Source organism: Oryctolagus cuniculus, chromosome 15 (genome assembly GCF_964237555.1).
Source record: "Oryctolagus cuniculus chromosome 15, mOryCun1.1, whole genome shotgun sequence".
Lineage (NCBI taxonomy): Eukaryota > Metazoa > Chordata > Mammalia > Lagomorpha > Leporidae > Oryctolagus > Oryctolagus cuniculus.
The window spans coordinates 70,386,780-70,450,582 of record NC_091446.1 but is presented as its reverse complement, the minus strand read 5'-3'; the positions used below and the strand labels follow the sequence as shown (position 1 = coordinate 70,450,582).

Below are 63,803 nucleotides of genomic sequence, written 5' to 3'. Positions count from 1 at the left end.
TGTCAGACATGCCAGCGGGAGGAAAGCACCGAGGGTCTAAACCTGTCCTCTGGTGTGTGCTCATCTCCCGGATGCTGGAAGGGGAGCAGACCTTACAGACAAACCAACGTTGGCACAGTTCTCTACTGCAGAGGCCACCAGAAGAACTGACACGAGGCAATCCTGTTTTTCTTAAATCAGAATTTAAGTGAAAAAACTTACAAGGACTGCAAACCAAATTCACAACCTTCATATGTCTGCTTCAAAGGGTATAACCTAGCTGCCGGGGGTTGGGCTGCAGTATGTTAAGTTACCCCTGAGGACATCAGCATCCCACATGAGCAATGATTTGAGTCCATCTGCTCTACCAGTCCAGCCCCCCGCTGAATCCCCTGGGAAAGCAGTGGAAACTGGCCAAGTGCTTGTGCCCCCACCACCCATGTGGGAGACCCAGATGGAGTTCCATGCTCCTGGCTTCTGCCTGGCCCAGCCCTGGCCATTGCAACCATTTGGGGAGTGAACCAGAGAATGGCAGTTCTCTGTGTGTCTCTCTCTCTGTCACTCTGTCTTTTAAATAAATCTTTTTAAAAAGGTCAATCTGAACATACTATAGACTATCTAAGGCAAAACCGGAGACACTTCATCACAGAAACTGTGACATTCAAAATATAGTGTGGACATCGCTAATGAGCACGTGTGGAGAGAGACAGAGAGGGAGAGAGGGAGAGAGGGGGAGAGGGAGGGGGCAGGGGAGAGAAGAAGGAGAGATAAGGAGATGGGGAGAGAGGGAGAGACAAAAAGGGAGAGGGGGGAGAGGGAGAGAGGGAGAGAGAAGGGGGGAGAGCGAGAGCAGAGCTGAGGAAAGGGTCAGGAAGTCAGCCACCAAACCTCCAAATACACAAACCCCGAAAGCCCGTTGCTGTTCTCCTCGACTCCCCTTCCTTCAGCTTTCTCTAGCCTCTGATCCCAGAGCACACCTGCACACCAAGTAGCTACTAGAGCAGGACTGTGGGGGACAGCATGACAGAGAAGTGCCAGTAAGAAGTGCTGGATTGGGCTGGCACGGTGGAGTAGCAGGTAAAGCTGCTGCCTGCATTGCTGGCATCCCATATGGACACTGGTTCTGATCCAGCTCTCTGCCACAGCCTGGGAAAGCAGATGATGGCCCAAGTCCTTGGGCCCCTGCACCCACATGGGAGATCTGGAAGGAGCTCATGGCTTCAGGTTGGCAGAGCTCTGGTCATTGCAGCCATCTGGAGAGTGAACCAGCAGATGGAAGGACCCTCTCCCTATTCTCTTTCTCTCCCTCTCTGTCTGTCTGCCTCTCTGTAATTCTGCCTTTCAAATAATAAAATAAATCTTCAAATAAAATTTTAAGAAGTATCTTAAGCATTTGGCAGTGAAATGGAGCTATGTGGGTTTTTTTTTAAACACATTTATTTATTTGAAAGTCAGAGTTACACAGAGAGAGGAGAGGCAGAGAGAGATTGAGGTCTTCCATCTGATGGTTCACTCCCCAATTGGCTGCAATGCCTGAGCTGTGCTGATCCCAAGCCAGGAGCCTGGAGTTTCTTCCAGGTCTCCCACGTGGGTGCAGGGGCCCAAGGACTTGGGCCATCTTCCACTGCTTTCCCAGGCCATAGCAGAGAGCTGGATCAGAAGTGGAGCAGCCGGTTCTCAAAATGGCACCCATATGGGATACCGATGCTTCAGGGTAGGGCATTAACCCTCTGTGCCACAGCACCAGCCCCCACAAAAATTTTTTAAAAGTATTATAGGGCCGGGGCCAAAGGCTCACTTGGCTAATCCTCCACCTGCAGTGCCGGGACCCCAGGTTCTAGTCCCACTTGGGGCACCGGATTCTGTCCCCATTACCCCTCTTCCAGTCCAGCTCTCTGCTGTGGACTGGGAAGGCAGTGAAGGATGGCCCAAGTGCTTGGGCCCTGCACCCGCATGGGAGACCAGGAGAAAGCACCTGGCTCCTGGTTTTGGATTGGCACAGCGCGATAGCTGCAGCAACCATTTTGGGGGTGAAACAACGGAAAAGGAAGACCTTTCTCTCTGTTTCTCTCTCACTGTCTAACTCTGCCTGTCCAGGAAAAAAAAATTATACATTCAGGGCTGGTGTTGTTTCATGGCAAGTTAAGCCTCTGCCTCCAGTGCCAGCATGCCATATGGGTGCCAGCTCAAGTCCCAGTTGCTCCACTTCCCATCCAGCTCCCCGCTTAGCCCTGGGAAAGCAGCAGAGGATGACCCCAGTGCTTGGGCCCCTGCACCATGTGGGAGGCCGGGAAGAAGCTCCTGGCTTCGGCCTGGCCCAGCCCTGGCCCTTTGCTGCCATTTGCGGAGTGAACCAGTAGATGGAAGATCCCTCTCTCTCTCTCTCTGTAACTGTGCCTTCCAAATAAATATAAATAAGTGTTTTTAAACATATTGATTATATGAATAATTGGTGTAAAGCATTTTGTATAAACCCAAATTCAAACAGAGAACACACTGTTGGTTGGAACTCTTTCCTTCAGAACAGGCAAAGAGGGGATAAGAGCGCTTTCTGCTCCCAGCAAAACTTCCCTGGGGAGCATCTATCGCTGAGGTGCTCCAGGGTATCTGGTCCCTACCCCCAGCCCGGCCACTCACTAGAACTCCACAGGAAAAGTTCCCAGTATTTCTGACCAGCAATGTGTATACCTTGAACACACATTTTAAAAACACACTGGTTGTTGTTTTGTTTGAAATCAAATTTGTTTGTTTAAATAAAATCTCAGCAGTAAAACTGGCAGCTGAGCCCACAATCTTCACCTGGGAGGCCCCTCCCTCCCCTGTGGTCCAGAGCAGCTTCTGGAAGGGCTTCACACCCTAAGGGCACCATTGTTCTGGGGCCTTGGATTTTGCCTCCAGGACAGAGTGAGGAGCTGGGAGGGCTCCCCCTCCACCTTGGGCACTTTCCAAGGATTTTCTGAAGACCTCCTAGAGCTGGGAGGCCTCTGCGAGTTGACTGAGATGTCACACTCACAAGCTGCCAGACAGACTGGCGCTGACCCAGGACTTCTCTCACCCAGTGCTTGTTTAGAGAAAGAAGTCAGGGCCAGAACCCAAGACTTCGGAACTCCAGCTTTTATTTTATTTTATTTTATTTTATTATTTTATTTTTTGACAAGCAGAGTTACTCAGTGAGAGAGAGAGAGACAGAGAGAAAGGTCTTCCATCCATTGGTTCATTCCCCAAATGGCCACAACAGCTGGTGCTGCCTGAAGAATCTAACTTGGCTCCAATAGAAGAAGTCCTCAGAGAAACGAATATCATGAAACACCTATTCTTGGTTTCAAAGTTTGTTTGCACCAAAACATTTCTGAATTCCACTATTCCACCGACACTGTGAAGTTCCCTGCTCCAGCATTACACGACCAAGGCTGTTTCCTCCCCCTACCCTTCCCATCTTTCCCCACACCTCCCACCCCTTCATTCTGAAGGGAACCCAAGACACTGTTCTACCTAAACTACTTCCAGGTACATCTTTAAAATGCAGAAAACTTTTTAAGGCAACCCCAAGTTGGGTTAATTTTTAAACACCTGAGCCTTTGGGAAATCCTACCCCTGCATTCAGCCAGGCGGTAGCCAGAGACAATGACACCTGTGACACTAGTGGCCCCTGGACCACGAGCCTGCACTTCTGAAAGACAAAAGCTCAAAGCCCCACAGAACACCAGGACAGCGAGAACCCGGCCTTGCCGAAAGCCGCACATGGAAACTCACCATTGGAAGCCATGTCTGGGAGCCCTCCTGAGACCATCTTCTTGGGCAGTGAAGTGAGGGCTGCTGGCACAGCGTTCATTTAATATAAACCTGGGATGGCCACCCTAGGCACGCCTTAGACCCAGCCCTTCTCCAGCCCCTGCCACACCCTACACACAGCTCCCCCTAGGCACAACTGGCTTTCCAGAATCTCCATTTGTATCTCCAGTCACTGAACACCCATGGGAACTAATTTTCTCATTTAGCCCTGGCCAAATGATAACTGATAACCGAGAATTTGGAGGCTGGTGAGGCCAGAGACGCACAGCGAATGAGGACGTTAAAGAATATAAGACTGCAGGCATTGTGGCAAAGCTTGTTAAGCTGCCACGTAGGATGCCCCCAGCCCATAGCAGAGTGTGGGTTCCAGTCCCAGTTACTCTGCTCCCAATCCGGCTTCACACCAAAGTAGCCAGGGAACCAGCAGGTGATGGCTCAGGTGCATGGGCCCTATAGCCTACACTGGGAGACCTGGATGCATTTCTAGGTTCCTGGCTTCAGCCTGACCCAGCTTTGGCTGTTGTAGACATTTGGGGAGTGAACCAGCAAACAGAAGGTTTCTCTCTCTCTTGCTCTCTCTCACTCAGCCTCTCAGGTACACAAAAATAAATGGTTTTCAGAAGTCAGCATAAGGGCCCAGCATTAAGGTATAGTGGGTAAGTGGCAGCATCCCACACGGGTGCTGGCTCATGTCCTGGCTGCTGCACTTCCCATGCAGCTCCCTGCTAATGGCTTGGGAAAGCAGTGGATGATGGCCCAAGGGCTTGGGACCCTGCCACCCACATGGAAGACTCAGAAGAAGCTCCAGGCTCCTGGCTTTGGCCTGGCCCAGCCTTGCCTGTTGCAGCCATCTGGGAAGAAGATTCTTCTCTCTCTCTCTCTCTCTGTAACTCTTTCAAATAAAAACAAATCTTAAAAAAAAAAAGTCAATATAAGTCTAACATCATACAGTAATTAAATCATTGAAATAATTTATTCAAAACAGCCAAAACCTCCATAGAATAGTTTGAGAACTGGACATCTGAAAGGAGACTAGGGCTTAGAGAAAACAAACTGAAATTAAGTTGGGGAGCCGTTGCTGTGGCATAGTGGGGAGAGCTGCCGCCTGCCGTGCCGGCATCCCATATGGACACTGGTTCATGTCCAGGCTGCTCCACTTCTGACCCAGCTCTCTGCTACAGCCTGGGAAAGCAGTAGAGGATGGCCCAAGTGCTTGGGTCCCTGCACCGCATGGGAGGCCTGGAAGAAGCTCCTGGCTCCTGGCTTCAGATCAGTGCAGCTCCAGCCATTGCGGCCAGTTGGGGAGTGAACCAGAGGATGGAAGATCTCTCTCTCTCTCTCTTCCCCCCTTCTTCTCTCTCCGTGTAGCTCTGACTTTCAAATAAATAAATCAATCTTTAAAAAATTAAGTTGGACCTAGCCCGGTTTCCCTGGCTTTTTTTTTTTGTTTTTTTGTTTTTTTGTCCTGTAATTCAAAGTTCATTACCTCAGCACCGTGAATTTCCACTAGATGGTGCCTTTCCCTCTTCCATCAAACTTGTTTCAAAGAATATTTTGACCAGGTGAATTCACTTGCTGTTATGCTCTCCCCAACTCCAGGCAGTCACTTCTATTCTCATGCCATTATTTAGACATCACTGGCAAAGGTCAACATACCAGCTCCCACACTGCCCAATCGTAGGGTTCACCTTCTAAATCATCAACCTCTATTGGACAATCTCTCTTTTTCTACCTGAACAACTCAGGAGAGTTTTCATATTTTTCCTGTGGACCTTGACTTCGGGGGATGTTCACTGAGTAGTGCATTGACCTTGCTTTGTTAAGATTTACAGGCGTTGCTGGGGCATAGTAGGCTGAGCCTCTACCTGCATCACCAGCATCCCAGTTCCAGTCCCAGCTGCTTCTCTTCAGATCTGGCTCTGTGCTGTGGCCTGGGAAAGCAGTGGAAGATGACCCAAGTGCTTGGGCCCCAGCACCCGCATGGGAGACCAGGAAAAAGCTCCAGGCTCCTGGCTTTGGATTGGCCCAGCTCTTACTGTTTCAGCCATTTGGGGAGGAAACCAGCAGATGGAAGACTTTTCTCTCTGTCTCTCCCTCTCTCTCTCTCTCTGTAACTCTATCTCACAAATAAATAAATAAAACCTTTAAAATGTTATTTATTTATTTGAAAGCCAGAGAGAGAGAGAGAGAGAGATCTTGCCTCTGTTGGTTCCCTCCTCAGATGGCTGCAATGGCCGTAACTGCGCAGATCCAAAGCCAGGAGCCAGGAGCTTCCTACAGGTCTCCTACACGTATGCAGGGCCCAAGGACATGGGCCATCCTCCACTGCTTTCCCAGCCCACAGCAGAGAGCTGGATCAGAAGTGGAGCAGCCAGTTCTCAAACTGGCACCCATATGGGATGTCAGTGCTTCAGGCTAGGGCGATAACCTGCTAAGCCACAGCTTATCCTATATGCCTGCCTATGACACCAACACACACCCAATCCTGTGTATTGAGCCCTGCAGTGTAGGTGTGACCAGCACAAATATAGTCCCTGAAATCAGTATTCAGGTGAACTTTAGAAACACATGCCTCCCAATTATCACCTACAAGGAAAAGCCAGAACTTGGGGGAACTCCTGGCAGCTCTATGACCTGGCTCCCACTCCTGTTCAGCTTGGCCTTGGAGAATCCCCACTGGCCAACTGTGAGCTCCCACCAGGCTTGTACATGTCTGAGAACTGAAAAACTCTGTCCTGCCAGCCTGACACCTGTTTCAAGTGCTACAGGAAGAGTTCCCAGTGATGCTGGAAGAAAATGCTTTGACCACAATCAAGTTATCAGCATGGCAATTTTGATAAAGGTCATCGGTTTAAAAAAAAAGTGTGGTAACAAATGAACTTGAGATTCTGGTGCTCTACAGAGTGGACTTGTGTTTCCTAAATGTCTTTTCTCTGGACTTTTTATTATTATTATTTCCCAGAAGTTTGGAAATTTTTTCACTTTTGGGATCAATGACTTATATATTCATTTCCCCCATTGTTTCTGTGATGTCAACAGTTTAACTTACAAGTCCAAACCTATGTTCAGTTCGTGGTTTACCTGTTCAAAATGTAGCATTTTCAGGGCCAGAGTTGGGTGCAGTGGGTTAGGCTGCTGCTGTCTGCAATGCCAGCATCCCACATGGACATCAATTTGATTCCTGGCTGCTCCACTTCTGATTCAGCTCCCTATTAATGTGCCTGGAAAAGCAGTGCAAGAAGGCCCAAGGCTTTGGGCCTCTCCACCCACTTGGATACTAGAAGAAGCTCCTGGCTTCAGCCTGGCTCAGCTCTGGCCATTGTGCCCATTTGGGGCATGCACTGGTAGATGAAAGATGTCGACCTCCATATCTCTCCCTTCCCCCCGCTTTGTCTCTGTAACTCTGCCTTCAAATAAATAAATAAATCTTTATTATTATTTGAAAGGTAGACTTACATAGAGAGAGGGAAAGACAGATCTTCCATCTGCTGGTTTACTCCTAAAAGGCTGCAACAGCCAAGCCTGGGCCAGGCAGAAGCCAGGAGCTTCATCCAGGTATCCCATGTGGGTGCAGGCGAAGTAACACCTTGACAGTAGGGATTCCATTTTGGGGAACCTGAGACTCCATTCTGGGAAGGTGCCCCCCCACACACACACACCGTGAGGCTCTGCTCTGAAACTATGGTCTAAAACAGTTGAACAATAGCAGTCCACTACATCACACTAGGCAGAGCATAGAAACCCCCTAGCATGATCGCTCAAGCTTGGAAGTGGATAGGCTGCACCTGGGTTAATGATAAAAATGTAATTTGTCTATGCCCTACATATGATTAAAACCAATACCTGGATTAATGTCAAGATTATAATTGAAATTGTTAAGATTGCAACTGGCATTGTCAAGATTATAATTGATACTCGTTTCGCATCGGTTTTAGGTCAGCTTGACCCCCATAACCATGTATTCTCCTGATCCTAGCAACCATGTATTCCCATCCCAATTTTTCAGCTTTTGCCTTTATAAACCCTGTTGCTTTGGGCTTCAGGGTCGAGAGTTCTTTTGGGCATGAGCCCACTCTCCACCGCCGGCAATAAAGGACCATCAAATTTTATCAATGTGTGGTGCTCCTTTGTTTACACTCACTCAGGTACAACACAGGGGCCCAAGCAACTGGATCACCCTCTGCTGCTTTCCCAAGCACATTAGCAGGGAGCTGGATCAGAAGCGGAGTTCCAGCTGTTGAGAGGACCATCTGGGGAGAGGACCAGCGGATGGAAGACCTCTCTTTCTCTCCCTCTCTGCCTCTGCCTCTCTGCCTTTCAAATAAATAAATACATCTTTAACAATAAGTGGCACCACTGGGAAACAAATGGATGCCCATATGGGATGCTAGTATCGCAAGCAGCAGCTTAACCTAGTGAACAACACTGGCCCTAATAAATCTTTTTTTCTTTTAATGTAGCATTTTTTTCCATGACCTGACATGTTAAAGCCACAGCCCATCAGTGGTGAATCTAGTAAACTGTAAACTGGTGATTCATCAAACTGACTTCCAGCACACTGAGTTTTCCTAATGATTTTCTGTCAAATGCCCACTTAATGAGATTGCAGTTTCTTTATCTTTTTCTCTTTCTTTTCTTTTCTCTTTCCTTTCTTTTTTTTCTTTTTCTTTTTCTTTTTTTTTTTTTTTTTTTTTTTTGACAAGCAGAGTTAGACAGTGAGAGAGGGAGACAGAGAAAGGTCTTCCTTCCGTTGCTTCACCCTACAAAGGCCACTACAGCCGGAGCACTGCGCTGATCCAAAGCCAGGAGCCAGGCGCTTCTCCTGGCCATCCTCCACTCTCTACTCGGGCCACAGCAGAGAGCTGGACTGGAAGAGGAGCAACTGGGACAGAATCCGGCGCTCCAACTGGACTAGAACCTGGAGTACCAGCGCCAAAGGCAGAGGATTAGCCTAGTGAGCCGTGGCGCCAGCAATGAATGTGCATTTCCCCAAACCCAACTTTAGCTACCTGCTTGACCCTTTCTCAGACATCTCAATGCTTAATCCACTAGACTGCAACAATAGTAAGAACAACAGCCAACATTACTATTTTACTCTGTGCCGCCTCTCACCTAACCATGAAGCAGTTATGAACGAATGTCCTCTATACCCAATTCCTGCAGGAAACCTACTGAGCATCATCATCATCAGTCATCACAATGATTTGAGCTTTACACCCTTGGGCAAGAAACCGCCCTGGTCCCACCCACATCTCAATACCACCTCCTGGGGCCAGCGCTGTAGCACAGTAGGCTAAGGACCTGGCCTGGAGCGCCAGTATCCCATATGGGCGCCAGTTTCAGAACTGCCTACTCCACTTCCAATCCAGCTCTCTACTATGGCCTTGGAAGGCAGTGGAGGATGGAGCGAGTCCTTGGGTCCCTGGACCCGATGAGACTGGGGGTGGGGTGTTGGGGGAGATTCTGGCTCCTGGCTTCAGATCAGCACAGCTATGGCCATTGTGGCCAATTAGGGAGTGAAACCGGCAATGGAAGCTCGCTCTCTCTCTTTCTGCCTCTCCTCTCTCTGTGTAACTCTGACTTTCAAATAAATAAATAAATAAATAAAAATTGACCACATTTGTGAGCTGGAAGATCAGGCCTCCACCCCACCCCGAGTGACCTCATGCCCCTATCTGACCACACCTCTGTGCCCACCTGCCAATCAGGGTAATTAACCTCTTGTCTGCAAAGGCAGGGACAGCCCTGCATTGAGTGGAATATGGAATCAGAAGAGTTTTGATCTGCGGACAATTTCACAGTTTCTTCTAGCAACAAAATTTAATTTCACATTGTTTCTTCTAGCAACCAAAAACTACCCTAATTCTCCTGATGCACGATGCTTTCTCATGTTGTTCTCCCCATCCGATGACACTGGGAGAGTGTCGGGTGTTTGCTGTGTCTCAGCACATGCCCATCCTGCTCTGCAGACATCTCATCACAATCCTCTGGCGCTACTGTACAGCCCTCTACTGCTGCACTACGTGTGAATTTACATGTGGGAGAGGAGAGTTCGAGTCCTGGCTGCTCTGCTTCCAACCCAGCTTCCTGCTAATGTGCATGGGAGGCAGCAGAGGGTCCAAGTACTTGGGTTCCTCTTCCCCACACGGGAAACTCAGATGGAGTATTCCTGACTTTGGCTTCAGCCTGGTGCTGGACCCATCCCAGCTGTTGTGAGCATTTGGGGAATGCACCAGAACAGGGAATGGTTGTCTCTGTCTCTCTCTCTCTCCCTCCTCCCATCTCTGTCACTCTGCCTATGGTAACTAAGAGTACCTAAAAGGTAATCTATAGAAGTGAAATTGACACTCAGATGCAATGATGGTTTACAGCCCTTGTCTCTACAGTTTGTTGAACTCTTTACTTAGTGTAGGGATAATGAGTATAAAGTAAACTGAAAATAAATCTTTGTGAAAATTAAGATTGGATGGCTGGCGCCGTGGCTCACTAGGCTAATCCTCCACCTTGTGCGCCGGCACACCGGGTTCTAGTCCCGGTCGGGGCACCGGATTCTGTCCCAGTTGCCCCTCTTCCAGGCCAGCTCTCTGCTGTGGCCAGGGAGTGCAGTGGAAGATGGCCCAAGTGCTTGGGCCCTGCACCCCATGGGAGACCAGGAAAAGTACCTGGCTCCTGCCATCGATCAGCGCGTTGTGCCAGCCGCAGCGCGCCACCTATGGCGGCCATTGGAGGGTGAACCAACGGTAAAGGAAGACATTTCTCTCTTTCTCTCTGTCCACTCTGCCTGTCAAAAAAAAAAAAAAATTAAGATTGGGACTAGGAGAGGGAGGAGGAAGAAGGATGGGAGCGTGGGTGGGAAGGATCACTATGCTCCTAAAGCTGTATATATGAAATACATGAAATTTGTATACCTTACATAAAATTAAACTCGTTGCTGGAGGCCAGCCTTACCCTGATACTCAGGCAGACAAGGACACAACAACAAAAAACTACAGACAAATATCTCTGATGAACATAGATGGAAAATGTTTAACATACTGCCAAATCAAAATTGACAGCAATCAAAAACATCCGTCATGGTCAAGTGGTCATAGTTCAGGGATGCCTATAATATGTGGATGCCAGGGCCACAGGTGGTGGCCTATTCCACTGCACCCAGCGCCGGCCCCTATTTATCTTTCTTTAAAAAACATGTATGTATTGGAAAGACAGCGTTACAGAGAGCGACGCTTGGAAAGGGTGTCCCCTACAGATAATGACCAGGCCAAGACGGGGCTGGTCGGGCCACCCCCTTGCTTGGCAAGCCCGGGGCCCTCCTCCCTCCTCGCGGGTTGGGCGGAGCTGCCGCCCAGGCCCGCCCCTGCTGGCCCTACATCCACTGCACTGGGAGCAGAGCCGGCCGCGCCGCCCAGTAAGGAGCTGCAGCGATGGCGATGGCGATGGCGGCAGGCAACGCGGCCTACTTCCAGAGGGGCAGTGTGTTCTGGTTGGCGGTCATCACGCTCTCCTTTGGCTACTACACGGTAGGGGCAACCGAGTTGGGACAACCGCCTGGAGCGAGCGCTCCTGTCACGCAGGCCTCCGCCTCCACTTGGAGGAGAGGCCGCGCAGGCGCAGTTCTCGCTCTCTCGCCTCCCAGCGGGGAGGGAAGCCAGAACCCGGAAGGAGGCGCAGGCGCAGTCGGCTGCCAAGGCTTTTGGCAGGTGTTCCAAGCCCTGCGAAACCTGTTGGCCTACTTTCCTCAGGTGGGGGCGGGCACGACTCCCCACCTGAGGACTGAGCGCCTGTGTCTTTCACGATGGTGCTGGCGAACTCGAAGGCCGCAAGGGATGCTACCGCCTACTTCCGGACGGCCAGACCATTGCCCTCGCTGGTCACGGGGCTGGGGCTGGGATAATTTGCGGTGAGGCGCGGGGCGCAGACGCGGGCGCCTGTGTTTTGGCCCTCCGGGCTGTCGTAGCGCGAGGGGCGCCGTGGGAACGGCGTCGGTGCGCATGCGCGCCGTGCGGTTGCCTAGGTTACGAACGCCAGCGGATGCTAAGCGGGGTTTTGGAAGGTTTAGAGTGTTTGAAGCAGGGGGAGTTGCTTGGAAAACGGCGGATAAAGCCAAGGGGTGGCTAGGATTTCACTGGTGAGCAAGAACCGGTGTGACAGCAGGAGGACAGCTCTACTGCGGGGAGGAGTGACTTTCGTCTCACTTCCAGGATAACGAACGGGAAAGACGCCCGGAAACAGGTTGGGGAAAACCGGTATCATGTAGGAGGAAGGCGAAGCTAGTTTGGATCTTTCCCGGGAGATCCTGGAACCTGGACGGGTGTCATCTCCACAGCGGCGTCGCTCTGACCACCTCCGCCCTCCTTTCGCCGTGTGCAGGATGGAGGCGTGGGACTCTAGTTTTCTCGAGTGCCCTTTCTGTTCCAGGATCCCGCGAACCCGTTCGAACACACAAGCTGGGAAACTGGAGATTCGAGTTGGAATTTAGTGGAACTGGCAGATGCCAGCCCCTCTCCACCACGTGGTTAGGAGGCCGCAGTGATATGTTGTACTTTATTGGAATATTGACTTTAAACAGCATCCTGGGAGAAGTAGTGTTGCCTTTGGTGCAGATCTAAGTGGAGCACTAAACTTTGGAGGGGTTGACAGTGATTCACAGAAAGGCTTGTAACAGAGCCTGAGGAAGAGTTGCTAAGGTCACCACAAAAACCTTACATGAACGAGGAGTTGCTGTTAAACCTTCGCGAGCCTGATTTTCCGAGTGTGTCTGCGTGGTGTGCAAGAGTGGAAGAGCATGATTCTAACTGCGAGACTGAGCCCAAGCCACCGTTTGCAGGACAGAAGCTGGCCAAAGCACGCAGACTCCTACAAGTCTAGGAAATAATGTTTGGGGTGGAATTCATGAAAAATCGGATCCGTTCCGCCAGTGCACGGAGCCTGATCATCACCTCGTTTCTTTGTGGCACACATCCATTGGAGCTGCTTTTTAGAGGATGGAGATTCAGGTGCCCTCCTTCAGACCCTGTTTCCCCGGTAGTTACTTTGGTAGAATTGGTGTTCTTTCCTACCTGCCGGTCTTCAGGTGCCCTAATGGTTTCTCTGTGCCTCTGGTTCTCTTTCAGTGGGTTGTCCTCTGGCCGCAGAGCATCCCTTATGAGAGCCTTGGGCTCCTGGGCTCGTTCACTCAGTCCCTGGTGGACCGTCATCACACCCTCCTGCACAACGGGTAAGGAGAGCTGCAGAAACGACACGCTGGTCTCGCTGGAGACCTTGAAGGCCTGCAGTTGCCTTTAGGTATTGAAAATGGCTCTAGTACACGTTTAGGAATCTTTCCAGATTTCTGTTAGATTTTATCATCAGACAATCCCCCTCAAACTAGACTGTTTCCTGCTGCCACTCTAACCGCAGGTGAAACTTCAAGCAGATGCATAGGTAATCCCGGTCACTCTGAGATGTCAGAAAGTCCAGTTGGTAAAGCCATAAGCTTTTTTCTTTTTTCTTTCTTTCTTTCTTTCTTTCTTTCTTTCTTTCTTTCTTTCTTTTTTTGACAGGCAGAGTGGACAGTGAGAGAGAGAGACAGATAGAAAGGGCTTCCTTTGCCGTTGGTTCACCCTCCAATGGCTGCTGCAGCCGGCGCGCTGCGGCTGGTGCACCGTGTTGATACGAAGGTAGGAGCCAGGTGCTTCTCCTGGTCTCCCATGGGGTGCAGGGCCCAAGCACTTGAGCCATCCTCCACTGCACTCCTGGGCCATAGCGGAGAGCTAGCCTGGAAGAGGGGCAACAGGGAGAGAATCCGGCGCCCCGACTGGGACTAGAACCCAGTGTGCTGGCACCGCTAGGTGGAGTATTAGCCTGTTGAACTGTGGCACCGGCCAACTTTTCTTCTAAATCAGATAATGCAATCTCATCCAGGAGGGGCTGAGGAGCCTGGCTTGGGGAACAGGGTGAAGTTGGTGCCTTCTCTCTCATTCTGCTTTTTTTCTCCAGCAACAGCTGCTTTTGGACACCTTGGAATGGTGGGAATAGTTAGGGGAAGGTGGGTGTAGTCTTCAGTGGGTGCTGCCTTGGGACCAGGCGTCTGGGAGCTGGGTATGTTGCAGACACAGTGCTGACTGTTTGTCTCTGGGAGGTCCTCAGAGGGATCCTCCTGTGCAGTTCTCTATGGCTGCTGCAGGTGCCTCCTCCAGCCTGCCTCTTGCAGTTCCATCCTTGGCATTTGTGTTTAGGGGAAATCATCCTCTTAGTGAGGTTACCTTTGTGTTGGGCCTCCAGGTCGGATTACCTTTTAACCCTCCCCCCCCCCCCATATCAAGTGCCCTCCTGCAAGACCTGCAAGGCTCACAGTAAGCAGCCTCCAGTTCTCCCCACGGGACCTTCTGCAAGTGGGGTCCTCAGGGAAGCCCTGTTCCTTTGCTCTCCCACTGGTCAGGCTGAACCCATCTCTATGCTTTGGAGTGACACAGCCACCCTTTGTCAGAGGGCAAGGGGATTTCCAGGTGGCTTTGTTGAAACTGTTCTCTGGGCTTGAGACTGTGGTAGGAAATGCCCAAGTGTTCTGAGACTCCTTCCCAGTGGCCTCTTGGGCCTCCCTGAGGTCTTAGCCGAGGATGTTTGGCCCAGCCCTGCAGCTTGACAGCTCTTGTGACTGGCATTTGGAGCCTCTAATGAAAACCAAAAGACTGTGTTGTGTTGTACACTTCTTTGAAGGGAGAAGGAGAACAAGCCCAGGGAGGTTGCGTCTCTCTTACTGTGTTCCTAAAACCAGTGCTTTAAGGATCTAACGTGTTAGAATGTGCCATAGCTCACTTTAAATCAGAATTAATACTCCTTTGATTTGTGAGATCAAGGAAAGAGTAAATAAATTTGAATGCATGAATACATGAAGACATGGTATAAATTTGGAGCTTCCCAAATCCTACTGCCCAGGAATAACTACTTGTAATATTTTGTTGAGTTCCCTTTTTTTTAATCCATACCTCGTAATTTTTAGTCCAGTCATCATCCTGTAGGAAAGAGTACTTTGCGCTGTATGTAGATACAGAAATGACCTTGGAGGTGGCAGGAAAGTAACATTTACTAAGCACCTTCCATGTGCAAGTCCCTAAACAGGAGCTCAATCAGCCTATAATATAGTCTCTTAAATCCCATGTTTAAAAACACATACTTTTTTGAGGATCTTATTAAACCAGAGATAAGATTGTACTATTATATCTGCAATAATCATACAATTAAGCAATTTCCCATGTTATTTTTTGTATTTCTTTTTACAGATTTATTGTATTTATTTGAAAGAGTTGCAGAGAGAGACAAGCAGACACAGAGGGGGGGGGGGTCTTCCATCCTCTGGTTCACTCCCCAGTTGGCTGCAATGGCCAGTACTGTACCGATCCAAAAAAAGGAACCAGGAGCTTCTTCGGGGTCTCCCATGTGGGTGCAGGCCTAAGCACTTGGGCCATCTTCTACTGCTTTCGCAGGCCATAGCAGAGACCTGGATGTGAAGTGGAGCAGCAAGGACACAGCACCGGCCCTGCCATGGTGTTTGTTTTAGTTTTTTTCCCCCCACGCCATCTTTTTAAAGTAACCTTGAGGCAGCACTTGGCCTTGCAGTGAAGATGCTACTTGATGCAGGACACTGTAGTGTAGCAGGTAAAGCCTCCGAGACCTGCAATGACAGCGTCTCATATGGGTGCTGGTTGGAGTCCTGGCTCCTCCACTTCCCATCCAGCTCCCTGCTAGTGGCTTGGGAAAGCAGAAGAAGATCCTAAGTCCTTGGCCCCTGCAAAACCATGGGAGACATAGAGGAAGCTCCTGGCTCCTGGCTTCGGGTTGGCGTAGCTCCGGCCTTTGTGAAAATGGAGAGTGAACCAGCAGTTGGAGGACTTCTCTCACTCACTCTCTGCCTCTCCTCTCTCTGTATAACTCTGACTTTGAAATAAATAATAAGGATCTTAAAAAAATAATAAAAGAAACTCATGCCTTTGTCACGTTCCGGCTGGCTGTTGCTTAGCCTTTCTGCATCAGTTTCCTTCCCCATCAAAGGAGATTAGCCTATTCCTTGTAAGACCTTTAAGAGGATTAAATGAACTACTCCACTGAATGCCCCAGCATAGGGCCAAGCAAAGAAATGTGAGCTTCCCTTCTCCCCCTGTAATGTGTTAGGGAAAACCCTTTTGATTAGGCCTGAGTGTTTGCCCACTTTTCATGTGGTGAAGTTTAATTAAATATTGAAGATATTTAACACTCTGCGTAGGCATCATTTAGTCAATGAACACCTGTTAGCTATCTGAAAAGGGCTCTAGAGGGCCCTAAATATCAGTAATTTACCAACTATTTGGGGGTAATTTACTATTTGCTTGTTCTTGGGGAGGGAGCCAGCTGGGGCCTTGGGGAGGAACCAGGAGGGTTGGGTGATACAGGGAGGCAGCTGGGGGCTCAGGAAAGCCGCTCACTTGCCAGCCGATGGAATGGACATGGTGCTGCAGAAGAGGGAACCAACCCCCTGGAAGGAAGATCCCATCTCCGGGTTTTCCGTCACAAGCTATCCAGATGGGCTGGATCGGTGACAATTCCAACGCCCACCCCTGCCATCAGGACAAGCCCTGGGTCCCAGCTCTACCTGGATCCCTCTTCTCGCCTGGGGGCCCTCTCTGCCATCCTGTCCATCTCAACCAGGAAGGCTGTCTTCCACTGGGCCACACATGACCAGGGTGCAGGCTCACTGTCCTCTGGGAGTAGGTCCTTATGTCTGCTGGCAGGCATCCCCAGGGCCTGGCAAGCAGGAACAGTGAGGCCAGGAAGAGGAGCAGCATGGCCTGGGGAGTAGAACAGAAAGGAAAGGACATGATTTCAGCTCTAGGACACGGTGTAGGGCATGGCCCAGCTCCTAAAGGTCAGAAGCAGCCACTCCTTACCCCTGCCCCTTCCTGCTATGGAGCTCAAACTTGCAAGATGCCCAAAGTGGTTTGGAGACAAGATGGGCACACGGTCCGTCCTTGGAGAGCACTTGGACTCTCACATGGGTTGACGACAATGTCCACATTCTCACGTCCCCCACGCCATCCTCCATTCTGCCTTTTCTTGGGCACTGCCATTGAAACAGCGGCCAGCATGGAGGGTCCTCACTGAGGCTGCATGTTCCATCCCCAAGGACCCAGTGAGTGCTCCCTCCAGGCAGGACTTTTGCCTTCTTGGACTCCTTCACCTTGTCTGTACCAGGAGGCAGTTGGCTCAGCTCAGGCAGGCAAACTTCTACTCCCTCACTGACTTGCTGCCTTGAATGTGTTGGCACTGGCAACCCACGGTGTTGTCTGAAAATGAACCGGGAGGGGTGGTGGGAGGACAGTAGTACTGTCGCATAGCGGGTAAAGCCACTGCCTGCAATTCCGGCATCCCATATGGCAGCCGGTTCAAGACCTGGGTGCTCCACTTCTGATCCAGCTCTCTGCTGTGGCCTGGGAAAGCAGTGGATGATGGCCCAAGTCCTTGGGCACCTGCACCCATGCAGGAGACCCGGGAGAAGCTCCTGATTTTGGATCGGCACAGCTCTAGCTGTTGTTGCAACCTCGGGAGTGAACCAACGGATGGAAGACCTGCCTCTCTATCTCTCTCTCTCTAACTCTCTCGGCCTCTGCTTCTCTATGCCTCTTTTTTTCAAATAAAAAAATCTAGAGAGAGAGAAATTAAGAAAAAGAAGGAAGGCAGAAGAAAAGAAAGAAAAATGAACCAGGGTTCTGAATGCTTAGTGATGTCTGTTCTGAGCTCAGTCTGCAAGTGCAACTGCATTTGCCAGGCGATTTGCCAGTTCTGAACCAGAGGTCGCCCCCAAGGAGAAGAAAGCCCCTGAGGGAACCCAGGGCACGTTTTCACCCATGTTTAACCCACCAACTTAGCAGCTGTAGAGACTCAGTCCCTGCAGCTCTTCCCAGTATACCTGAGAGGGTTGGAAGAGGGGACTTATGAGGGAAGGTGACACACCAGGTGACCCCGGCCAGAGGAAAGGGCCTGTGGGACGTATGAGCAACTACCAAACAGGACATCCAGTTACCACCTGACAGGAGATGGTAACAGAGCACAGGGTAAGCGCGGGACCCAGGCCACTCTCTGCATCTGGGTGTCTCCCTGCCAAAGAGAGAAACCGTGAAGTAATGAGGGTGGAAGTGGCAGTATCAGAGGCTGGACACATAGCCAAAGCGAGCCCTGCAAAGAAAAAGGTCAGCAGGCCAGCTTGGTCAATGTCAGGAGAGGGGCTACCTGGCCAGAGGGGCGCCTCTCCAACAGCTGATGATGCACCATGTAGGTGACCCCTGTATCTCATGAGCCTCTCGTGCTGTTGAATTTGCCACCTCCTTCGGCACCCCACAAGCCTCTAGAAACACAAAGCTGAGCTCACAGGCTTGCACTCATCCTGGTAGTGCCTCTTTAAGCTCCCAGGGGCCAAACCAGGCCAGAATGACAGCAAGGTCCCCTGTCCTACAGCTGCCACAACTCTGGGACCCTGAGACTGATTTTGGGGAAAAAATGAAAGCAATAGACATTTTCACACCAGCTCAAGACGGCTCAGAAATGCCATCACCCATTGCTGAAGGAAGGATCCAGACACAGGCAGGCTCAGAGGTCTCAGACCTGAGATTCAGATGGACAAGGCAGCCACAGCCCCTCAACCCATGCAGGGTTCACTTTAAGCTAAGCCTCCAGAGTAAGATTTTATAGGAAAAAAAGGACTCCTCTGGACACATGGTTGGAAAGCCAGAGTCTTAATTCATTAAGAGTCATTTTAAGTCAAGTCTAGAGGCCAAGAGAGAAGCATCGGGATGGGTGTCGAACCCAAGCCTGTGAATGCCAGATCTGTTTCTCCTCCACTTCTCTTTCTGAAGAAACCAGGAGCAGACAAGGAGCCAAGAGAGAAGGTGGAATTGCACTTCCCACCTGAGGCTTCCAGGCAAGAGCATCTAAGAGAGGGTGTCCCATCCTACTCACCCACCGCACCCCCGTTCAGCAAGTAGGTGCCCTGCTGGTTCCATGTCGCTTAGTGGAGGGCAGACGGGCACCTCCCCACCCCGTGTGCCCCCACCTCCCAAACCCAACTGCAAGACCAGAAGAGCTGCAGACCCTCCTCCCTTCAACTCCAGCATGGTACACTGTCCAGATGGCCACAGGATATTCATAGGCCACAGGGAAAAGAAAACGAGACACTCACAGGCTGCTGCCTCTGGGGTCCCAGGAGCTCCAGACAAACTGGTCCTGGCTTGGCAGGTGTGCACTCTTTATGCCTGTCCTGTAAGCTGAGCTGCCAGGCCCTGGTCTTCTGAGAACTCCCTTCAAGAAGTGCAGGCAGTTTTCTTCCTTGTTGACTCACTCCCTCTTACCCCCAACTGTGTGCTAAAAACCTGATGCTGAGAAACAGAACACTTCCCACATCATCACGTTAGGGTGATTCCCATCTGCACCCCACTGAGGCCCTGGGAGCCCAAAACAACCCCCTCAGTGTCCGAATTTTAGAGATGTCCATGAATCTGAGGTCCAGACATTACTGAGTTGCACAACGACCTAGAGTGACTTCAAAAAAGAAACTCACATCTGCAGATCTCAAGAGCCAGGGCCTGCCGTGTGCAATTTCTCTTCTCCATCTCAACAGGCCGGATTGTGAAAGAGCTGCTTGGCATATCCGGGCAGGGGTGAGGCAGGTGCAGGAGCTGCAGAAGCAGCAGCCTTGGGCGGGAGTGGGAGGGAGTGACTCGTGGAGCTGCCACCTGTCCCTCTTTGGCAACCTGCTCCAGGCCTCAGAGAGCCCCCGTTTTCCTCTTGTGAGATTGACTTCAGAACCAGGCCTGACCTTGCCTTTGTTTAGACTTGTATTTTCCACTTCCTCCCCTGGTGTCTGCCTTGTGCATTGAGACAAATTAAGACCCCTGAGCTGTGAACACTCTTGTCACAGGCCCGCATGAGGACCACACGAGGGAGCTATTAACTTACAGTGCTTGGGGGGTAGTGGTCCACCCTCTGTCACGGCTGTCATCTTTGCTCCTGTCTCGAGTCTTGTGACTAGATCTTTTGCATCAGTTTTGCCTAATTTTGCATGCATCCAGACTTATTTCTCCAATATCCTCCCTTGACCACCCAAAGCTCCTGGCTTTGGATACTCCTGGTGGTATCTCCTTGCATAATGTTAAATCTGCAATGTCACAATTCCCAGACCGGTGAAGAAAGTTTGTTTTAAAAGATATTTATTTTTCTGTATTTGAAAAGCAGGTTTACAACAGAGGCAGAGACAGAGACAATCTTCCATCCACTGGCTCACTCCTTGTGGGTCTCCCACAAGGATGCAGTTGCCCTCCTCTGCTGTTTTCCCAGGCATTTTAGCAGGGAGCAGGTTCAGAAGTGGAGCAGCTGGGACTCGAACCCAAGGTCCACTCTGGTACCCCAGTAGGGTGGGAAGGCCCTGGGGATGGGTGGCAGTGGCCAAGTCTTCTGAGGAACCACTTTCCACTGGAGGACCAGGAGCTGAGCTCCGGGGTTGCCCCACAGGTGTCCATGGCTGATGCTTTGATAGGGCTCAGTGTGACTTTAGGACATTGTAGGAAGGGCATGCAAAGAGGAAGATGTGCCCCCCACCCCCACCCAGACTCTCCTGTGGGTCTGGATCACACAGTCTGTGTTGAGGAAACCATCAGCATGTCTGTGGCTGCTGTAAATCCACTGTGGTGGCGATTGGACAACCGGGCTCACCAAGCTAAGAGGGACCTCGGTGGAGGTGGAGAACTTAAAAATACCTTCAAAATGTCCTCTAGGAGTTGATTTTGACCACATCTCACCTGAGTCAATGAATAATGCATTTCTAAGGTACACTATGTCACCTGGAAATTCTGCAATACAACCAGCCGGACAGCAGAGGTCGCAGAGGAACATGCAACGGCCTTAAAGAGGAGGCACAGAGCTGAACAGGGACTGCCCCAACCCCCTCATGAGGCTCCCCACTGCAGCTACCCTGCCGCCTGTCACCCTACTGTTCCTGATTCTGGCTCCCGCTGGAAGTATTGCACTGTGCTACACTGCACAGTGGGCCCCTTGTAGATTCCACACACCAGACAGAGTGAAGGTCTGTAGTAGCCAGACACAAAGTCACAATTCCCACCGGAAACAATTCTTGGGCTTTTCTCTGCACAGTTTCAGATGCAAGGTGCTAGAGCCAGACACGGACTGTCCATTGCCAGATTCGGTCACTGGGTGGTGCCTGACAACCCAAGTGACCAGGACTGGACCTGACACACTTGCACACTTCCGGTCACCATTGCTGCTTTGAAAGAGGTCGCAGGAAATGACTGGCTGGCTTTCCAGGGTTCTGGGTGTAGGGAGCAACTGTGTATTGAGAAGGCCTCAAACTACAGGACAAATATGGCCGCATGCCCACCCCTCTAGCTTGGAGTGGACACTTCTCATCAAGTCCTAGAGCAGCTCCCCTGCCCCTCCATATATCAGACAAAAGGGGTCCATTTGCCTGGGGAGTCAACAAATGATTGGTCTCCCACGAGAATTCAAAGGAGAGCTTTATTGTGACAAGGAGATTGGAAAGTACAACTCCCTAAAACTACTGCCTCTGTGAGAAGCCATTTTTGAGGGATTGTAGAGTGAGGGAGTGGCTGGGATAGAGGAAAAAGAAAAGCAAGAGGACCCTACCTGCTCAAGCAACCCACAGCAGCATGCATCGTGTGTTCAAAACCCAACTCCTGCTGGGCTCTTGCAGCTCTCCTTGCTGTGAGGTCCAATCCCTGGGGTGCAGCATTGCAAGATCACCCTTCTTGGAATATTCTTGGGAAAACAAGCCAAGAGAATAAATTGTTAGATGCTGTGCCCTGCCCATGCCCATGCCCATTGTCTAAATCCTACTCTCTGAGTTACAGATATTTTTTAAAAGATGTATTTATTTGAAAGGCAGAATGAGAGAGACAGGCAGACAGAGTCTTCCATCCACTGGTTCACTCCCCTAAAAGGCCGCAACAGCTGGAGCTATACCAGGAGGAGGAGCTTCTTTCGGGTCTCACACATAGGTGTAGGGGCCCAAGGACTTGGACCATCTTCCACGACTCTCCCAGGTGCATTAGCTGGAAGCTAGATCAGAGGTGGAGCAGCTGGGACTTGAACTGGCAAGCATATGGGGAGATGGCTTTATGTGCTGCACCAGAGCACTGGCCACCTGTAGAGATCTTTTTTTTTTATTTGAAAGTCAGAGTTTCACAGAGAGAGGAAAGGCAGAGAAGAGAGAGAGAGAGAGAGAGAGAGAACGAACTTCCATCTGGTGGTTCACTCCCCAGTTGGCTGCAATGGCCGGAACTATGCCGATGTAAAGCTGGGAGCCAGGAGTTTCTTCTGGGTCTCCCACACAGGTGCAGGGGCCCAAGGACTTGGGCCATCTTCTGCTTTCCCAGGCCGTAGCAGACAGCTGGATAGGAAGTGGAGCAGCCAGGTTTTAAACCGGTGCCTATATGGGATGCCAGCACTCTGGCCAGAGTGTTAACCCGCTGTGCCACAGCTCCGGCCTGGGGAGATATGTTTTTTCACATTTCCTCCCTGCCTGGAGGCAGCAACATACACTGCTCAAGACCAGGGACTGCACCCATGGTGAAATTTAAAGGAGTCCATGCAACCTGGGTCTTTTTCCAAACTTTTCTTCCAAGGGACAAATAGCTGGCAATTAAACACCAAGATTAGAAGATGTGAGTCTAAAACTTGAAAATAACACATTTTACATACACAAATACTCTACGAATGAAAGCCCTAATGGTACTTCAGATGATTTATAGCAGTAAATTTAAAACCCTAGATGAAATGGACTTAGTATTAGAAATAATGTTCTCAAAAATTACTCAAGGAGAAATGCTGGTTTCTAACCATCTATAATGAGACCAGGAGGCAAAATCTCCCTATAATGAATCTATCAGAGCACTCATTGTAAAATCCAGACGTTTAATGAAGGACTAAGTGCAGTGTTGTACAAAATTATAGAACATAGTAAGAAAGGTAGCATAATTGACTCCTATAATCCTAGTTTAACATGACACAAACCCCTACAATAACTACCAGTACAACATGTCGTTTAGGAATATAAATGCCAACATGTTAGAAAATACGTTCACAACCCTAACCAGCTACACACACAAAGGATGTACACTATGAGCTAGTTCCTTTCTTTCAAGAACCTTCGACTCCCAGGTACACAATTGTAGTATCACAGCCATCTGCTGACTCAAAACCCAACGCCATTTCCTGCAGCCACATTTCTAGTCCCAGAAGTTGGCACCGGTGTGTTCCTCTTTCAAAATGTCCTGGATTTCAGAACTGGGCATCTCGGGCACCTTCTTGCTGTGTATCTTGCTCGTGAGGTTCTGTTGGAGAACCGAGTACCCACAGAGCTGTGCTCAACACCTGCAAGAACATGAGCTCTCCATCACCTTGACGATCTCCAGGCTGCTGCTGGGACAGAGGAAAAGGCACCCCGTTCTCTGCGCTGTTGTGATTCTGCTGCATTGGAAACTGGTCCTGGGAGGGCAGCTCCTGCCAGTAATCCGGAGGCTGCTGGGGCTGCTGAGGGTGCGTTCCCCAGCCATTCTGCTGCCACTCTTCACATGGTGGGTAACGAAAAGAGCTCTTCTGCTCCTGCAGCTGTTGCATCGCTCCCTGAGCACTGGGAACACCGGGTAGCAGGGAAGGCCAGTCAGGCTGCATGACCCTCATCTCTGACCTGGACCTCCCAAAATACGGTGCAGATGAAAAAGGATGAATAAACCTTGCTCCTGGAACGCCACAGGGAAAAGATCCACCTCCTACGTTCCCTTGATTCTCCAGAGCATAGCTCGGTGCCTCTTGAGCACCTCGAACCCCAGAATCCCAGGAGCCGTAGAGCGGGCTGGGAACCTCCCATGTGGGTGGAGTGGAGCAGACAGCTCCGCCCAGCACAGATGCCTGGGCAGCGTTGGGAGACCACTCCTGGGCACATGGAGCAGTATAGACAGCTCCACCCAGCACATTCGCCTGGGTAGTGTTGGGAAACCACTCCTGGGAATTCTGCAGGCTTACACCTGGGAGACCTTGGACAGGGAGTGCATATGGCATCCTGGCTTCAAGCACTCTGCGTCTCTTCTTGGCTGGTAGTCTGGCTCTTTTATTTTGGAACCAGTTCTAAAAAAGAAACGAAACAGAAATTACTTTCGAGCCTATATATTCCCCAATGTAGGAGAATCTTGTAGTTCATCTTAGGATCAGCGTCATCACTGATTTGCTTCGTGACCTTGAGTAAGACATGAAAAATGCAAGCACACTTTCCTGGGGCTTCCTGTGTTATTATATTTATAATACGAGAATGCATTTATAGTAAATATGATATGTAAATGTATATATAAATATACATTTATGATAATTAAAATCATGTAATTTTGCACAATTCGGGATTCCCATCTGCCTTCACAGGAGGCACAGGCCCTTATGTATGAGCAAATCCCTACTTTTCCAAATCTTCTACCAACCTATTTGCACCCTCTGCATTTAGACATGAAGCAGCTGTTCTCAACATACATTCTCTTAGCTTGCTTATTTTACTCCAACTGCTTTTCCAGAATGAATTCCTAATTCAATGTATTCTAAATCATATTCTAAATGTCATTTTCTTCAAAGGCCATACCCAAAACAAACAAGCGTCTGCCATAACTTAGCAGTATTACTTCATACCTTACCCTAAGTGTTTTGTGGAACCTCTACTCTTTACTTTTTCTCCTTCATAAAATGAGAGTAATTGGGGCCAGTGCTGTGGTGTGGTAGGTAAAGCCGCCACCTGCAGAACTGGCATTCCATATGGGCACCAGTTCAAGTCCTAGCTGCTCCACTTCTGATCTACCTCTCTGCTATGGCCTGGGAAAGCAGTGGAAGATGACCCAAGTCCTAGGGCCCCCGCACCCACATGAGAGACCCAGAAGAAGCTCCTGGCCCCTGGCTTCGAATCAACATAGCTCCGGCCGTTGAGGCCGGGGGGGGGGGAGTGAACCAGCAGATGGGAGACCTTTCTCTCTCTCTCTCTGCCTCTCCTTCTCTCTCTGTGTGTAACTCTGACTTTCAAATAAATAAATCTTTTTCAAAAATAACACATAGTATACTTTAATAAAGTCACATCCACAATGAGATGAAGAAGAAATGGGACCAAATGTCAACCCTGTCTTATGTGATGAAATGGTGTTAAACTTTTTCATAGTTAGTTGCATTTTTCCTGTTGTCCACAAAGACATATTCATGTAAATATCTCGTAGTTTACTTACGTTGATTGTGTAAAATGAACAGTGGAGTTGTTGGGCCAGTTCCTCCTTGCTCGTAAAGTCAGGATAAGGACTCTCTGCAAATGATTGATTAAGTATCTGCAGTTCCTCAGGTGTAAATTGATGGCGTGCTTTTCCTTTTCTTCTTCCATGTTGTGTTTCTATGTTGTCATGACCGTCTCCTGAAAAATACAGAGAGAAAAAACACGAGATATTAGCAAGATCCAGAAAAACAAAAGACCTCTGTGAGAGAATAAAATTTTAGAAAGGTGATACCTTCCCTCTTACCTAGTCATAATAAAATGAATAATGGACTGTGGGCATATCTTTTGAAACTTATGGTGAGAAGATGATACTATTTAGGTCATAAAAGTAACAGGAGTGAAGAAGGTTTTCTTAGCAAAAATTGATATACTACAAAAACAGAGATGGTGGGAAAACACTCAGCCACACTAGTAATTGAGGCAATGTAAATAAACCAGCTGACAACAATCTGGTAAACAATAATTTAAATATATTGGGGCAAAGTGCAAAAGGACTAACACAGATTGATGAGGCTAGGTCTGGTACCCCTATTGCTTGTTATCACTGCGTGGGCTTTTTTGCTCAATGCAATGAAGTCGAAAGTGGGCATACCCTCCACTGTGTCAATCAACTAAATGGCACTTGAAGATTTAACACCAAGTCTACAGGTCATTTCCTTCACCCATGTCAGACATGCCAGCGGGAGGAAAGCACCGAGGGTCTAAACCTGTCCTCTGGTGTGTGCTCATCTCCCGGATGCTGGAAGGGGAGAGACTTTACGGACAAACCAACGTTGGCACAGTTCTCTACTGCAGAGGCCACCAGAAGAACTGACACGAGGCAATCCTGTTTTTCCTAACTCAGAATTTAAGTGAAAAAACTTACAAGGACTGCAAACCGAATTAACAACCTTCATATGCCTGCTTCAAAGGGTATAACCTAGCTGCTGGGGGGTTGGGGTGCAGTATGTTAAGTTCCCCCTGAGGACATCAGCCTCCCACATGAACAATGATTTAAGTCCATCTGCTCTACCAGTCCAGCTCCCGCTGAAGCCCTTGGGAAAGCCCTTGGAAAACTGGCCAAGTGCTTGTGCCCCCACCACCCATGTGGGAGACCCAGAGGAGTTCCATGCTCCTGGCTTCTGCCTGGCCCAGCCCTGGCCATTGCAGCCATTTGGGGAGTGAACCAGAAGATGGCAGTTCTCTGTGTGTGTCTCTGTCACTCTGTCTTTTAAATAAATCTTTTTAAAAAGGTCAATCTGAACATACTATAGACTACCTAAGGCAAAACCGGAGACACTTCATCACAGAAACTGTGACATTCAAAATATAGTGTGGACATTGCTAATGCACAGGTGTGGGGAGACAGAGAAAGGGAGAGGGGGAGGGGAGAGAAGAGGGAGATATAGGGGGATGGGGAGAGAGGGAGAAGAGGGAGAGAGAAAGAGGGGGGGGAAGGGAGAGAGGGAGAGAGAAGGGGGGAAAGGGAGAGCAGAGCTGAGGAAAGGGTCAGGAAGCCAGCCACCAAACCTCCAAATACACAAACCCCTTCCTTCAGCTTTCTCTAGCCTCTGCTCCCAGGGCACACCTGCACACCTGCACACCTGCACTCTGAATAGCTACCAGAATAGGACTGTGGGGGACAGCGTGACAGAGAGGTGCCAGTAAGAAGTGCTGAACTGGGCTGGCACTGTGGAGTAGCAGGTATAGCTGCTGCCTGCACAGCTGGTATCCCATATGCCTGCCAGTTCAAGTCCCAGCTGCTCCACTTCTGATCCAGCTCTCTGCCACAGCCTGGGAAAGCAGAAGGTGGCCCAAGTCCTTGGGCCCCTGCACCCATGTGGGAGACCAGGAAGAAGCTCCTGGCTTCAGATTGGCACAGCTCTGGTCATTGCAGCCATCTGGGGAATGAACCAGCAGATAGAAGGACCCTCTCCCTATTTTCTTTCTCTCCCTCTCTGTCTGTCTGCCTCTCTGTAATTCTGCCTTTCAAATAAGTAAAATAAATCTTCAAAAAAATTTAAGAAGTATCTTAAGAAAGTTTTAAAGTGAGAATATAGTTTTCCTCATGGGCATTGTCTACCTTAGAAAAACTACTACAGAACATGCCTGCCACTATAGGCTTCTAGTTTAGGCCACCAAGATTAGAGATGGGACTTAAGCACCCCCCTTGACTTGCATCCTCTGGTCTGCAGGAAAAGAAAGCTAGGCATTAGAAGCAATGGGTGGCAGGCCTATTAATGGCTGCTCTGTACAGTGATCTGCCCTCAAGGAGACCCAACAGGCCAGTCCACTGCAGTGGCTTTCAATGTGGTAAGCCTGGGCTTCAGCAGAAGTCAGCTTGTGTAGAGCCCTGGCAGCTCTGCCAGCCAAGAGTTGGATCACTGGAAATGGACCTGCCCTGGAGTCGAAGGACACCCAGGTCAGAGCCACAGATCTTATTGGCTCTAAGCTGAAAAGCCCTTCACTCAGCCCAGCTTCCAAAGTGACCACCACAGCTGAGGAAATGGCCAAGTAGGGTCAGTAACATTGCAGGCAGACCTGTAAATTCCCTGTTATAGAGATACCACCTGCCTTCACCTGGCCAGCTAGGTAATGGAAGTCAACAGGGTGCCTTCCCCAAGGAAGTTCACACCTCCCTTAGGATGTACCCTATGTAAAGAGATAGGTCTGGGCCTCTTAATTTACAAGGCCTAAAGCCCACCAGATTATTATCGAGCCCCTTCTGTCAGGTTCTATTTGCCTCTCAATCAAAACTTATGTGTAGCTTAGATAGCACCTTTCTTAGCTCCTCTAATAATGACTCTGTCCTTTGTTCTAGACCCTGTCTAGCCCACTTGGGCCTCATTCCTTTGTAATCATAGCCTTGGCTCTACCACCAATGGCTCTACTCCCAACCTGTGTGTACTGATAGTCCTCTCCCCCACTTACTGTTGTATGATTGTTCAGAATTTCTCTACAGACAAACCCCGCTACCTACAAAAGTTGAGTGGCCTTTCTCCCAGTCTTGGCTGGAATCAGCTGAAAGCACATCCTGTCCCCATAAGGGTCCAGAGACCCCCCCCCCATTTCCTCTCTCTGAAATCCTCTCATTACCTGGTTAATGCTACTCTTAGGATCATTGGTTACTATTCTCACCCTGTTTTTATACTACAGTGTTTACAGCAGGGTATAATGGAACAAACGAAGGCCTTCAACAACCAGGCAGTCAACCAAATACAAGGGTTTACTCGGCTCCCCACCCAGGAGACAACAGAGTGAGACATTGCCCCATGCCAGCGAAGAGTACCTCATTGCCCCATGTCAGCAGGAAGTAGCTCTAAAGACAGACCATCACCCTCTACCCCTCCTGGACATTTGGGACTAATGTAACCCCCATAAAAATCCTGCTTTATAAAAAACAAAACGGGGAATGTTAGGAACCTGGCACAGTTTTAGCCAGGTGGCCACTAGGCCCAGCTACCTGAGCCAGGCTCCACTCCCATCCTAATGGGATTCGCTGCTCCTGCTTCCCTGCCCACCCTTGGGCAAAGTTTTAAAAGGGGCTGTTCCTGAACACATGCTCTCTTGGTCCTTCTCTCCTGCGCTCTCTTGGCCTCTCTTGGCTCCACTCCTCCTCTCGTCTCTCTTCTCCCTCCTCTCTGTCTCTCTCTCTTACAGTCTCCTTCTCTTTTTCCTTCACCGCCCCTTCACTCCGGTCTGAAGGGTGTTCCCCCAATAAACCCTCTCCCTTACTCCGGTGTTCGGTGTATTTTGCGATGACTAACATTAATATATATCACGTAGCGCCAATTTTTAGGGTGAAACAATGGAAAAGGAAGACCTTTCTCTCTGTTTCTCTCTGTCTAACTCTGCCTGTCCAGAAAAAAAACTTATACATTCAGGGCTGGTGTTGTTTCATGGCAAGTTAAGCCTCTGCCTCCAGTGCCAGCATGCCATATGGGTGCCAGCTCAAGTCCCAGTTGCTCCACTTCCCATCCAGCTCCCTGCTAAAGCCCTGGGAAAGCAGCAGAGGGTGGCCCGGGTGCTTGGGCCCCTGCACCCATGTGGGAGGCCGGGAAGAAGCTCCTGGCTTTGGCCTGGCTCAGTCCTGGCTGTTTGCTGCCATTTGGGGAGTGAACCAGTAGATGGAAGATCCCTCTCTCTATCTCTCTGTAACTGTGCCTTCCAAATAAATATAAATAAATGTTTTTAAACATACAGATTATATGAATAATTGGTGTAAAGCATTTTGTATAAACCCAAATTCAAACAGAGAACACACTGTTGGTTGGCACTCTTTCCTTCAGAACAGGCAAAGAGGGGATAAGAGCACTTTCTGCTCCCAGCAAAACTTCCCTGGGGAGCATCTATCGCTGAGGTGCTCCAGGGTATCTGGTCCCTACCCCCAGCCCGGCCACTCACTAGAACTCCACAGGAAAAGTTCCCAGTATTTCTGACCAGCAATGTGTATACCTTGAACACACATTTTAAAAACACACTGGTTGTTGTTTCGTTTGAAATCAAATTTGTTTGTTTAAATAAAATCTCAGCAGTAAAACTGGCAGCTGAGCCCACAATCTTCACCTGGGAGGCCCCTCCCTCCCCTGTGGTCCAGAGCAGCTTCTGGAAGGGCTTCACACCCTAAGGGCACCATTGTTCTGGGGCCTTGGATTTTGCCTCTGGGACAGAGTGAGGAGCTGAGAGGGCTCCCCCTCCACCATGGGCACTTTCCAAGGATTTTCTGAAGACCTCCTAGAGCTGGGAGGCCTCTGCGAGTTGACTGAGATGTCACACTCACAAGCTGCAAGACAGACTGGCGCTGACCCAGGACTTCTCTCACCCAGTGCTTGTTTAGAGAAAGAAGTCAGGGCCAGAACCCCAAGACCTTGCAACTCCAGGTTGTTTTTTTTTTTTCCCCACAGGCAGAGGTAGAAAGAGAGAGAGAGAGAGACAGAGAGAAAGGTCTTCCGTCCATTGGTTCATTCCCCAAATGGCCATAACGACCGGTGCTGCCTGAAGAATCTAACTTGGCTCCAATAGAAGAAGTCCTCAGAGAAACGAATATCATGAAACACCTATTCTTGGTTTCAAAGGTTTTTTGCACCAAAACATTTCTGAACTCCAGTATTCCACGGACACTGTGAAGTTCCCTGCTCCAGCATTACATGACCAGTGCTGTTTCCTCCCCCTACCCTTCCCATCTTTCCCCACACCTCCCACCCCTTCATTCTGAAGGGAACCCAAGACACTGTTCTACCTAAACTACTTCCATGTACATCTTTAAAATGCAGAAAACTTTTTAAGGCAACCCCAAGTTGGGTTAATTTTTAAACACCTGAGCCTTTGGGAAATCCTACCCCTGCATCCAGCCATGTCTGGGAGCCCTCCTGAGACCATCTTCTTGGGCAGTGAAGTGAGGGCTGCTGGCACAGCATTCATTTAATATAAACCTGAGATGGCCACCCTAGGCACACCTTAGGCCCAGCCCTTCTCCAGCCCCTGCCACACCCTACACACAGCTTCCCCTAGGCACAACTGGCTTTCCAGAATCTCCATTTGTATCTCCAATCACTAAGCACCCATGGGAACTAATTTTCTCATTTAGCCCTGGCCAAATGATAACTGATAACTGAGAGTTTGGAGGCTGGTGAGGCCAGAGACTCACAGCGAATGAGGACGTTAAAGAATATAAGACTGCAGGCATTGTGGCAAAGCTTGTTAAGCTGCCACGTAGGATGCCCCCAGCCCATAGCAGAGTGTGGGTTCCAGTCCCAGTTACTCTGCTCCCAATCCGGCTTCACACCAAAGTAGCCAGGGAACCAGCAGGTGATGGCTCAGGTGCATGGGCCCTATAGCCTACACTGGGAGACCTGGATGCATTTCTAGGTTCCTGGCTTCAGCCTGACCCAGCTTTGGCTGTTGTAGACATTTGGGGAGTGAACCAGCAAACAGAAGGTTTCTCTCTCTCTTGCTCTCTCTCACTCAGCCTCTCAGGTACACAAAAATAAATGGTTTTCAGAAGTCAGCATAAGGGGCCAGCATTAAGGTATAGTGGGTAAGTGGCAGCATTCCACATGGGTGCTGGCTGATGTCCTGGCTGCTTCACTTCCCATGCAGGTCCCTGCTAATGGCTTGGGAAAGCAGTGGAAGATGGCCCAAGGGCTTGGGACCCTGCCACCCACATGGGAGACTCAGAAGAAGCTCTAGACTCCTGGCTTTGGCCTGGCCCAGCCTTGCCTGTTGCAGCCATCTGGGAAGAAGATTCTCTCTCTCCCTCTAACTTTCTCTCTCTCTCTCTCTCTCTCTCTCTAGCTCTTTCAAGTAAAAACAAAGATTAAAAAAAGTCAATATAAGTCTAACATCATACAGTAATTAAATCATTGAAATAACTCATTTTATTCTTAAAAATGCCAAAACCTCCATAGAATAGTTTGAGAACTGGACATCTGAAAGGAGACTAGGGCTGAGAGAAAACAAACTAAAATTAAGTTGGGGAGCCGATGCTGTGGCATAGTGGGGAAAGCTGCCGCCTGCTGTTCTGGTATGCAATATGTACACTGGTTCATGTCCAGGCTGCTCCATTTCCGATCCAGCTCTCTTCTACAGCCTGGGAAAGCAGTAGAGGATGGCCCAAGTGCTTGGGTCCCTGCACCGCATGGGAGGCCTGGAAGAAGCTCCTGGCTCCTGGCTTCAGATCAGTGCAGCTCCAGCCATTGCAGGCAATTGGGGAGTGAACCAGAGGATGGAAGATCTCTCTCTCTCTCTCTTCCCCCTTTTCCTTCTCTCTCTTTCAAATAAATAAATAAATAAATAAATAAATCTTTTAAAAAATTTTAGGTTGGGCCTAGCCTGGTTTCCCTGGCCTTTTTTTTTTTTTTTTATTCCTGTAATTCAAAGTTCATTACCTCAACACCATGAATTTCCACTAGATGGTGCCTTTCCCTCTTCCATCAAACTTGTTTCAAAGAATATTTTGACCAGGTGCATTCACTTGCTTTTATGCTCTCCCCAACTCCAGGCAGTCACTTCTATTCTCATGCCATTATTTAGACATCACTGGCAAAGGTCAACATACCAGCTCCCACACTGCCCAATCGTAGGGTTCACCTTCTAAATCATCAACCTTTATTGGACAATCTCTCTTTTTCTACCTGAACAACTCAGGAGAGTTTACATATTTTTCCTGTGGACCTTGACTTCGGGGGATGTTCACTGAGTAGTGCATTGACCTTGCTTTGTTAAGATTTACAGGCGTTGCTGGGGCATAGTAGGCTGAGCCTCTACCTGCATCACCAGCATCCCAGTTCCAGTCCCAGCTGCTCCTCTTCGGATCTGGCTCTGTGCTGTGGCCTGGGAAAGCAGTGGAAGATGACCCAAGTGCTTGGGCTCCAGCACCCACATAGGAGACCAGGAAGAAGCTCCAGGCTCCTGGCTTTGGATTGGCCCAGCTCTTGCTGTTTTGGCCATTTGGGGAGGAAACCAGCAGATGGAAGACATTTCTCTCTGTCTCTCCCTTTGTCTGCAACTCTGTCTCTCAAATAAAGAAATAAAACCTTTAAAATTTTATTTATTTATTTATTTGAAAGCCAGAGAGAGAGAGAGAGAAAGAGACCTTGCCTCTGTTGGTCACTCCCCAGTTGGCCGCCAGCAGCTGGAGCTGGGCCAAGACAATGCCAGGAGCCAGGAGCTTCTTCCAGGCCTCCCACATGGGTAGCAGGGGCTCAAGCACTTGGGCCATCTTCCACTGCTTTTCCCAGCCCACAGCAGAGAGCTGGATCAAAAGTGGAGCAGCTAGAACTTAAACCAGTGCTCACATAGCATGGAAACTTTACCTGCTACATCACATGGCCGGCTCCTGTACTGATTTTTTTAAAAATAGCTCTTACACCAGTAAGATCCCAAGGTAATCAGAGACAGACCTCTTAAAGGTCCCATCTGAGGTGCCAACTTTTATTGGAGTATGGGGTGCCAATTATATTACCGTTTGCTTCTTAATGAATTAACAATATTAATGAGCATCATGGGTTCTTGCCTAAGAAATCTGGATTTATACCAAGTACCAGGAGCCAGCCATGTCGAGGAAAATGTCTGCCAGAAAGCAAGGAGCAGGTAGCCAAAAAACGATGTGCAAGCCTGCAATGGTGAAAGAGACAGAAGGCCAAAAAGGGCTGGGCCCACCAGGTCCCAGGCCTTTAATCAACTTCCAAAGGGGAGTGGTTAATTACCCTGATAGGCAGGTGGGCACAAAGGTGTGGTCAGGTAGGGGCATGAGGTCACACGGGGGAGTGCTAGAGGCCTAATCTACCAGCTCACAAACCTAATCAATTTTATTTATTTATTTATTTGAAAGTCAGAGTTACACAGAGAGAGGAGAGGCAGAAGAGAGAAATGGCTTCCATCCGATGGTTCGCTCCCCAATTGGCTGCAATGGCCAGAACTGCGCCTATCCGAAGCCAGCAGCCAGGAGCTTCCTCCGGGTCTCCCATGGGGGTGCAGGGCCCAAGGACTTGGGCCATCCTCTACTGCCTTCCTGGGCCACAGAAGAGAGCTGGACTGGAAGAACTACCGGGACAGAATCTGGATCCCAATCGGGGCTAGAACTTGGAGTACCGGTGCCACAGGCGGAGGATTAGCCTAGTGAGCCGTGGCGCCACCAATGAATGTGCATTTTCCCAAACCAAACTTTAGCTACCTGCTTGACCTTTCTCAGACATCTCAACGCTTAATCCACTAGACTGCAACAATAGTAAGAACAAGAGCCAACATTTATTTTTTACTCTGTGCCAGCTAACCAAGAAGCAGTTATGAACGAATGTCCTCTATACCCAATTCCTGCAGGAAACCTACTGAGCATCATCATCATCAGTCATCACAATGATTTGAGCTTTACATCCTAGGGCAGGACACCACCCTGGTCCCCACCCGCATCTCAATACCACCTCCTGGGGCTGGCGCTGTGGCACAGTGGCTTAACGCCCTGGCCTAGAACACCGGCATCCCATATGGTTGCCAGTTTGAAACCGGCTGCTCCACTTCAAATCCAGCTCTCTACTATGGCCTGGAAAAGCAGTGGAGGATGGCCCCAGTCCTTGGGCCCCTGCACCCGTGTAGGAAACTGGGGGTGGTGGGGGGAGATTCTGGCTCCTGGCTTTGGAATTGTGCAGCTCTGGCCATTGTGGCTAACTGGGGAGTGAAAAGCCTTGGAAGACCTCTCTGCCTCTCCTGTCTGTGTAACTCTGACATTCAAATAAATAAATAAATAAAATTGATCACATTTGTGAGCTGGAAGATCAGGCCTCCACCCCACCCCGAGTGACCTCATGCCCCTATCTGACCACACCTCTGTGCCCACCTGCCAATCAGGGTAATTAACCTCTTGTCTGCAAAGGCAGGGACAGCCCTGCATTGAGTGGAATATGGAATCAGAAGAGTTTTGATCTGCGGACAATTTCACAGTTTCTTCTAGCAACAAAATTTAATTTCACATTGTTTCTTCTAGCAACCAAAAACTATCCTAATTCTCCTGATGCACGATGCTTTCTTCATGTTGTTCTCCCCATCCGATGACACTGGGAGAGTGTGGGGTGTTTGCTGTGACTCAGCACATGCCCATCCTGCTCTGCAGACATCTCATCACACTCCTCTGGCACTACTGTACAGCCCTCTACTGCTGCACTACATGTGAATTTACATGTGGGAGAGGAGAGTTCGAGTCCTGGCTGCTCTGCTTCTAACCCAGCTTCCTGCTAATGTGCATGGGAGGCAGCAGAGGGTCCAAGTACTTGGGTTCCTCTTCCCCACATGGGAAACTCAGATGGAGTCTTCCTGACTGTGGCTTCAGCCTGGAACTGGCCCCACCCCAGCTGTTGTTAGCATTTGGGGAATGCACCAGAACATGGAATGGTTGTCTCTGTCTCTCTCTCTCCTGCCTCCCATCTCTGTCACTCTGCCTATGGTAACTAAGAGTACCTAAAAGGCAATCTATAGAAGTGAAATTGACACTCTGAGATGCAATGATGGTTTACAGCCCTTGTCTCTACAGTTTGTTGAACGCTTTACTTAGTGTAGGGATAATGAGTATAAAGTAAACTGAAAATAAATCTTTGTAAAAATTAAGATTGGATGGCTGGCGCCGGGGCTCACTAGGCTAATCCTCTGCCTTGTGCGCCAGCCGCAGCGCGCCGCCTATGGTGGCCATTGGAGGGTGAACCAACGGTAAAGGAAGACATTTCTCTCTGTCTTTCTCTCTGTCCACTCTGCCTGTCAAAAAAAAAAAATTAAGATTGGGACTAGGAGAGGGAGGAGGAAGAAGGATGGAAGCGTGTGTGGGAAGGATCACTATGCTCCTAAATCTGTATATTTGAAACACATGAAATTTGTATACCTTACATAAAATTAAACTCGTTGCTGGAGGCCAGCCTTACCCTGATACTCAAGCCAGACAAGAACACAAGAAACGATAGGTGAACATCTCTGATGAACATAGATGGAAAATTTCTAACATACTGCCAAATCAAAACTGACAGCAATCAAAAAGATCCATCATGGTCAAGTGGTCATAGTTCAAGGATGCCTATATGGGGATGCCGGAACCGCAAGCGGTGGCCTAGCCCACTGTGCTAGCGCCGGCCCCTATTTATCGTTCTTTAAAAAAGATTTATGTATTGGAAAAACAGCGTTACAGAGAGCGATGCTTGGAAAGGGTATCCCCTACAGAAAATGACCAGGCCAAGACGGGGCTGGCCGAGCCTCCACCTGTGCTTGGCGAGCCCGGGGCCCTCCTCCCTCCCCGAGGGCTGGGCGGAGCGGCCGCCCAGGTCCGCCCCTGCTGGCCCCGCGTCCACCACACTAGTAGCGCAGCCGGCCGCGACGCCAAGAACGGAGCTGCAGCGATGGCGATGATGGCAGACAACGCGGCCTGCTTCCAGAGGGGCAGTCTGTTCTGGTTCGCGGTCCTCACGCTCTCCTTTGGCTACTGCACGGTAGGGGCCTCGGAGTTGGGACAACAGCCTGCAGCGAGCGCTCCTGTCACCCAGGCGTCTGCCTCCACTTGGAGGAGAGGCCGCGCAGGCACAGTTCCTGCTTGGATCCTCCCAGCAGAGGGAAGAGGAGAACACGGAAGGAGGCGCAGGCGCAGTCCACTGCCAAGGCTTTTGGCAGGTGTTCCAAGCCCTGCGAAACCAGTTGGCCTGGCTTTCCTCACGTGGGGGCGGGCACGACACCGCACCTGACCACTGAGAACCATGGTGCTTGCGAACACGAAGGCCGGAAGGGTTGCTACCGCCTACTTCCAGACGGCCAGACCATTGCCCTCGCTGGTCACGGGGCTGGGGCTGGGATACTTTGCGGTGAGGCGCGGGGCGCGGACGCGGGCGCCTGTGTTTTGGCCCTCCGGGCTGTCGTAGCGCGAGGGGCGCCGTGGGAACGGCGTCGGTGCGCATGCGCGCCTGGTGGTTGCCTAGGTTACGAACGCCGGCGGACGCTAAGCCGGGTTTTAGAAGGTTTAGAGTGTTTGAAGCAGGGGGAGTTGCTTGGTAAACGGCGGATAAAGCCAAGGGATGGCTAGGATTTCACTGGTGAGCAAGAACCGGTGTGACAGCAGGAGGACAGCTCTACTGCGGGGAGGAGTGACTTTCGTCTCACTTCCAGGATAACGAACGGGAAAGACGCCCGGAAACAGGTTGGGGTAAACCGGTATCATGTAGGAGGAAGGCGAAGCTAGTTTGGATCTTTCCCGGGAGATCCTGGAACCTGGACGGGTGTCATTTCCACAGCGGCGTCGCTCTGACCACCTCCGCCCTCCTTTCACCGTGTGCAGGATGGAGGCGTGGGACTCTAGTTTTCCCGAGTGCCCTTTCTGTTCCAGGATCCCGCGACCCTGTTCGAACACACAAGCTGGGAAACTGAAGATTCGAGTTGGAATTTAGTGGAACTGGCAGATGCCAGCCCCTCTCCACCGCGTGGTTAGGAGGCCGCAGTGATATGTTATACTTTATTGGAATATTGGGCTTTAAACAGCATCCTGGGAGAAGTAGTGTTGCCTTTGGTGCAGATCTAAGTGGAGCACTAAACTTTGGAGGGGTTGACAGAGATTCCCAGAAAGGCTTGTAACAGAGCCTGAGGAAGAGTTGCTAAGGTCACCACAAAAACCTTACATGAACGAGGAGTTGCTGTTAAACCTTTGCGAGCCTGATTTTCCGTGTATGTCTGCGTGGTGTGCATGAGTGGAAGAGCATGATTCTAACTGCGAGATTGAGCCCAAGCCACCGTTTGCAGGACAGAAGCTGGCCAAAGCACGCAGACTCCTACAAGTCTAGGAAATAATGTTTGGGTGGAATTCATGAAAAATCGGATCCGTTCCGCCAGTGCACGGAGCCTGATCATCACCTCGTTTCTTTGTGGCACACATCCATTGGAGCTGCTTTTTAGAAATAGAGGATGGAGATTCAGGTGCCCTCCTTCAGACCCTGTTTCCCCGGTAGTTAGTTTGGCAGCATTGGTGTTCTTTCCTACCTGCCGGTCTTCAGGTGCCCTAATGGTTTCTCTGTGCCTCTGGTTCTCTTTCAGTGGGTTGTCCTCTGGCCGCAGAGCATCCCTATGAGAGCCTTGGGCTCCTGGGCTCGTTCACTCAGTCCCTGGTGGACCGTCATCATCATCACACCCTCCTGCACAACGGGTAAGGAGAGCTGCAGAAACGACACGCTGGTCTCGCTGGAGACCTTGAAGGCCTGCAGTTGCCTTTAGGTATTGAAAATGGCTCTAGTTCACGTTTAGGAATCTTTCCAGATTTCTGTTAGATTTCTTCATCAGACAATCCCCCTAAACTAGACTGTTCCTGCTGCCACTTTAACTGCAGGTGAAACCCTACAAAGGCCACTACAGCAGAGCACTGCGCTGATCCAAAGCCAGGAGCCAGGCGCTTCTTCTGGCCATCCTCCACTCTCTACTCGGGCCACAGCAGAGAGCTGGACTGGAAGAGGAGCAACTGGGACAGAATCCGGTGCTCCAACTGGACTAGAACCTGGAGTACCAGCGCCAAAGGCAGAGGATTAGCCTAGTGAGCCGTGGCGCCAGCAATGAATGTGCATTTTCCCAAACCGAACTTTAGCTACCTGCTTGACCCTTTCTCAGACATCTCAATGCTTAATCCACTAGACTGCAACAAAAGTAAAAACAACAGCCAACATTACTTTTTTACTCTGTGCCGCCTCTCACCTAACCATGAAGCAGTTATGAACAAATGTCCTCCATACCCAATTCCTGCAGGAAACCTACTGAGCATCATCATCATCAGTCATCACAATGATTTGAGCTTTACACCCTTGGGCAAGAAACCGCCCTGGTCCCACCCACATCTCAATACCACCTCCTGGGGCCAGCGCTGTGGCACAGTAGGCTAAGGACCTGGCCTGGAGCGCCAGTATCCCATATGGGCGCCAGTTTCAGAACTGGCTACTCCACTTCCGATCCAGCTCTCTACTATGGCCTTGGAAGGCAGTGGAGGATGGAGCGAGTCCTTGGGTCCCTGGACCCGATGAGACTGGGGGTGGGGTGTTGGGGGAGATTCTGGCTCCTGGCTTCAGATCAGCACAGCTATGGCCATTGTGGCCAATTAGGGAGTGAAACCGGCAATGGAAGCACTCTCTCTCCCTCTCTTTCTGCCTCTCCTCTCTCTGTGTAACTCTGACTTTCAAATAAATAAATAAATAAATAAAAATTGACCACATTTGTGAGCTGGAAGATCAGGCCTCCACCCCACCCCGAGTGACCTCATGCCCCTATCTGACCACACCTCTGTGCCCACCTGCCAATCAGGGTAATTAACCTCTTGTCTGGAAAGGCAGGGACAGCCCTGCTATGAGTGGCATTAGGAATCAGAAGAGTTTTGATCTGCGGACAATTTCACAGTTTCTTCTAGCAATGAAATTTAATTTCACATTGTTTCTTCTAGCAACCAAAAACTACCCTAATTCTCCTGATGCACGATGCTTTCTTCATGTTGTTCTCCCCATCCGATGACACTGGGAGAGTGTGGGGTGTTTGCTGTGTCTCAGCACATGCCCATCCTGCTCTGCAGACATCTCATCACACTCCTCTGGCGCTACTGTACAGCCCTCTACTGCTGCACTACATGTGAATTTACATGTGGGAGAGGAGAGTTCGAGTCCTGGCTGCTCTGCTTCCAACCCAGCTTCCTGCTAATGTGCATGGGAGGCAGCAGAGGGTCCAAGTACTTGGGTTCCTCTTCCCCACACGGGAAACTCATATGCAGTCTTCCTGACTGTGGCTTCAGCCTGGTGCTGGCCCCACCCCAGCTGTTGTGAGCATTTGGGGAATGCACCAGAACATGGAATGGTTGTCTCTGTCTCTCTCTCTCCTGCCTCCCATCTCTGTCACTCTGCCTATGGTAACTAAGAGTACCTAAAAGGTAATCTATAGAAGTGAAATGGACACTCTGAGATGCAATGATGGTTTACAGCCCTTGTCTCTACAGTTTGTTGAACGCTTTACTTAGTGTAGGGATAATGAGTATAAAGTAAACTGAAAATAAATCTTTGTAAAAATTAAGATTGGATGGCTGGCGCTGCGGCTCACTAGGCTAATCCTCCGCCTTGTGCGCCGGCACACCGGGTTCTAGTCCCGGTCAGGGCACCGGATTCTGTCCCAGGTGCCCCTCTTCCAGGCCAGCTCTCTGCTGTGGCCTGGGAGTGCAGTGGAAGATGGTCCAAGTGCTTGGGCCCTGCACCCCATGGGAGACCAGGAGAAGTACCTGGCTCCTGCCATCGGATCAGCAGGGTGCGCCAGCCGCAGCCCGCCGCCTATGGTGGCCATTGGAGGGTGAACCAACGGTAAAGGAAGACATTTCTCTCTGTCTTTCTCTCTGTCCACTCTCCCTGTCAAAAAAAAAAAAAATTAAGATTGGGACTAGGAGAGGGAGGAGGAAGAAGGATGGGAGCGTGTGTGGGAAGGATCACTATGCTCCTAAAGCTGTATATATGAAACACATGAAATTTGTATACCTTACATAAAATTAAACTCGTTGCTGGAGGCCAGCCTTACCCTGATACTCAAGCCAGACAAGAACACAACAAGAAACGATAGGTGAACATCTCTGATGAACATAGAACATAGATGGAAAATTTTTAACATACTGCTAAATCAAAACTGACAGCAATCAAAAAGATCCATCATGGTCAAGTGGTCATAGTTCAAGGATGCCTATATGTGGATGCCAGGGCCACAGGTGGTGGCCTAGCCCACTGAACCCAGCGCCGGCCCGTATTTATCGTTCTTTAAAAAAGATTTATGTATTGGAAAAACAGCGTTACAGAGAACGACGCTTGGAAAGGATGTCCCCTACAGATAGTGACCAGGCGAAGACAGGGCTGGCCTGGCCACCACCTGCGCTTGGTGAGCCCGGGGCCCTCCTCCCTCCCCGCGGGCTGGGCGGAGCGGCCGCCCAGGTCCGCCCCTGCTGGCCCCGCGTCCACCACACTAGTAGCGCAGCCGGCCGCGACGCCAAGAACGGAGCTGCAGCGATGGCGATGATGGCAGGCAACGCGGCCTGCTTCCAGAGGGGCAGTCTGTTCTGGTTCGCTGTCATCACACTCTCCATTGGCTACTGCACGGTAGGGGCCTCGGAGTTGGGACAACAGCCTGCAGCGAGCGCTCCTGTCACCCAGGCGTCTGCCTCCACTTGGAGGAGAGGCCGCGCAGGCACAGTTCCTGCTTGGATCCTCCCAGCAGAGGGAAGAGGAGAACACGGAAGGAGGCGCAGGCGCAGTCCACTGCCAAGGCTTTTGGCAGGTGTTCCAAGCCCTGCGAAACCAGTTGGCCTGGCTTTCCTCACGTGGGGGCGGGCACGACACCGCACCTGACCACTGAGAACCATGGTGCTTGCGAACACGAAGGCCGGAAGGGTTGCTACCGCCTACTTCCCTACGGCCAGACCGTTGCCCTCGCTGGTCACGGGGCTGGGGCTGGGATTCTTTGCGGTGAGGCGCGGGGCGCGGACGCGGGCGCCTGTGTTTTGGCCCTCCGGGCTGTCGTAGCGCGAGGGGCGCCGTGGGAACGGCGTCGGTGCGCATGCGCGCCTGGTGGTTGCCTAGGTTACGAACGCCGGCGGACGCTAAGCCGGGTTTTAGAAGGTTTAGAGTGTTTGAAGCAGGGGGAGTTGCTTGGTAAACGGCGGATAAAGCCAAGGGATGGCTAGGATTTCACTGGTGAGCAAGAACCGGTGTGACAGCAGGAGGACAGCTCTACTGCGAGGAGGAGTGACTTTCGTCTCACTTCCAGGATAACGAACGGGAAAGACGCCCGGAAACAGGTTGGGGTAAACCGGTATCATGTAGGAGGAAGGCGAAGCTAGTTTGGATCTTTCCCGGGAGATCCTGGAACCTGGACGGGTGTCATCTCCACAGCGGCGTCGCTCTGACCACCTCCGCCCTCCTTTCACCGTGTGCAGGATGGAGGCGTGGGACTCTAGTTTTCCCGAGTGCCCTTTCTGTTCCAGGATCCCGCGACCCTGTTCGAACACACAAGCTGGGAAACTGAAGATTCGAGTTGGAATTTAGTGGAACTGGCAGATGCCAGCCCCTCTCCACCGCGCGGTTAGGAGGCCGCAGTGATATGTTATACTTTATTGGAATATTGGGCTTTAAACAGCATCCTGGGAGAAGTAGTGTTGCCTTTGGTGCAGATCTAAGTGGAGCACTAAACTTTGGAGGGGTTGACAGTGATTCACAGAAAGGCTTGTAACAGAGCCTGAGGAAGAGTTGCTAAGGTCACCACAAAAACCTTACATGAACGAAGAGTTGCTGTTAAACCTTCGCGAGCCTGATTTTCCGAGTGTGTCTGCGTGGTGTGCATGAGTGGAAGAGCATGATTCTAACTGCGAGATTGAGCCCAAGCCACCGTTTGCAGGACAGAAGCTGGCCAAAGCACGCAGACTCCTACAAGTCTAGGAAATAATGTTTGGGTGGAATTCATGAAAAATCGGATCCGTTCCGCCAGTGCACGGAGCCTGATCATCACCTCGTTTCTTTGTGGCACACATCCATTGGAGCTGCTTTTTAGAAATAGAGGATGGAGATTCGGGTGCCCTCCTTCAGACCCTGTTTCCCCGGTAGTTAGTTTGGCAGAATTGGTGTTCTTTCCTACCTGCCGGGCTTCAGATGCCCTAATGGTTTCTCTGTGCCTCTGGTTCTCTTTCAGTGGTTGTCCTCTGGCCGCAGAGCATCCCTTATGAGAGCCTTGCGCTCCTGGGCTCGTTCACTCAGTCCCTGGTGGACCGTCATCACACCCTCCTGCACAACAGGTAAGGAGAGCTGCAGAAACAACACGCTGGTCTCGCTGGAGACCTTGAAGGCCTGCAGTTGCCTGTAGGTTTTGAAAATGGCTCTAGTTCACGTTTAGGAATCTTTCCAGATTTCTGTTAGATTTTATCATTAGAAATCCATCTTAAACTAGACTGTTCCCAGATGCCTCTCTAACCACAGGTAAAACTTCAAGCAGATGCATAGGTAATCCTGGGCCCTCTGAGATGTCAGGAAGTCCAGCTGTTAAAGCCATAAGCTTTGTTCTAAATCAGATCATCCGATCATCGAGCAGGGGCTGAAGAGCCTGGCTTGGGGAAGAGGGTGCAGTTGGTGCCTTCTCTCTCGTTCTGCTTTTTTCCCTTGTTCCCCAGCAACAGCTGCTTTTGGACCCCTTGGAATGGTGGTAATAGTTAGGGCAAGGAGGGCATAGTCTTCAGTGGGTGCTGCCTGGCGTCTGGGAGGGATCCTCCTGTGCAGTTCTCTATGGCTGCTGCAGGTGCCTCCTCCAGCCTGCCTCTTGCAGTTCCATCCTTGGCATTTGTGTTTAGGGGAAATCATCCTCTTAGTGAGGTTACCTTTGTGTTGGGCCTCCAGGTCGGATTACCTTTTAACCCTCCCCACCCCCCATATCAAGTGCCCTCCTGCAAGACCTGCAAGGCTCACAGTAAGCAGCCTCCAGTTCTCCCCACGGGACCTTCTGCAAGTGGGGTCCTCAGGGAAGCCCTGTTCCTTTGCTCTTCCTCCGGGCAGGCTGAACCCATCTCTACCCTTTGGACTGACACAGCCACCCTTTGTCAGAGTGAAAGGGGATTTCCAGGTGGCTTTGTTGAAACTGTTCTCTGGGCTTGAGACTGTGGTAGGAAATGCCCAAGTGTTCTGAGACTCCTTCCCAGTGGCCTCTTGGGCCTCCCTGAGGTCTTAGCCGAGGATGTTTGGCCCAGCCCTGCAGCTTGACAGCTCTTGTGACTGGCATTTGGAGCCTCTAATGAAAACCAAAAGACTGTGTTGTGTTGTACACTTCTTTGAAGGGAGAAGGAGAACAAGCCCAGGGAGGTTGCGTCTCTCTGACTGTGTTCCTAAAATCAGTGCTTTAAGGATCTAACGTGTTAGAATGTGCCATAGCTCACTATAAATCAGAATTAATACTCCTTTGATTTGTGAGATCAATGAAAGAGTAAATAAATTTGAATGCATGAATACATGAAGACATGGTATAAATTTGGAGCTTCCCAAATCCTACTGCCCAGGAATAACTACTTGTAATATTTTGTTGAGTTCCCTTTTTTTTAATCCATACCTCATAATTTTTAATTCAGTCATCATCCTGTAGGAAAGAGTACTTTGTGCTGTAGGTAGATACAGAAATGACCTTGGAGGTGGCAGGAAAGTAACATTTACTAAGCACCTTCCATGTGCCGGTCCCTAAGCAGAAGCTCAAGGACATAATCAGGCTATAAAATAGTCTCTTAAATCCCATGTTTTAAAAATACATACATTTCTGAATTTTTTTTAACCAGAGATACGATTGGACTATATGTTTAACTTATGAGGGAAGGTGACATGCCAGGTGGCCCTGGCCAGAGGAAAGGGCCTGTGGGACGTATGAGCAACTACCAAACAGGACATCCAGTTACCACCTGACAGGAGATGGTAACAGAGCACAGGGTAAGCGCAGGACCCGGGCCACTCTCTGCATCTGGGTGTCTTCCTGCCAAAGAGAGAAACCGTGAAGTAATGACGGTGGATGTGGGAGTCTTAGAGGCTGGACATGGAGCCAAAGGGAGTCCTTCAAAGAAAAAGGTCAGCAGGCCAGCTTGGTCAATGTCAGGAGAGGGGCTACCTGGCCAGAGGGGCGCCTCTCCAACAGCTTATGATGCGCCATGCAGGCGACCCCTGTATCTCTCCACCATCTCACACTGTTGAATTTGCCACCTCCTTAGGCTACCCACAAGCCTCTAGAAACACTAAGCTGAGCTCAAAGGGTTGCACTCATCCTGGTAGAGCCTTCCTGATCACCCAGGGGCCGACCCAGGCCAGAACGAGGGCATTGTCCCCTGTCCCACAGCTGCGTCAACTCTGGGACCCTGAGACTGATTTGGGGGGAAAAATGAAAGCAATACACCTTCTGCCACCAGCTCAAGACGGCTCAGAAATGCCATCACCCATTGCTGAAGGAAGGATCCAGACACAGGCAGGCTCAGAGGTCTCAGACCTGAGATTCAGATGGATAAGGCAGCCACAGCCCCTCAACCCATGCAGGGTTCACTTTAAGCTAAGCCTCCAGAGTAAGATTTTATAGGAAAAAAGGACTCCTCTGGACACATGGTTGGAAAGCCAGAGTCCTAATTCATTAAGAATCATTTTAAGTCAAGTCTAGAGGCCAAGAGAGAAGCATCGGAATGGGTGTCGAACCCAAGCCTGTGAATGCCGGATCTGTTTCTCCTCCACTTCTCTTTCTGAAGAAACCAGGAGCAGACAAGGAGCCAAGAGAGAAGGTGGAATTGCACTTCCCACCTGAGGCTTCCAGGCAAGAGTATCTAAGAGAGGGTGTCGCATCCTACTCACCCAACGCTATTTAGCAGAAATAGCAGAGCTATTTCTCCAATATCCTCCCTTGGCTACCCATTGGTACTGCTCACTTGCTCCTGGCTTTGGATACTCCTGGTGGCATCTCCTTGCATAATGTTAAATGTACAATGTCACATTTCCCAGACTGGCAAATAAAGGTTGTTTTAAAAAATATTTATTTTTCTGTATTTGAAAAGCAGATATACAACACAGGTCTGTAGTAGCCAGACACAAAGTCCTAGTTCCCACCAGAAACAATTCTTGGGCTTTTCTCTGCACAGTTTCAGATGCAAGGTGCTAGGGCCAGAGACTCAGTGCCTACTGCCTCAGGTTGTCACTGGGTGGTGCCTGACAACCCAAGTGACCAGGACAGGACCTGACACACTTGCACACTTCCGGTCACCATTGCTGCTTTGAAAGAGGTTGCAGGAAATGACTGGCTGGCTTTCCAGGGTTCTGTGCATAAGGAGCAACTGTGTATTGAGAAGGCCCCAAACTACAGGACAAATATGGCCGCATGCCCACCCCTCTAGCTTGGAGTGGACACTTCTCATCAAGTCCTAAAGCAGCTCCCCTGCCCCTCCATATATCAGACAAAAGGGGTCCATTTTCCTGGGGAGTCAACAAATGATCGGTCTCCCACGGCAGTTCAAAGGACAGCTTTATTGTTACAAGGAGATTGGAAAGTACAGCTCCCTAAAACTACTGCCTCTGTGAGAAGCCATTTTTGAGGGATTGTAGAGTGAGGGAGTGGCTGGGATAGAGGAAAAAGAGAAGCAAGAGGACCCTACCTGCTCAAGCAACCCACAGCAGCATGCATCGTGTGTTCAAAACCCAACTCCTGCTGGGCTCTTGCAGCTCTCCTTGCTGTGAGGCCCAATCCCTGGGGGTACAGCATTGCAAGATCACCCTTCTTGGAATATTCTTGGGAAAACAAGCCAAGAGAATAAATTGTTAGATGCTGTGCCCCTGCCCATGCCCCTGCCTGTTGTCTAAATCCTACTGTTTGAGTTACAGAATTTTTTTTAAAGATGTATTTATTTGAAAGGCAGAATGACAGAGAGACAGACAGGCAGACAGAGTCTTCCATCCACTGGTTCACTCCCCCAAAAGGCTGCAACAGCTGGAGCTATACCAGGAGGAGGAGCTTCTTTCGGGTCTCACACATAGGTGTAGGGGCCCAAGTACTTGGACCATCTTCCACGACTCTCCCAGGTGCATTAGCTGGGAGCTAGATCAGAAGTGGAACAGTTGAGACTTGAACTGGCAACCATATAGGATGGCGGCTTTACCCGCTGCACCAGAGCACCAGCACCTGTAGAGATCTTTTTTTTTAATATTTATTTTTTATTTGAAAGTCAGCGTTTCACAGAGAGAGGAAAGGCAGAGAGAGAGAGAGAGAGAGGACTTCCATCTGGTTGTTCACTCCCCAGTTGGCTGCAATGGCCTGAACTCTGCTGATCCACAGCTGGGAGGCAGGAGTTTCTTCTGGGTCTCCCACACAGGTGCAGGGGCCCAAGGACAAGGGCCATCTTCTGCTTTCCCAGGCCATAGCAGACAGCTGGATTGAAGGAGATCACCAGGTTTCATACCGGTGCCCATATGGGATGCTGGTGCTCAGGCCAGAGTGTTAACCCGCTGTGCCACAGTGCCGGCCTGGGAAGTAATGTTTTTTCACATTTCCCTACTGGGAGGCAGCAACATACACTGCTCAAGACCAGGGACCGCACCCATGGTGAAATTTAAAGGACTCCATGCAATCTGGGTTTTTCTCCAAACTTTTCTTCAAAGGGACAAATAGCTGGCAATTAAACACCAAGATTAGAAGATGCGAGTCTAAAACTTGAAAATAACACATTTTACATACACAAATACTCTACGAATGAAAGCCCTAATGGTACTTCAGATGATTTATAGCAGTAAATTAAAATCCCTAGATGAAATGAACTTAGTATTAGAAATCATAATCTCAAAAGTTACTCAAGGAGAAATGATAGTTTCTAATCAACGATAATGAGATCAGGAGGCAAAATCTCCCTATAATGAATCTATCAGAGCCGTCATTGTAAAATCCAAACGTTTAATGAAGGGCTAAGTGTAGTGTTGTACAAAATTATAGAACATAGTAAGAAAGGTAGCATAATTGACTCCTATAATCCTAGTTTAACATGACACAAACCCCTACAATAACTACCAGTACAAAATGTCCTTCAAGAATATAAATGCCAACATGATAGAAAATACGTTCACAACCCTAACCAGCCACGCACACAAAGGATGTACACTATGAGCTAGTTCCTTTCTTTCAAGAACCTTCGACTCCCAGGTACACAATTGTAGTATCACAGGCATCTGCTGACTCAAAAGCCCAACGCCATTTCCTGCAGCCACATTTCTAGTCCCAGAAGTTGGCACCAGTGTGTTCCTCTTTCAAAATGTCCTGGATTTCAGAACTGGGCATCTCGGGCACCACCTTGCTGTGTATCTTGCTCGTGAGGTTCTGTTGGAGAACCGAGTACCCACAGAGCTGTGCTCAACACCTGCAAGAACATGAGCTCTCCATCACCTTGACGATCTCCAGGCTGCTGCTGGGACAGAGGAAAAGACACCCCGTTCTCTGCGCTGTTGTGATTCTGCTGCATTGGAAACTGGTCCTGGGAGGGCAGCTCCTGCCAGTAATCCGGAGGCTGCTGGGGCTGCTGAGGGTGCGTTCCCCAGCCATTCTGCTGCCACTCTTCACATGGTGGGTAACGAAGAGAGCTCTTCTGCTCCTGCAGCTGTTGCATCGCTCCCTGAGCACTGGGAACACCGGGTAGCAGGGAAGGCCAATCAGGCTGCATGACCCTCATCTCTGACCTGGACCTCCCAAAATACGGTGCAGATGAAAAAGAATGAATAAACCTTGCTCCTGGAATGCCACAGGGAAAAGATCCACCTCCTACGTTCCCTTGATTCTCCAGAGCATAGCTCGGTGCCTCTTGAGCACCTCGAACTCCAGAATCCCAGGAGCCGTAGAGCGGGCTGGGAACCTCCCATGTGAGTGGAGTGGAGTAGACAGCTCTGCCCAGCACAGCTGCCTGGGCAGCGCTGGGAGACCAATCCTGGGCACGTGGAGTGGAGTAGACAGCTCTGTCCAGCACAGCCGCCTGGGCAGCGTTGGGAGACCACTCCTGGGCATGTGGAGTGGGGTAGATGGCTCCGTCCAGCACAGCCACCTGGCCAGCGTTGGGAGACCACTCCTGGGCTCGTGGAGTGGTGTAGACAGCTCCGCCCAGCACAGCCACCTGGGCAGTGTTGGGAGACCACACCTGGGCACATGGAGCGGTGTAGACAGCTCCACCCAGCACAGCTGCCTGGGCAAAGTTGGGAGACCACACCTGGGCACGTGGAATGGCGTAGACAGCTCCGCCCAGCACAGCCGCCTGGGTAGTGTTGGGAAACCACTCCTGGGAATTCTGCAGGCTTACACCTGGTGGACCTTGGACAGGGAGTGCATATGGCATCCTGGCTTCAAGCACTTTGCATCTCTTCTTGGCTGCTAGTCTGGCTCTTTTATTTTGGAACCAGTTCTAAAAAAGAAACGAAACAAAAATTACTTTCGAGTCTATATATTCGCCAATGTAGGAGAATTTTGTAGTTCATCTTAGGATCAGCGTCATCACTGATTTCCTTCGTGAACTTGAGTAAGACATGAAAAATGCAAGCACGCTTTCCAGGGGCTTCCTGTGTTATTATATTTATAATACGAGAATGCATTTATAGTAAATATGATATGTAAATGTATATATAAATATACATTTATAATAATTAAAATCATGTAATTGTGCACAATTCTGCATTCCCATCTGACTTGAAAGGAGGCACGGACCTTTATGTATGAGCAAATCCCTACTTTTCCAAATCTTCTACCAACCTATTTGCACCCTCTGCATTTAGACATGAAGCAGCTGTTCTCAAAATACATTCTATTAGCTTGCTTATTTTACTCCAACTGCTTTTCCAGAATGAATTCCTAATTCAATGTATTCTAAATCATATTCTAAATGTCATTTTCTTCAAAGGCCATACCCAAAACAAACAAGCGTCTGCCATAACTTAGCAGTATTACTTTATACCTTACCCTAAGTGTTTTGTGGAACCTCTACTCTACTTTTTCTCCTTTGTAAAATGAGAGTAATTGGGGCCAGTGCTGTGGCATAGGAGGTAAAACCGCCACCTGCAGAGCCGGCATTCCATATGGACACCAGTTCAAGTCCTGGCTGCTCCACTTCTGATCCACCTCTCAACTATGGCCTGGGAAAGCAGTGGAAGATGGCCCAAGTGCTTGGGCCCCTGTACCCACATGAGAGACCCAGAAGAAGCTCCTGGCTGCTGACTTCGAATCAACATAGCTCCGGCCATTGAGGCGGGGGGGGAGTGAACCAGCAGATGGGAGACCTTGCTCTCTCTCTCTCTGCCGCTCCTTCCCTCTCTCTGTGTAACTCTGATTTTCAAATAAATAAATCTGTTTCAAAAATAACACATAACATGCTTTAATATAGTCACACCAACAATGACATGAAGAAGAAATGGGACCAAATGTCAACGCTGTCTTATGTGATGAAATGCTGTTATACTTTTTCATAATTGGTTGCTTTTTTTATTATTGTCCACAAAGACATATTCATGTAAATACCTACATAGTTTATGTACCTCAATTGTGTAAAACGAGCAATGGAGTTTTTTGGCCAGTTCCTCCTTGGTCGTAAAGTCAGGATAAGGACTCTCTGCAAATGATTGATTCAGTATGTGCAGTTCCTCAGGTGTAAATTGATGGCGTGCTTTTCCTTTTCTTCTTCCATGTTGTGTTTCTATGTTGTCATGACTGTCTCCTGAAAATTACAGAGAGAGAAAACATGAGAATATTAGCAAGATCCAGAAAAACAAAAGACCTCTGTGATAGAATAAAATTTCAGAAAGGTGATACCTTCCCCCTTACCTAGTCATAATAAAATGAATAATGGACTGTGGGCATATCTTTTGAAACTTATGGTGAGAAGATGATAGTATTTAGGTCATAAAGGTAACAGGAGTGAAGAAGGTTTTCTGTAGCAAAAATTGATATACTACAAAGACAGAGATGGTTAGAAAACACCCAGCCACACTAGTAATTGAGGTAATGCAAATAAACCAGCTGACAACAATCTGGTAAACAATAATTTAAATATATGGGGGCAAAGTGTGAAAGGACTAACACGGATTGAGGAGGATAGGTCTGGTACCCCTATTGCTTGTTATCACTGTGTGGGCTTTTTTGCTCAATGCAATGAAGTCGAAAGTGGGCATACCCTCCACTGTGTCAATCAACTAAATGGCACTTGAAGATTTAACACCAAGTCCACAGGTCATATCCTTCACCCATGTCAGACATGCCAGTGGGAGGAAAGCACCGAAGGTCTAATCCTGTCTTCCGGTATGTGCTCATCTGTTGGATGCTGGAAGGGGAGAAGACCTTATGGACAAACCGACGTTGGCACAGTTCTCTACTGCAGAGGCCACCAGAAGAACTGACATGAGGCAATCCTGTTTTTCTTAAATCAGAATTTAAGTGAAAAAACTTAAAAGGACTGCAAACCAAATTCACAACCTAATATGCCTGCTTCAGAGGGTATAACCTACCTGCCGGGGGTTGGGGTGCAGTATGTTAAGTTACCCCTGAGGACATCAGCATCCCACATGAGCAATGATTTGAGTCCATCTGCTCTACCAGTCCAGCCCCCGCTGAATCCCCTGGGAAAGCAGTGGAAAACTGGCCAAGTGCTTGTGCCCCCACCACCCATGTGGAAGACCCAGATGGAGTTCCATGCTCCTGGCTTCTGCCTGGCCCAGCCCTGGCCATTGCAGTCATTTGGGGAGTGAACCAGCGATGGTAGTCCTCTGTGTGTGTCTCTCTCTGTCACTCTGTCTTTTAAAAAGGTCAATCTGAACATACTATAGACTACCTAAGGCAAAACCAGAGACACTTCATCACAGAAACTGTGACATTCAAAATATAGTGTGGACATCGCTGATGAGCAGGTGTGGAGAGAGACAGAGAGGGAGAGAGGGAGAGAGGGGGAGAGGGAGAGGGGGAGGGGAGAGAAGAGGGAGAGATAAGGAGATGGGGAGAGAGGGAGAGAGAAAGAGGGAGAGGAGGGAGAGGGAGAGAGGGAGAGAGAAGGGGGGAGAGCGAGAGCAGAGCTGAGGAAAGGGTCAGGAAGTCAGCCACCAAACCTCCAAATACACAAACCCCGAAAGCCCGTCGCTGTTCTCCTCGACTCCCCTTCCTTCAGCTTTCTCTAGCCTCTGCTCCCAGAGCACACCTGCACACCTGCACACCAAGTAGCTACCAGAGCAGGACTGTGGGGGACAGCATGACAGAGAAATGCCAGTAGGAAGTGCTGGATTGGGCTGGCACTGTGGAGTAGCAGGTAAAGCTGCTGCCTGCATTGCTGGCATCCCATATGGACACCGGTTCAAGTCCCAGCTGCTCCACTTCTGATCCAGCTCTCTGCCACAGCCTGTGAAAGCAGATGAAGGCCCAAGTCCTTGGGCCGCTGCACCCACATGGGAGATCTGGAAGGAGCTCCTGGTTTCAGGTTGGCACAGCTCTGGTCATTGCAGCCATCTGGGGAGTGAACCAGCAGATGGAAGGACCTTCACCCTATTTTCTTTCTCTCCCTCTCTCTCTGTCTGCCTCTCTGTAATTCTGCCTTTTAAATAAATAAAATAAACCTTCAAATAAAATTTTAAGAAGTATCTTAAGCATTTGGCAGTGAAATGGAGCTATGTGTATTTTTAAAAAATATTTATTTATTTATTTGAAAGTCAGAGTTACACAGAGAGAGGAGAGGCAGGGAGAGAGAGAGGTCTTCCATCCAATGCTTCACTCCCCAATTGGCTGCAATGGCTGAGCTGTGCTGATCCGAAGCCAGGAGCCTGGAGCTTCTTCCAGGTCTCCCACGTGGGTGCAGGGGCCCAAGGACTTGGGCCATCTTCCACTGCTTTCCCAGTCCATAGCAGAGAGCTGGATTGGACGTGGAGCAGCCGGTTCTCAAAATGGCACCCATATGGGATACCGATGCTTCAGGATAGGGCATTAACCCACTGTGCCACAGCGCCAGCCCCCCAAAATTTTCAAAAAGTGTTATAGTGCCGGGGCCTGAGGCTCACTTGACTAATCCTCCACCTGCAGCGCCGGCACCCCAGGTTCTAGTCCCGGTTGGGGCACCGGATTCTGTCCCCATTGCCCCTCTTCCAGTCCAGCTCTCTGCTGTGGCTCGGTAAGGCAGTGAAGGATGGGCCAAGTGCTTCGGCCCTGCACCCACATAGGAAACCAGGAGGAAGCACCTGGCTTCGGATTGCAACAGCGCGCCGGCCACAGAGCCCATTTTGGGGGTGAACCAACGGAAAAGGAAGACCATTCTTTCTGTTTCTCTCTCACTGTCTAACTGTGCCTGTCCAGAAAAAAAAAAACTTATACATTCAGGGCTGGTGTTGTTTCATGGCAAGTTAAGCCTCTGCCTCCAGTCCAGCATCACATATGGTGTCAGCTGAAGTCCCAGTTGCTCCACTTCCCATCCACCTCCCTGCTAAAGCCCTGGGAAAGCAGCAGAGGGTGGCCCGGGTGCTTGGGCCCCTGCACCATGTGGGAGGCTGGGAAGAAGCTCCTGGCTTTGGCCTGGCCCAGCCCTGGCCATTTGCTGCCATTTGGGGAGTGAACCAGTAGATGGAAGATCCCTCTCTCTATCTCTCTGTAACTATGCCTTCCAAATAAATATAAATAAATGTTTTTAAACATATTAATTATATGAATAATTGGTGTAAAGCATTTTGTATAAACCCAAATTCAAACAGAGAACACACTGTTGGTTGGCACTCTTTCCTTCAGAACAGGCAAAGAGGGGATAAGAGCGCTTTCTGCTCCCAGCAAAACTTCCCTGGGGAGCATCTATCGCTGAGGTGCTCCAGGGTATCTGGTCCCTACCCCCAGCCCGGCCACTCACTAGAACGCCACAGGAAAAGTTCCCAGTATTTCTGACCAGCAATTTGTATACCTTTAACACACATTTTAAAAACACACTGGTTGTTGTTTTGTTTTAAATCAAATTTGTTTATTTAAATAAAATCTCAGCAGTAAAACTGGCAGCTGAGCCCACAATCTTCACCTGGGAGGCCCCTCCCTCCCCTGTGGTCCAGAGCAGCTTCTGGAAGGGCTTCACACCCTAAGGGCACCATTGTTCTGGGGCCTTGGATTTTGCCTCTGGGACAGAGTGAGGAGCTGAGAGGGCTCCCCCTCCACCATGGGCACTTTCCAAGGATTTTCTGAAGACCTCCTAGAGCTGGGAGGCCTCTGCGAGTTGACTGAGATGTCACACTCACAAGCTGCAAGACAGACTGGCGCTGACCCAGGACTTCTCTCACCCAGTGCTTGTTTAGAGAAAGAAGTCAGGGCCAGAACCCAAGACTTCAGAACTCCAGCATTTATATTATTTTATTTTATTTTTTGACAAGCAGAGTTACTCAGTGAGAGAGAGAGAGAGAGAGAGAGAGAGAGAGAGAGAGAGAGAGAGAGAGACAGCGAGAAAGGTCTTCCGTCTGTTGCTTCACTACCCAAATGGCCAAAACGGCCAGCGCTGCCTGAGAATCTAACTCGGCTCCAACAGAAGAAGTCCTCAGAGAAACGAATATCATGAAACACCTATTCTTGGTTTCAAAGGTTTTTTTGCCCCAAAACATTTCTGAATTTCACTATTCCACCGACACTGTGAAGTTCCCTGCTCCAGCATTACATGACCAGTGCTGTTTCCTCCCCCTACCCTTCCCATCTTTCCCCACACCTCCCACCCCTTCATTCTGAAGGGAACCCAAGACACTGTTCTACCTAAACTACTTCCAGGTACATCTTTAAAATGCAGAAAACTTTTTAAGGCAACCCCAAGTTGGGTTAATTTTTAAACACCTGAGCCTTTGGGAAATCCTACCCCCTGCATTCAGCCATTCGGTTGCCAGAGACAGTGACACCTGTGACACTAGTGGCCCCTTGTCCACGAGCCTGCACTTCTGAAAGATGAAAGCTCAAACCCCCACAGAACACCAGGACAGAGAGAACCCAGCCTTGCCGACAAAGCTGCGCACAGAAACTCACCATTGGAAGCCATGTCTGGGAGCCCTCCTGAGACAGTCTTCCTGGTTAGTGAAGTGAGGGCTGCTGGCACAGCATTCATTTAATATAAACCTGAGATGGCCACCCTAGGCACGCCTTAGACCCAGCCCTTCTCCAGCCCTTGCCACACCCTACACACAGCTCCCCTTAGGCACAACTGGCTTTCCAGAATCTCCATTTTTAAATCCTAGCTTCCATTCACTGAACACCCATGGGAACTAATTTTCTCATTTAGCCCTGGCCAGGCCCCAGGTGATCTGCATCACTGACAGCACTGATAACTGAGAGTTTGGAGGCTGGTGAGGCCAGAGACTCACAGCGAATGAGGACGTTAAAGAATATAAGACTGCAGGCATTGTGGCAAAGCTTGTTAAGCTGCCACGTAGGATGCCCCCAGCCCATAGCAGAGTGTGGGTTCCAGTCCCAGTTACTCTGCTCCCAATCCGGCTTCACACCAAAGTAGCCAGGGAACCAGCAGGTGATGGCTCAGGTGCATGGGCCCTATAGCCTACACTGGGAGACCTGGATGCATTTCTAGGTTCCTGGCTTCAGCCTGACCCAGCTTTGGCTGTTGTAGACATTTGGGGAGTGAACCAGCAAACAGAAGGTTTCTCTCTCTCTTGCTCTCTCTCACTCAGCCTCTCAGGTACACAAAAATAAATGGTTTTCAGAAGTCAGCATAAGGGCCCAGCATTAAGGTATAGCGGGTATGGCAGCATCCCACATGGGTGCTGGCTCATGTCCTGGCTGCTGCACTTCCCATGCAGCTCCCTGCTAATGGCTTGGGAAAGCAGTGGAAGATGGCCCAAGGGCTTGGGACCCTGCCACCCACATGGGAGACTCAGAAGAAGCTCCAGGCTCCTGGCTTTGGCCTGGCCCAGCCTTGCCTGTTGCAGCCATCTGGGAAGAAGATTCTTCTCTCTCTCTCTCTCTCTGTAACTCTTTCAAATAAAAACAAATCTTAAAAAAAAAGTCAATATAAGTCTAACATCATACAGTAATTAAATCATTGAAATAATTTATTCAAAACAGCCAAAACCTCCATAGAATAGTTTGAGAACTGGACATCTGAAAGGAGACTAGGGCTTAGAGAAAACAAACTAAAATTAAGTTGGGGAGCCGATGCTGTGGCATAGTGGGGAGAGCTGCCGCCTGCCGTGCCGGCATCCCATATGGACACTGGTTCATGTCCAGGCTGCTCCACTTCTGACCCAGCTCTCTGCTACAGCCTGGGAAAGCAGTAGAGGATGGCCCAAGTGCTTGGGTCCCTGCACCGCATGGGAGGCCTGGAAGAAGCTGCTGGCTCCTGGCTTCAGATCAGTGCAGCTCCAGCCATTACGGCCAGTTGGGGAGTGAACCAGAGGATGGAAGATCTCTCTCTCTCTCTTCCCCCCTTCTTCTCTCTCCGTGTAGCTCTGACTTTCAAATAAATAAATCAATCTTTAAAAAATTAAGTTGGACCTAGCCCGGTTTCCCTGGCTTTTTTTTTTTTTTTTTCCTGTAATTCAAAGTTCATTACCTCAGCACCGTGAATTTCCACTAGATGGTGCCTTTCCCTCTTCCATCAAACTTGTTTCAAAGAATATTTTGACCAGGTGAATTCACTTGCTTTTATGCTCTCCCCAACTCCAGGCAGTCACTTCTATTCTCATGCCATTATTTAGACATCACTGGCAAAGGTCAACATACCAGCTCCCACACTGCCCAATCTTAGGGTTCACCTTCTAAATCATCAACCTTTATTGGACAATCTCTCTTTTTCTACCTGAACAACTCAGGAGAGTTTTCATATTTTTCCTGTGGACCTTGACTTCGGGGGATGTTCACTGAGTAGTGCATTGACCTTGCTTTGTTAAGATTTACAGGCGTTGCTGGGGCATAGTAGGCTGAGCCTCTACCTGCATCACCAGCATCCCAGTTCCAGTCCCAGCTGCTTCTCTTCAGATCTGGCTCTGTGCTGTGGCCTGGGAAAGCAGTGGAAGATGACCCAAGTGCTTGGGCCCCAGCACCCGCATGGGAGACCAGGAAGAAGCTCCAGGCTCCAGGGTTTGGATTGGCCCAGCTCTTACTGTTTCAGCCATTTGGGGAGGAAACCAGCAGATGGAAGACTTTTCTCTCTGTCTCTCCCTCTCTCTCTCTGTAACTCTATCTCTCAAATAAATAAATAAAACCTTTAAAATGTTATTTATTTATTTGAAAGCCAGAGAGAGAGAGAGAAAGAGATCTTGCCTCTGTTGGTTCCCTGCTCAGATGGCTGCAATGGCCGGAACTGCGCAGATCCAAAGCCAGGAGCCAGGAGCTTCCTACAGGTCTCCCACATGCATGCAGGGCCCAAGGACTTGGGCCATCCTCCACTGCTTTCCCAGCCCACAGCAGAGAGCTGGATCAGAAGTGGAGCAGCCAGTTCTCAAACTGGCACCCATATGGGTTGCCAGTGATTCAGGCTAGGGCGATAACCTGCTAAGCCACAGCTTATCCTATATGCCTGCCTAGGACACCAACACACACCCAATCCTGTGTATTGAGCCCTGCAGTGTAGGTATGACCAGCACAAATATAGTCCTTGAAATCAGTATTCAGGTGAACTTTAGAAACACATGCCTCCCAATTATCACCTACAAGGAAAAGCCAGAACTTGGGGGAACTCCTGGCAGCTCTATGACCTGGCTCCCACTCCCGTTCAGCTTGGCCTTGGAGAATCACCACTGGCCAACTGTGAGCTCCCACCAGGCTTGTACATGTCTGAGAACTGAAAAACTCTGTCCTGCCAGCCTGACACCTGTTTCAAGTGCTACAGGAAGAGTTCCCAGTGATGCTGGAAGAAAATGCTTTGACCACAATCAAGTTATCAGCATGGCAATTTTGATAAAGGTCATCGGTTTAAAAAAGAATAAAACAAAGTGCGGTAACAAATGAACTTGAGATTCTGGTGCTCTACAGAGTGGACTTGTGTTTCCTAAATGTCTTTTCTCTGGACTTTTTATTATTATTATTATTTCCCAGAAGTTTGGAATTTTTTTCACTTTTGGGATCAATGACTTATATATTCATTTCCCCCATTGTTTCTGTGATGTCAACAGTTTAACTTAAAGTCCAAACCTATGTTCAGTTCGTGGTTTACCTGTTCAAAATGTAGCATTTTCAGGGCCAGAGTTGGGTGCAGTGGGTTAGGCTGCTGCTGTCTGCAATGCCAGCATCCCACATGGACATCAATTTGATTCCTGGCTGCTCCACTTCTGATTCAGCTCCCTATTAATGTGCCTGGAAAAGCAGTGCAAGAAGGCCCAAGGCTTTGGGCCTCTGCACCCACTTAGGATACTAGAAGAAGCTCCTGCTTCAGCCTGGCTCAGCTCTGGCCATTGTGCCCATTTGGGGCATGCACTGGTAGATGAAAGATCTCGACCTCCATATCTCTCCCTTCCCCCCGCTTCGTCTCTGTAACTCTGCCTTCAAATAAATAAATAAATAAATCTTTATTATTATTTGAAAGGTAGACTTACATAGAGAGAGGGAAAGACAGATCTTCCATCTGCTGGTTTATTCCTAAAAGGCTGCAACAGCCAAGCCTGGGCCAGGCAGAAGCCAGGAGCTTCATCCAGGTATCCCATGTGGGTGCAGGTGAAGTAACACCTTGACAGTAGGGATTCCATTTTGGGGAACCTGAGACTCCATTCTATGAAGGTGCCCCCCACACACACACACACCGTGAGGCTCTGCTCTGAAACTATGGTCTAAAACAGTTGAACAATAGCAGTCCACTACATCACACTAGGCAGAGCATAGAAAACCCCTAGCATGATCGCTCAAGCTTGGAAGTGGATAGGCTGCACCTGGGTTAATGATAAAAATGTAATTTGTCTATGCCCTACATATGATTAAAACCAATACCTGGATTAATGTCAAGATTATAATTGAAATTGTTAAGATTGCAACTGGCATTGTCAAGATTATAATTGATACTCGTTTCGCATCGGTTTTAGGTCAGCTTGACCCCCATAACCATGTATTCCCCCCGATCCTAGCAACCATGTATTCCCATCCCAATTTTGCAGTTTTTGCCTTTATAAACCCTGTTGCTTTGGGCTTCAGGGTCGAGAGTTCTTTTGGGCATGAGCCCACTCTCCACCGCCGGCAATAAAGGACGATCAAATTTTATCAATGTGTGGTGCTCCTTTGATTACACTCACTCAGGTACAACACAGGGTCCCAAGCAACTGGATCACCCTCTGCTGCTTTCCCAAGCACATTAGCAGGGAGCTGGATCAGAAGCGGAGTTCCAGCCGTTGTGGCTATCTGGGGAGAGGACCAGCGGATGGAAGACCTCTCTTTCTCTCCCTCTCTGCCTCTGCCTCTCTGCCTTTCAAATAAATAAATACATCTTTAACAATAAGTGGCACCACTGGGAAACAAATGGATGCCCGTATGGGATGCTAGTATCGCAAGCAGCAGCTTAACCTAGTGAACAACACTGGCCCTAATAAATCTTTTTTTCTTTTAATGTAGCATTTTTTTTTTCCATGACCTGACATGTTAAAGCCACAGCCCATCAGTTTGGTGAATCTGGTAAACTGTAAACTGGTGATTCATCAAACTGACTTCCAGCACACTGAGTTTTCCTAATGATTTTCTGTCAAATGCCCACTTAATGAGATTGCAGTTTCTTTATCTTTTTCTCTTTCTTTCTTTTTTTTTTTTTTTTTTTTTTTGACAAGCAGAGTTAGACAGTGAGAGAGGGACACAGAGAAAGGTCTTCCTTCCGTTGGTTCACCCTATAAAGGCCACTACAGCCAGAGCACTGCGCCGATCCAAAGCCAGGAGCCAGGCGCTTCTCCTGGCCATCCTCCACTCTCTACTCAGGCCACAGCAGAGAGCTGGACTGGAAGAGGAGCAACTGGGACAGAATCTGGCGCTCCAACCGGACTAGAACCTGGAGTACCAGCGCCACAGGCAGAGGATTAGCCTAGTGAGCCGTGGCGCCAGCAATGAATGTGCATTTTCCCAAACCGAACTTTAGCTACCTGCTTGACCCTTTCTCAGACATCTCAATGCTTAATCCACTAGACTGCAACAATAGTAAGAACAACAGCCAACATTACTTTTTTACTCTGTGCCGCCTCTCACCTAACCATGAAGCAGTTATGAACGAATGTCCTCCATACCCAATTCCTGCAGGAAACCTACTGAGCATCATCATCATCAGTCATCACAATGATTTGAGCTTTACACCCTTGGGCAAGAAACCGCCCTGGTCCCACCCACATCTCAATACCACCTCCTGGGGCCAGCGCTGTGGCACAGTAGGCTAAGGACCTGGCCTGGAGCGCCAGTATCACATATGGGCGCCAGTTTCAGAACTGGCTACTCCACTTCCGATCCAGCTCTCTACTATGGCCTTGGAAGACAGTGGAGGATGGAGCGAGTCCTTGGGTCCCTGGACCCGATGAGACTGGGGGTGGGGTGTTGGGTGTTGGGGGAGATTCTGGCTTCTGGCTTCAGATCAGCACAGCTATGGCCATTGTGGCCAATTAAGGAGTGAAACCGGCAATGGAAGCAATCTCTCTCTCCCTCTCTCTCTCTCTCTCTCTCTCTCTCTCTCTGCCTCTCTTGTCTCTGTGTAACTCTGACTTTCAAATAAATAAATAAATAAAAATTGATCAGATTTGTGAGCTGGAAGATCAGACCTCCACCCCACACTGAGTGACCTCATGCCCCTACCTGACCACACCTCTGTCCAAGTACTTGGGTTCCTCTTCTCCACACGGGAAACTCAGATGGAGTATTCCTGACTTTGGCTTCAGCCTGGTGCTGGCCCCATCCCAGCTGTTGTGAGCATTTGGGGAATACACCAGAACATGGAATGGTTGTCTCTGTCTCTCTCTCTCCTGCCTCCCATCTCTGTCACTCTGCCTATGGTAACTAAGTGTACCTAAAAGGTAATCTATTTAAGTGAAATTGACACTCAGATGCAATGATGGTTTACAGCCCTTGTCTCTACAGTTTGTTGAACTCTTTACTTACTGTAGGGATAATGAGTATAAAGTAAACTGAAAATAAATCTTTGTAAAAATTAAGATTGGATGGCTGGCGCCGTGGCTCACTAGGCTAATCCTCCACCTTGTGCGCCGGCACACCGGGTTCTAGTCCCAGTCAGGGCACCGGATTCTGTCCCAGTTCCCCCTCTTCCAGGCCAGCTCTCTGCTGTGGCCAGGGAGTGCAGTGGAAGATGGCCCAAGTGCTTGGGCCCTGCACCCCATGGGAGACCAGGAGAAGTACCTGGCTCCTGCCATCGATCAGCGCGGTGCGCCAGCCGCAGCGCGCCACCTATGGCGGCCATTGGAGGGTGAACCAACGGTAAAGGAAGACCTTTCTCTCTTTCTCTCTGTCCACTCTGCCTGTCAAAAAAAAATTAAGATTGGGACTAGGAGAGGGAGGAGGAAGAAGGATGGGAGCGTGGGTGGGAAGGATCACCATGCTCCTAAATCTGTATATATGAAATACATGAAATTTGTATACCTTACATAAAATTAAACTCGTTGCTGGAGGCCAGCCTTACCCTGATACTCAAGCCAGACAAGAACACAACAACAAAAAACTACAGACAAATATCTCTGATGAACATAGAATGAAAATTTTTAACATACTGCCAAATCAAAATTGACAGCAATCAAAAACATCCGTCATGGTCAACTGGTCATAGTTCAGGGATGCCTATAATATGTGGATGCCAGGGCCACAGGTGGTGGCCTATTCCACTGCACCCAGCGCCGGCCCCTATTTATCTTTCTTTAAAAAACATGTATGTATTGGAAAGACAGCGTTACAGAGAGCGACGCTTGGAAAGGGTGTCCCCTACAGATAATGACCAGGCCAAGACAGGGCTGGTCGGGCCACCCCCTTGCTTGGCAAGCCCGGGGCCCTCCTCCCTCCTCGCGGGTTGGGCGGAGCAGCCGCCCAGGCCCGCCCCTGCTGGCCCTGCATCCACTGCACTGGGAGCAGAGCCGCCCGCGCCGCCCAGAAAGGAGGTGCAGCGATGGCGATGGCGATGGCGATGGCGGCAGGCAACGCGGCCTACTTCCAGAGGGGCAGTGTGTTCTGGTTCGCGGTCATCATGCTCTCCTTTGGCTACTACACGGTAGGGGCAACCGAGTTGGGACAACCGCCTGGAGGGAGCGCTCCTGTCACCCAGGCCTCCGCCTCCACTTGGAGGAGGGGCCGCGCAGGCGCAGTTCCCGCTCTCTCGCCTCCCAGCGGGGAGGGAAGACAGAACCCGGAAGGAGGCGCAGGCGCAGTCGGCTGCCAAGGCTTTTGGCAGGTGTTCGAGGCCCTGCGAAACCGGTTGGCCTACTTTCCTCAGGTGGGGGCGGGCACGACTCCCCACCTGCGGACTGAGCGCCTGGGTCTTTCACGATGGTGCTGGCGAACTCGAAGGCCGCAAGGGATGCTACCGCCTACTTCCGGACGGCCAGCCCGTTGCCCTCGCTGGTCACGGGGCTGGGGCTGGGATACTTTGCGGTGAGGGGCGGGGCGCGGACGCGGGCGCCTGTGTTTTGGCCCTCCGGGCTGTCGTAGCGTGAGGGGCGCCGTGGGAACGGCGTCGGTGCGCATGCGCACCGCGCGGTTGCCTAGGTTACGAACGCCAGCAGACGCTAAGCCGGGTTTTAGAAGGTTTAGAGTGTTTGAAGCAGGGGGAGTTGCTTGGAAAACGGCGGATAAAGCCAAGGGATGGCTAGGATTTCACTGGTGAGCAAGAACCGGTGTGACAGCAGGAGGACAGCTCTACTGCGGGGAGGAGTGACTTTCGTCTCACTTCCAGGATAACGAACGGGAAAGACGCCCGGAAACAGGTTGGGGTAAACCGGTATCATGTAGGAGGAAGGCGAAGCTAGTTTGGATCTTTCCCGGGAGATCCTGGAACCTGGACGGGTGTCATTTCCACAGCGGCGTCGCTCTGACCACCTCCGCCCTCCTTTCGCCGTGTGCAGGATGGAGGCGTGGGACTCTAGTTTTCCCGAGTGCCCTTTCTGTGCCAGGATCCCGCGACCCTGTTGGAACACACAAGCTGGGAAACTGAAGATTCGAGTTGGAATTTAGTGGAACTGGCAGATGCCAGCCCCTCTCCACCGCGTGGTTAGGAGGCCGCAGTGATATGTTGTACTTTATTGGAATATTGACTTTAAACAGCATCCTGGGAGAAGTAGTGTTGCCTTTGGTGCAGATCTAAGTGGAGCACTAAACTTTGGAGGGGTTGACAGTGATTCACAGAAAGGCTTGTAACAGAGCCTGAGGAGGAGTTGGTAAGGTCACCACAAAAACCTTACATGAACGAGGAGTTGCTGTTAAACCTTCGCGAGTCTGATTTTCCGAGTGTGTCTGCGTGGTGTGCAAGAGTGGAAGAGCATGATTCTAACTGCGAGATTGAGCCCAAGCCACCGTTTGCAGGACAGAAGCTGGCCAAAGCACGCAGACTCCTACAAGTCTAGGAAATAACGTTTGGGGTGGAATTCATGAAAAATCGGATCCGTTCCGCCAGTGCACGGAGCCTGATCATCACCTCGTTTCTTTGTGGCATACGTCCATTGGAGCTGCTTTTTAGAAATAGAGGATGGAGATTCAGGTGCCCTCCTTCAGACCCTGTTTCCCCAGTAGTTAGTTTGGTAGAATTGGTGTTCTTTCCTACCTGCCGGTCTTCAGGTGCCCTAATGGTTTCTTTGTGCCTCTGATTCTCTTTCAGTGGGTTGTCCTCTGGCCGCAGAGCATCCCTTATGAGAGCCTTGGGCTCCTGGGCTCTTTCACTCAGTACCTGGTGGACCGTCATCACACCCTCCTGCACAACGGGTAAGGAGAGTTGCAGAAACGACACGCTGGTCTCGCTGGAGACCTTGAAGGCCTGCAGTTGCCTTTAGGTATTGAAGAATGGCGCTAGTTCACGTTTAGGAATCTTTCCAGATTTCTGTTAGATTTTATCATCTGACAATCCCCCCCCTTAAACTAGACTGACTTGTAGAAATAGGTTTGGGGCCGGCATTAGCAGGTAAAGCCGCCACCTGCAGTGTCGGCATCCCTTATGGATGCCGGTTCGAGTCCCGGCTGCTGTACTTCCAATCCAGCACTCTTCTATGGCCTGGGAAAGCAGCAGAAGATGGCCAAGGGTTGGGCCCCTACACCCATGTGAGGGATCTGGAAGAAGCTCCTGGCTCCTGGCTTGTGATTGGCCCAGTTTCAGCTATTGTAGGTATCTGGAGAGTGAACCAGCACATGGAAGGCTTCTACCTCGCTCTTTCTCTCTCAGCCTCTGCCTCTCTGTAACCCTGCCTTTCAAATAAATAAATAAATCCTTATAAAAATTTTCTTTTTCTTTGGTACAGAGAAATTTTCCATACACTGATTTCGCTCCCCCTGATGCCCACAACAGCCAGAGTTGGACTAGGCCAAAGGCAGAGCCAGAAACTCCATTCAGGTCTCCCACGTGATGGCAAGAATCCAAGTACTTGAGCCATCACCTGCTGTCTGTCAGGGTGTGCATTGGCCAGAAGCTGAATCAGAGACAGAGTTACCGAGACTCGAATCATACACCTGAATGTAGGATGCTGGTGTGCCAAGGGCAACTTAACCTCTTTGTTGTTGTTGTTTCAGGTATTGGTTTGCCTGGATGATTCACGTGGCAGAGTCC

The 63,803-nt window shown here is 49.8% G+C and overlaps 2 protein-coding genes across 5 annotated transcripts in view; both read left to right on the top strand.

Annotated features, from left to right (window-relative positions):
- The first annotated feature begins 10,784 nt into the window (after positions 1–10,784).
- Positions 10,785–42,380, top strand: LOC127488887 (transmembrane protein 254). Of its 2 annotated transcripts, XM_070057947.1 has the most exons (4): positions 10,838–11,291; positions 12,885–12,988; positions 37,631–37,739; positions 42,278–42,380. In XM_070057947.1, exons 1-3 carry the CDS (start codon positions 11,196–11,198, stop codon positions 37,662–37,664), a joined length of 234 nt encoding a protein of 77 aa, XP_069914048.1. In that variant the 5' UTR covers positions 10,838–11,195; the 3' UTR covers positions 37,665–37,739; positions 42,278–42,380. The 2 variants fall into 2 exon arrangements, 1 of the variants encoding a protein (XP_069914048.1); XR_011382473.1 differs by lacking the exons at positions 37,631–37,739; positions 42,278–42,380 and adding an exon at positions 31,181–31,894 and having other exon boundaries at positions 10,785–11,291.
- An 18,684-nt stretch (positions 42,381–61,064) lies between these two features.
- Positions 61,065–63,803, top strand: part of LOC127486992 (transmembrane protein 254) — a 9,984-nt gene continuing 7,245 nt past the window's right edge. For 2 of the 3 annotated variants that reach the window (XM_070057944.1, XM_070057943.1), the window contains exons 1-3: positions 61,065–61,265; positions 62,865–62,968; positions 63,767–63,803. The exon at positions 63,767–63,803 is cut by the window's right edge and continues 23 nt beyond it. In XM_070057944.1, coding sequence (XP_069914045.1) covers positions 61,164–61,265; positions 62,865–62,968; positions 63,767–63,803 — 243 coding nt within the window. In that variant the 5' untranslated portion in view covers positions 61,065–61,163. Of the gene's footprint in view, positions 61,266–61,377; positions 61,646–62,864; positions 62,969–63,766 lie in introns of those variants that run through there. The other variant, XM_070057942.1, reaches the window with a different exon arrangement.

Coding starts and splice junctions, on each gene's coding strand:
- LOC127488887 (XM_070057947.1), top strand. CDS start 11,196: ATGGCGATGGCGATGGCGGCAGGCAACGCGGCCTACTTCCAGAGGGGC. Junction 11,292..12,884: donor TCTCCTTTGGCTACTACACG/GTAGGGGCAACC, acceptor GTTCTCTTTCAG/TGGGTTGTCCTCTGGCCGCA. Junction 12,989..37,630: donor CACACCCTCCTGCACAACGG/GTAAGGAGAGCT, acceptor GTTCTCTTTCAG/TGGGTTGTCCTCTGGCCGCA.